The following is a 72,089-nucleotide window of genomic DNA, read 5'->3' on the forward strand; positions in this document are numbered from 1 at the left end:
AATAATTTTTCTACTGATTTTAATGACTGAAATTTTATTTATTTGGTAGGGCTTACAAATAAAAATTCAACTAATTTACTTGTAGAAATATCTGTTGAACATATACTGAGAATGAATATTATGAAATATGTAACATAGGCAATGAGGAGCTAAAAATTTATGGTTCTACCATCAAATTACTTATACATATATATGCTCATATACACATATACTCACATCATATTATAGCAAATTCTTAAGTTCCAAAGCATGTGGTACAGTCAGTAAATACTGCAGTAAAGCTGACTGCTACCTGGAGAAGATAGATCTGCAAAGATGAATGGATTTGGATGGACGGAGAACAAAAAGAAAGGCATTCTTGAGCATGGGGAAGGAAAAGCAAAGACATGGATATAGTATTCTCAAGGTATACTCAGAGAATAGGCAGACCAATGTTCAAGGTGAGAATAGTGGGTGTGGCCTTTCCCTGCTTCATTTATCTAGCTTGACTCACTCATGAGCCATGTTTTTGCTGGTCTTTAGAACTGCCCAGTGTTTTGGATAGCAGATGAGAGTTTACTCCTTTTCCCTGTTTGAACCCTAACCTCTTTCCCTGGTTTCCTTTGCCAAGATTTAACACTTTTAGCTTTGTATCCTGATTTGCTCTCTAACATGGTTTTTTTGTGATTATCTCCCTGGTCCTTTGACTTTGGCTGTTGAGCATGATTTGTGGCTTTGCAAATTTTTATTATTGGCTTTACTATTGGCTTTGATTATTAAGAAAATCTTCAGTGATGATGTTATTATCTGGTTTATCCCTTAGATCTTTATGATAGTTCTCATCTTTTTACTCCTCCCATTGGGAAGGAAGAGTGCTCTTACATTGCAAAGCTAACATGGGCAGATAAAACTGTAGGTATGAATGCTAAGGTAAGGGAATTATTCTGCAATAGAAAGCTCTTAGGTGGAATATGTTAAGAGTATATAACTATAGAATAACTATGACTAAAGGGAAGTTATACATAAAAAGTGTTTTGTAGTTACTTCTTCAAAGGGAACCTAAGTATAATGTGAAATAGGATAGACTTTCCTTCTTAGGAACACAAGCCTCCACAAAAATGTGAAAATCCACAAGAATTTTAATGTTCCAAAGTTCTATACGTAGTAAACATGTGGAAGAATGTAGTGTCATGATAGATTTTTAAAAAATAAATCATTGAACTCCCACTGAATTAAAATGTACTCTATGATAAGTGGTACATGTGACTCTAAATGGTATCACTAGCCATCATTTTGCCAACTATTGTTTTCTCATTGATTGATAGGATAAACCTAGTAGGAAAAGTGGGTCAGGTATAGTTACATTTTAAACTCTATTCATATTTATATTGGCTTTGTTTTTCATTCTATAATAAATCTACCAAAATAAATCAGGAGTTTTCTGTTACTAAATCTTTAAGGGAGCTAAAAGAAAAAAAGTGACATATAAATATTCCTTTTCCATTTTTTTAAACATAGCTCCAAGTGAAATTTGAGACAGCAAATTAACAATGTTTCAGAAAATATTGATGTCTAAATAATTCTCTGTGTACCTTGATTGGTTTCCAAAAACTAAATTTGAAAAAAAACAGAATCTGAATTTAGCACCTTTTCATCATTCTGAAGACTTGACTCTTACTCTAAAGCATGTATTATAAAGGCAAAAGCTTGTTTTGCTTTAAAAAAAAAAACAACTCAGAATTATTAGCTGTATTACTGTGACCCTGAGGACAAAAGAAAAACAACTGTGTTCAGTTTGTCTAATTCACCGCTGGCATTTTGTGTTAACAGTCCTAACATTCAAGTTGCACTTTTAATGTGTTTTCTTGCAAGAGTTTGACAATTGCCATAGGAAATAAGGATGTGAGAAGCTCAAAATGTTCTGAGTTCAGGAATGGTTTATATAAACAACTGAAAGTCAGCAAAAGGGTTTCCAGAAACACTTGTCAGATTTCTGCTCACAACTTATTGGCCAAAATTTTGTCCCATGGCCATGCCTAGCTACAAGGGTGGTTATTTAACTTCTGCAGGAGGGGTCGTCATTAGAGAAGTTAGTTGGGAATGATTATTGGATTGGTCATACAACAGTACATGTACCTATATTATATGACCATTAATAGGTCACCCTTAATTTCTTCTTTCTTCATTATAAAGAGATTCCTTTTCTTAACTAGTTATTGTAATGGTAATAACATAATTTATCAAGCATTTCTGTGTGCTAGGTCATATTTCAAGCCCTTTCCAAACAATTCTGAGGCAGATTTCATTATGCCCATTTTAAAAATGAGAAAACTGAAGCACAGAGAAGTAAAGTTAGTTATTTCAAAGTTCATACATCTAGTAATTGGCAGAAGGGAAACACTCTGAAACCAGAGTCTTTACACTTTATACCACCCCTTAATTGTAGGTTAGTGACTGTGCCATTTGGCTTCTTAAATGTCTTTCTTTTCCCTTTGTTTGTATTACATTATTCATATTTTAAGTAGAATTCATTATTTTTGTTTGTTTTGCCTCAAAAAACCTTAAGCCATTCATTCTTTGCAGCAAGTGTAGATCAGATCATTTTCTAAAACACAATTCAGAAAGACAACTTGGCCACACTGTCTATCATGTGGTACAAGCTGCCCAAGAATGCTTCATTTTTCTTATTTGCAAAATGATAGATTATTCTTCATGCCCTCTAGCAGCCCTTCAAGATCCATCATCATATAATCTCTGAATTAAAAAAAATATCAGAGCTTTGAGGGTCCAGAAGAATATAGTCACCTCAGTTCGTTTTTTGTGAGGGACAAAATTTTCAGGTGGTTTGAGAGAGTCATCACTAGCAAATTTGCAAAGAATCTTCAATTAAAAAAACACAAAGCTAATGCTTTGAGGGGAGGGAAAGTGATAAGGAGCTGGAATGAATCAGCTATAAAGGAGTAGGAGGTCTTCTGACTTCTCATATATATTCCTTTGCATGAGAGGGAAAAAATGCAGAGTTAATAGCTAAAACTATATTTGATTTATAGGTGGATTTGGCTGATGTAAAAATAATTGTAGTAAATTACTCTGAGAATAATCTAAAAACATCAAGAATGAAGCATTTCTCTATTGGTACATGATCCCTCATTAGTAAAGAATGAAATAACGCAGGCTTTGACAATTCTTTCTCCCACATCGGACAAACAGGCATGATGTTAATGACTTGAAGGAATGCCAACTTGAGGCAATGTTTGGAATTTAACTAGCACTCATAAATACAGGTGGATGTCATATGATCCCAGCACTGGCTCTGGTTTGGCTTGACCAGGCCTTAGGTTAAGCATGCTACACAATAATCCAGAATAATAGGTGACAAGATTTGAAAGAGTGTTGTTTAACATTTATGGGAATGCTCTACTAAACATTTAAGCAATGGTAACTGTGGTTGCATAGAAATAGTGTGAGATGGATGTACCAGTCAACCAAATCCAAACAGAAACTATATTCTGCTGTGCAAGGAATTAAAACCCTGTGCAAATCGAATTCTAATTCCTTTTCTCTCCTTCCTTCATACCACTATTATATTTCCATACTTACTCTGAGAAATCCTTCTTCTGCTTTGCAAAACACAGATAGCATGATATTGGACCATAACAATACATGTTAGCTATAAATATAACTATATGCAGACAAATCTTATTTTGGTACATCTCAGGCCAAGAAGAGGTACTTTGAGTTAAGCATAATATTTTTGTGCTATAATCTGCACGCTGTAAGTTTTGGAGTCTGTAATGCTTAAGTTAGAATCTTAGATCTGACCATTACTATTTGAATGAACTTCAGTAATTTATTTAGAGATTTAGCTGGGTTCGAAATAGCATGGATTTGCTACTGTACCCATGGTCATTAGACAACCCTCAGCAGAAGAATATTCTCAATTCCATGAGATGCAGTTTCTGGTATTCAGTATCTGGTAGTAATCATGGAAATAGGTATTCTCATTCTCTTTAGTTTTTATTCTGATTCTGTTCAATAAACCTATCCCCTTGGAACAAGTAACAAATAGATGCTGTGTTAGCAAGGAATCTATTGACAAACTCCAAACCACCAATTTATTAGCATTATCTTAAATACTTCTCTTGGAAAATGGTCCAGGATTAAACACGATTTCATAGTGGAAAGATTTATGCAGAGATAATTGAATTATACTATGTCTCCCTTAGTAATGAGAAAATGGATAAAATAAATCTCCCTAAGATATACTTTCGATATTTCCCAAGGATATATTTTACAGATTTTACATTAATTCAACGATACCACTTTCCACGTTAGACCATGCTTCTTATTCAGCAACCGTCATACTGTATTGTAATTGTCTTCATTCCTCCTTAGATTATAAGCTCTTATATAAGCAAGACAAAAAACTAAAAATATTTTAGAGATTTAAAAAATTTTTTGGCTGTGGTTCAGGTGGTATTTAAAATATGGAGAAACGGAGGCAGCGTTATTGGCTACAAATGCATTTTATTGAAACTAATAATTATAAGTATTGTTATAATATCCGTTTTGACAATACAGAAAATGTATTTGAAGCTCAACCACTTTTCAAACAAATGACCATCAAATGACAAACACTTCAAGATGAAGGGTAACTCTGAATGAGTCATAACAATCACTGAGGAAATAAGCAAATGAAGATTATCTTGTTGAAATTAAAAACCCAGTTTTAGAAGATGGCTGATCTCCTGTTTAACCAGCGTGGTAGGGAGATTACAGAGCACATGCTGACCAGTTCATGTAATATGGTTCAAGTCACCCCCCCAAAATGTCCTAAGTGCTTCTTAGGAAGATCTGACTTTTAGGGCTTCTTCCCAGAGTGGAGATTTCAAGTGGTGTCACTTTAGCTGTTAGGAGTCCAAGCATATTTATAGCACTCATCATATTTATTCATGAAGTCAAAAGGAATGGGAGTTTGGTCCCACATGAATTGTCTTAAAACATGATTTGTGAAAATTCTGGGTAGCTGGCCAAATCCTATTGTCCCCTCTCTTATAATTTAGCCCAGAACTTTCTTGTTGAGGTATCTACTTTCTTCTTGGGTAATAAAAAAAGCACAGAGCTACAGCGGAGAAAGACTTAGGTAGAGGCATTGTATTAGTTAAGTAACATATTCACAGGTTTTGAAGATGAGGAGGTAGACAGCTTTGGCGGGGGTCATTACACTGCATAACAAAGTTTGCTCTCTGGCCCCCTGCAGTGTGTGTCCATCTCGTATGTAAATTACATTCACTCCATCTCAACATTCCCAAATGCCTCAACTCAACACAGCATCTGGTCACCTCAAAAGTCCCACATTTCTTCAGCTAAATCATCTAAATCAGATATGGGTGTGGCTTGGGTATAATCCATTCCCAAGGCACAATTCTTCTCCATGTGCAAACCTATGAAACTCAAGAAACAAATTATTTGCTCCCAAAATACAGTGGTGGGGCAGGTATAGAATAACAGTCAGAGACATTTCAATTCAAAAAAGGGGGAAAAAGAAGGGAAAGAAAAATAGGGGTCACCATTCTCAAGCAATTTTAAAATGCAGCTGAGACATGAACGTTAGGTTTCAAGGCCTGAGAATATCCTCTTTGGTCGTCAGCTCTGTCCTCTGGGCTCATGACTCCTCCCTCTGAGGTTGAGGTTCCACCCTTGGAGCCATCCTCCCTTTTCCACCAAGGGTAGCATGTATTTGCAGCTGAATAGCTTTATCAGCCTGTCTCCTCCCTATGGAATTTTGGGGTTCCTACAGCTCTTTCATTTTGACTTCTCTATCCCTTTCAGTCCAAGATGGCAATGGTTTTGCTGGTATAAAATTATCAAGGACGTTATGAGTCTCCTGTGTATGTCACAGGAATTCAATACCTTAGATAAGAAGCCCCTCCACAGGCCTTTCTTAGAGAATTCCATCTCTGTTTTTGGCTTCTGCTGGCATGGTTGAGGGGATCCATGAGTCACATGCCTGATCTCTTCAAAGAGTCCTCACTGTGACTGAATACTCTGACCTTTGGATTCTTCTGAGGCATTAGAAAAAGGTTGTCCAGACACACTCTTGGTTTTCCCACCAGAACACTCTTGCTCAACAGTGAATCTCCTAATTGTAGTGTCTTTTGCAATCTAGATAGCTAAGAATTTCCTATTTCATCAAGTCCCAGTTCCCTTTTGATTAAGCTCTTCCCCCCTTCCTTATCTCTTTCCTCTTGCATTTTACTATAAGAAGCAAGAAGAAACCAAGCCACATCTTCAACACTTTTCTTGGGAATCTCTTCAGAAAAAATATCCAAGTTCACCACTTACAAGTTCTGCTTTCCATATAACTGTAGGACACAATCTGCTAAACTTTCTGCCACTACATAATGAGAATTCTCTTTCTGCCAGTTTCCTGTAATGTTTCTCATTTCCTTCTGAGCCCTTACTAGCAATGCTTTTACTGTCCTTTCTTGCAAGAGTCAGATTATGATGATTTAATTTTCCACTAAGACAATATAGCTTTTTCTCTACTGTTCTTCTTACTTCTGAGTCTTTACTAGCAGAGTCATTAAAATCTGTATTTCTCCTAGCAGTCTATTCAAAGCAGTCTTGGCTTTTTCTATCATGCTTCTCAAAATTCATCCAGTATCTATCCTTTATTCAATTCCAAGCCACTTCCACATTTTTAGGTATTTGTTACAGCAGTATCCCACTTCCAGTTACCAAAATCTGTATCAGTTTCCTATTGTTGCTTTAACAAATTACTACAAACTTAGTGGCTTAAAACAACACTGATTTATTGTCTTACAATTCTGGAGGTCAGAAGTCCAAAACAGGTCTTACTTGGCTAAGATCAAGGTGTCAATAGGGTTCTAGGGGCTATTTATTCCTTTGCCTTTTTCAGCTTCTAGGAGCTTCTTGCATTTCTTTTCTCACTGCTCTTTCTCCTCTTTCACAGCCAGCAGTGTAACATATCACACCTGTCTCTGACAGTACTGCCTCTCCCTTCTAAGGACCCTCATAAATACATTGTACCCACCCAGATAATCTAGGGACATCTTCCCATCTCAAGATCCTTACCTTAATCACATCTGTAAAGTCGCTTTTGCCATGGAAGGCATTCACAGGTTCCAGGAATTAGGATATGACCTCTTTGGGGGATTAGGATATGACCTCTTTGGGGGATGGAGGGGGTGGGCCATTATTTTTTCCTACCAAAGAACATGCTACACAAATGAGTTCCTGGAGGGCATGGTTGGTACCTTCCTCTGTTTTTCATCACCTGATCCTAGCACAGTTATTGCCTGGTACCTAGAAGGCACTCAGAAAACTAATAATTGCTTTAGTAAAAAAAAAAATGTATTTTGTGTCTACTATAAGACACTTTAGAGGAAAATCAGAGGGTGTGGCTCTGTCATGGAGCACTCAGTAGGAAAGTCCCAAATGACTTTCTTGGGGAGCACTCAGCATCCTGGATTAGGAAGCAGTCTCTAAGGATGCGTCTGCCTGTTCATGCAGCTACTCAGTCACCCATTCCCTCATTCATTCATTCATTTGATAAATACTTGTTGAGTCCTCACTTTATCCAGGTGATTCATAGGACTGGTCATACATACTGCAGCCCCAGAGCTGACTGATGTATGTGTGTATGTGTGTGTGTGTGTGTGTGTGTGTGTGTGTGTGTGTCTTGGGGATTACTAGGAGTCTGGAAGCCTATGGTGGTGGACAAAACACAGTTCTTGTTCTCAAAGATCTTGCATTCTAGTGTGGGGAAGCAGAGAGTACATGCAAAAATTATGTATCAAGTGATGATCTGAGGAGAAATAAACCAGGGTAAGGGCAGCATGTTCCAGGTGTGCTATGTAAGGAGTCCTCCTGCCATTTGGTTGGAGACCAAAAAGAACTGGGGAATCAAAACTTATGAACATTCAGGAGAGGAACATTTCAGAAAGAGGAAATGAGAAGTGCAAAGGTTCTGAGGTAAGGACTTGCACAGACTTTGAGATTTTTTAAAGAATAGTAAGGATGTAAATGAGGCTCACAATGAGAGAGAGTGGAGAATGGTATGAGATGAAGTCAGACAGGTGGAAAGATGACAGACTGCATAGGATTTTGTAGTCTGTGCTACAGAGTTGGGTTATGCTTAGAGATGGAAGTACATTAAAGGGTTGGTACAGAGGCTGGCAAAAAATCTGCCTTGTTTCTTAAAAGATTACTGTTTGCTATGTTGAATATTAACTGTGGGAAGGTAAGGATGGAAGCCAGGAAACAAGACAGGGCTATTGAAATAGTCCCAGGAAGAAGTGACACTGACTTGATTAGAGTGGTAACAGGGGTACTATGAAAATCTATAGCTCATTCTGGATATATTTCTAAGGTAGAACACATATGATTTACATGACAGATTGGATATGGTGGATGTGGTGTGAGAGAGAGCACTTAAGAAATGACTTCAAGGATTTTGGCTGAGCGTTTGATAATTAGAGCCATCCTTTACCAAACTGGGGAAGATTACAGAACAAGAGCAAAATTTCAATTTTGGTTATGTTTAGATTGAGACGCTTATCAGACATCAAGTAGAGATGCCGTGGGGTCAGATAGATGCAGGAGGCTAGAGTGCAGGGGAGAGACTGAGCCTAGAGATATACTTTGAGGAATCTCAGCATGTAGATGACATCTAAAGCTGTGGAACTGGATGAAATCCCCAGGGGAATAATTTCGGAAAAGAAGTGGTGCCAGAATTGAGCCAAGAGACACTCTTGTGTGTGGAGGTCAGGAGTATGAAGAGAAGCCGCAACAGAGTTATGCTAACAAGCAGGCAGTGGGGAATGAGGGAATCCAAGAGAGAGGGATGTCCTGGAAGCCAAATGAAGACAGTCTTTCAAGAAAGCAGTGATCAAATGTGTCAACTGCTGCTGAGATATCAATGAGATGAGGACCTCAAAATAACCATTTATTTGGGCATCATGGTGGTGATTGTATTTTGATGGGATCGGGGATCAAAATGCCTGATTGACATTATTCGTGGAGCTCCAAGTGTCTTTACAATTCACCGGGCAGCAAAGGATCATACTGCATTTCTAAAGGTTGGCAAATACCTAGAACTTGATGCTATGCAATTTGGGGCTGACATAGTATAAATACTGAAGTTTCTTTGAAGTTAAGACTTCTAAGTTGGTTATCTTGAGTTCCTTTATTTTCAAAACTCCGAAAATGTAATAGCTTTAAATTGTCTAAATTCCTTACCTCCAATTATCTTATCTTCTTCCCAGTATAAAACAGACAAGTCCATAAAACGGAGAGGTTACTGTAACTGAGGAAAATTCCATTTTTCTGGGAGAACACAACTCAGTGCAGGCAGAATAGTTTGAAGGCACTTTAACTTTTTACCCCATTTCCTCATGGTACTGACAGAGATCAAATATCAAATGCTCCAGGTCATAGATTTGTTATGGGAATTCTTTAGTTGAAAATGCATTCATTCTCTTGAGACCAATGAATAGGTCAATAATTAGTGTTGTTTAGTTGCATATTCCCCTCCTCTTAGTAAAATCAACTATCAAAACATTGTTGGCTTATATGTTACTCCATGTGTCTAAATTATAGACTCTATATTTGGTATCTTTTACCAAAAAAATAGGAATAACTGTAAAGCACATACAACAGTGAAATTTACAGAGCCAAATAAAAAGTTCTCAAGTGTTCTTCCAATATTCATTATAGGTCCCTTAAAATAAGATGCATAAATGAAAACTATTCTACACATTTCACTCATATTATACTCATGCTTGTTCATTTCCTTTCTATAGGGAGGAAATTTATAGAGGGCGTAGGATGGACAGATAGCAGGGGAAGCTGATTGGTAAAAGGAGGGTGTGAAAGAAATTGGCCAGATTGAATTTACAATCTGAAACAGTGATCTGAGGACAGAAATCATCTTTCCTGTGTCTGGCTTATTCTAGACAAATCTCAGGTTTTGAAGAGGTTAGAATTTAGCCTCGATGCCTCCTATAGTCTTGCTGTCTGCTTACTTCTCTCTTGCTGGAAATGTTCTCCTTGCAATGCTATAGACATAGAGTTACATATGTCATTACCCTCTGTTTGAAATTCTTCAGTCTTGGTTCTAAGGATGTTTTATCTCCTAGATCATAATGCATGCTCTTGGATTTTAATATGGTAAAAAAAAAAAAAAAAATCTGTGCTAAAAATTGCTTGGCTTAATTCCAGATTAAAACCAAACAAATAAAATAGCCAGCCCACCAGCCTTTACTAAGTTTAAAATGAAAGTAAGTAGAAAGGGGGAATATATGAGGAATAGCTGGCATGCGGCCAACTCCCTGATTTACCTATAAGCACATCACTGACTGGACATGTGATTTCAGGAAAGGGCTCAAAAAGCTCATATTCAAAAATGTAGGTCCTACTGATTTGGAAGAAAAACGGTCACTTTATTTTTGTCAGGGGTTAAGTTTGCTTTCTCATCCATACGTTATTATTTAACTACTATAGGTACCAAGTTTTACTGTTAGAATAAGACAGGCTCATGTTTAATTCCCAGCTTTGACACTTACTGGGAGATTTGACCCAGTTACCTACTTTCTGCGTGTTTCATTTTCCTCAAACACAGAAGGGAGACAATCCTGACATCATGAGATTGTTGTTGATGAGGATTTTATCAGCAATTTATGAAAAAAGGACTACTGTAAAAAACCTACAGGGTCTATATTAATTGGAAATTGAATAATATATAACCTGGAAAGAACAAATTTGACAAGTATGCAATACGTATAATAACAAAGGAAATCTGGGGGAAATCATTTCTTGAGTATAGGCATTTTAAAGTTACAAGTAGAAAGACTTTTTGATTCATATTGTCAAGTGTTTAGTGCAGAAACCTATATCATTACAAAGAACAGTTTGAAATCTCAATAAGATTCACTCACTAGGAATCATGAAGGTAAAAGAAATGTAGGGGATTAATAATACATCAAAACTAAATGTTCAGTACGAGTGATATTTTCAGATGTCATTTCAGAAAATTAAGAGATTATTTACCCATCCCAGGATGAAAGGATCTATTAGACTATTAGACTTCTTAAGGGAAGAGTGATTCTACTTCCCACTCTATCCACCCACCCACCCACCCATCCATCCATCCATCCATCCATCCATCCATCCATCCATCCATCCATCCATTGTATGCATCTATGTCTTTATATATCCTAGAATTGTAAAATTCATGCAGTAAGCATCAACAAAATCTCAAAATACTATTAAATTTAGGACACCTTAACCTCTAATCACCTCCATACCTAATCTCAATTATTCTTTGAAATTTGGGAGAATCATACATATAATTACACAACTTAGTCTACAGCTTGAGTTAGAATCACTGATGACAAAATGCTGATCTATGAACAGCAAATTTAACTGAACAGATTGCATAGAGTTGGGGCTTCCAAATGATTGTCATGAGAAGTGTGTGACTAACAGTATTGTTGATTTCACGCTAGGACATTGTGGCCTAGAAATAATGCCTAGCTTTGTCCCAAGCATTTTGTTCAACCTAACATACAAACAGTAATAAACCTCAGCGTCTTCTGAAAAATGAATCTTTGAAATATTTAAGAATACAAGCAACAAAATTAGCTACTATCAGACTTTGGTTTATTGTAAAATTTAGCAAAGTTTATCTTGTAATCCCTGACCCCTTGCTCTGAAAACAGAAGCAAAAACATAATTATTGCTTATTCTTTTCCCCCTACCTTATTTGTGCCACTGTGAAAGAAGGGAGAAAAATCGCTGTAATAAATAAAAATAGAGACATAAGAGAGACAAAGATAAATCAGTCCAGGTGAGAAATACTAGGAGCAACAGAAATACCATCAAGCCGTTCAAAATAAGCTTCTTTTTAAAAGGTTGTCATATTTTAAAAAATCACACCAAAAATATAGCAGCGGAGAAGAAGGATAAATACAAGTTAATTGCACACCAATCCCATGCAAAAAACTGGGTCATTAGCCAAAGCAGTAGTATTCAGAATCCAATTTGGGACGCTTGTGCAGTGCGTGTGCGTCCCCTATGACTGAGTTGTCACTGAACTGGTCCAAGTCTGACGGGGTCTGATGGCCTGGGACGTCATCTGCCAAAGTGTCCAGGTAGCTCCCCACGGAGATGCCATCCAGCCCGTCGCTGCCATCATGGAGGCTGTTGTAGCTGCCATATAAGGAGGTGCTCTGACTCTCCAGTAAGCTGCACAGGCTGCCGCTGAGACTGCTGCCTCGGCTGGTGATGGCGGCTTTCTCTTCAATCATCCACTTGATGGACTCAATGCTCTCATTGATGAGGAGCAACTGGCGCATGAGCCTGCCGTCTGTGGCTCTGAGGTTAACCTACGGAGGACAGGGAGAGAGGAGAGACCTGCCGGTTATACGATGTTCTTGAAAGACCCGAAAGGCATATTAAATTCTGTCTTCTGCAGTCCATGATTTTAAATTCATAGAATAAAATACCAATTCACTTGATGCAGGATCTTTTTGAAAACTGCTGACCAATGGTAGGAGTCTTAATCAAAGAACTCACTTCCTGTCAGCCCCAATCAGGCTCCAAAAGCACGATAAAACTCCAACTGCATCCCTGACCCTAACCAAGCTGCCTGGAAATAACCTATTGAATGTCAGATTCTGTCAAGAAACCTATTCTCTCTCTGGCCAGATTAATAGTTTATCCATGTTAATTGAGACTATGTGTGTGGATATTGAGAGGTGGGGAGAAGAGGAATGTGTATAAATTAAGGAATCATCATCGTCATTGCAGCAGCTCCTATTTTTGAGTGATGTTGTGGCAAGCACCATTACAAAACCTCAACACTCATTATATTATAACAGTCACCCTGTGCCATAGGTATTATTATTTTTATCCCCATTTTATAGATGAAGAAACTGAAATCTACAAAAAAAAAGTTAAGAGTACAGAAAAGGTCTGCACTTTTTATGACTATATTGACAAATATATAATGCTGAATAATGCTTTTATTTTTAAGAAGAACCAAAGTGTTTTAATATTCCCTGAATCCAAAAGTGTGCTGATACACAAGGCCAATCCACTCTACACAATGGATGTACAGATGTTTTCTGTAGATCTGATTATTTGCTTCAAATTTGTCAAGGGCAGTCCCAATCAAAATTGGATATGAGACTCAGGGAAGGTTCTAGAACTCCCCAAAGGGCTTTCTGGGTGTATAGTCTTTTTGATGGTTTTAAGTTACTTCAGAGAAATCTGTCTTCTCAGCCACAAAGCAGAATTTCTTTGTAGGCCCTACAGTTCAATGGGAATATATGTTAACATCAAGGGTGTGGTGGTTCTGGGGAAGGTGGGGAAAGGGAGGCTGCAAGAAGTTTCATGATAGCCCTTGTTCTTGTTGGAACTGAAGAAATAAGGCTCCTACGAAAATGCCAGGGCCTGGATGGGGAGGCAGAGACAAATTTGGCCACCAGAGGGCCTAGTCACACTCATTATGGTTTGAAAGGGATTCCAGTTTCTTCTGTTGGGGTCTTTAACCCAAGAGGCTGGACTTTGCTAATTCTCTCTTTAAGACCCAGGACTAATTCAGATCTGTGGGTTTCTAGAATTCTCAAAGGCACTCAGTCGTGAGTGACTCAAGCCATAGGGGAGAAAGAAGCCTATTGTCTTCAAATGTATGCATTCATATTGTAAAAATATTTCCTGGGTAGGAGTTAATCTATAACCGAAGGGGAACTTTGGATTGAGTGAATATGATAAACAGATATTGGGACAGATGGAATTTCTACAGTGACTTCAAAGATGTAAGATTATAGGTTGAAATGTGTGTGTGCATGTATATGCACACATATACGTATGTATGTATAGATATAAAGAACATGAAGTACAATTTTAAAACCCTTAATTTTGCTAGGATATTAAATAAAGTAACTTGGGTGACTACCTTATCTTCTCTGAGAAATGCACCAAAAATGCATAGGGGGTCAGCAATGAAAATCATTTCTCTCTGAGGTATTCATGAGCAGAACTTAGTAAGTCTTGAGATGCTTTTCTATTTGTGGTGTTGTCTCAATGACCTTGCAGTAATGTTGTGTGGGGGAAGGATGTTTTCTGGCAATCTTCGTATTCAAATACTCCCCATACTCCGTGAGTCATCAAGATACTGTTCAAATTACAAGCGATACAACAAATATTTACAGATCATCCACAATTTGCTTACATCCACTGAGGAGCCTAGAAAATAAATAGGAGCCAAAGTCTTACAAAATTCTTCAGTTAGGCATCTGTAGCTGATAAAACTTGCTGTGCCCAGTGTAGGCATGGTGCAATATAAGTGTGACCATTTCCCGACAGCCCTGCAAATGAACCACAGCTGCATTTGTTCACGTGCCCACGCTGTCCTGTGAAAATGTTCCCGCGTGTGCCCAGCTCTGGGCGTGTTCACTGTTACTCCCCTCACTTGAAATACTCTCTTGTTCTCCAGATCCTCCCCATTCTTGAAGTCCTACTTCTTCCATCAAGCACCACTTGCTGATTCTAGCCTCTTCTGCTGGCCTGCTTAAACTCTACGTCCTTTTAGTTTGTATCTAATAGTATACCTTAATTTTTTACACTTACGTTGCTACCTATTATTGTGTCTTCTCACTGGTTCTTCAGGTAAGCTTTCAGTTCCTTAAAGAAGCCATGTCTTACATTTCGTCCATCTCTTAAGGTCTGTCTTATGCATGGATTGCTTTTTTTTTTGGAAATAGTCATAATTTTAGGATCTGAGAAAGTTCAGCTCTTGAGACAATAATAATACACATTCCCAGCAACTGTGTCAACTGGGGGTTAAAACATACTTAGGATAGTTTTTTCCAGCAGTTTTTGTCTGAGCTACACAGTGGCTGAATCACATAAAAATTGTTCAGTTTTGTTGAGCAATATGAATGAGAGGGGAGTAGACGCTGAAGTGACAAAAGCTTCCTTTGACCATGCATGATTTATTTAAATTAAAAAAAAATTCTTTTCTTCTGAAAGCAAACATTCACAGGCCATTGAACCACTGTTAGGGGAAAAATGACGAAAGCAAGTCACTTAGAACGTGTTGATCTGGCTGATAATGATTACAGACTTAACTGTGTCTAACCCTGTGTCCTCCTGGGGAGAGAGTAAACAGCTTCCCACCGTGGGAGCCCTGGGCCATCTGATTCACACGGCTTCCTGCCCATTACCTGGCGCTCCAGGCCACTTCACACTGCTTTCTCCTGGAACTAAGGTGCGATTATGCTACTGCTGATGAACCTTCAAAGTAGGAACAATTCACCACAAGACTAAATCACAGTGTGGCTTCTGTCTCCAATAGCTGCCCTGCCTTTCCTCACTGTTACTATGTCAGCCCTTAGGAAGTCTGGCCATCCATTAAAAAGACAGTAGACTTGCCCCTTGGGCAGAAATATGTGTGGTTTTCTCACTTGAGGTCATATAAGATCCCAGGGCTTTACTCTGAGGATATTGGGAGTTGGGAGGCCCTCCTCATTGTCTGAGGCTAAGTGACCCCTCCTTGGAGAGCCCCTTCCTGATCAATCATGGTATCCAATCCCCATGCTTAGTTGTACACAACATTTCTATGTTTTTATGTTCCCTCATAATACTTATGACTAGTGGAAATCATCCTGCTTATTATTTTTACTTATTATTTTCTGTATCCCACATGAGCTTGTAAACATCACAGTGAAGGGGACTTGGTCTGTCCTGTTCACCACTCTGTGCCCAAGACCTACAAGAGTGCTTGACACATAGTAGGTATACAATTAGTATTTGTCCAAGGGCTGAATGATGGCTTCAGGTTGAACCATCTGTCAGGAATGCCCCTCCCTTGGGTTTTGCTGTGATATGATACTTGAAGGGAAAGAATAAGGTAACTTCAGGAAAGAGCTTTGCAACATTGAAGCAAATCCAGTATGAAATCCCATTCCCATTCATTCACAGAATTCAAACACTGAATAACTGGGGCAAGGTTATTCCTAGCTTAAATGTACAGATCACAAGATAGTATCTCTGAAAGGAAGTGGACTTCATGGGGTGAATCACACTCCAAACATTACTCTGTTTGTTCCAAGGTAATAACTGATACTAGCACAGCGCAGTTGTTCTGTGAACACTTGGTGAAAAAAGTTAAAGGGAACAAACAAATAGGACATTACCAAAAAAATTTTTTTTGTAAGGTTTTCATTCATTGATCCAAACAGATGTCAATGTCCTTTCCTCTTTTCCTCTTCACTTGTCCACTCTGGCCATTACAGTTATTGCAATGCACTCCATCTTTGTACTTCATAAGTCTCTCATGCTTTAGGATGTAGCCTAACAGGTCTCTCAACTCTAGACTGAATGAAGCCTGAAATTTCATGTCATTTTTGAACAAGCAATGAACTGGATCTAGGGTAGAAATTGAAATGGGGGATCTTGAAAGAGCAAATATTCTTTTTTTTTTTTATTGGAGTCAAATCGCTTTACAATGTTCTGTTAGTTTCTGCTGTACAGTGAAGTGAATCAGCTATATGTATACCTATATCCCCTCCCTCTTGGACCTCCCTCCCATCCACCACCCCATCCCACCCATCTAAGTCATCACAGAGCACAGAGCAGAGCTCCCTGTGCTATATAGCAGGTTCCCACTGCTATCTATTTTACACATGGTAGTGTACTTATGTCAAACCTAATCTCCCAATTCGTCCCACCCTTCCCTTACCCCTCTGTGTCCACATGTCCGTTCTCTACATCTATGTCTCTATTCCTGCCCTACAAATAGGTTCATCTGTACCATTTTTCTAGATTCCACATTTATGCGTTAGTATACGATATTTGTTTTTCTCTTTCTGGCTTACTTTACTCTGTATGACAGACTCGAGGTCCATCCACATCTCTACAAATGACCCAATTTCATTCCTTTTTATGGCTGGTAATATTCCATTGTACATATGTACCACATCTTCTTTATCCATTCATCTATCGTTGGACATTTAGGTTGCTTCCATGTCCTGGCTATTGTAAATAGTGCTGCAATGAACATTGGGGTACATGTGTCCTTTTGAGTTATGGTTTTCTCAGGGTATATGCCCAGTAGTGGGAATGCTGGGTCATATGGTAGTTCTATTTTTAGTTTTTTAAGGAACCTCCATACTGTTCTCCATAGTGGCTGTATCAATTTACATTCCCACCAACAGTGCAAGAGGATTCCCTTTTCTCCACACCCTCTCCAGCATTTATTGTTTGTAGATTTTGTGATGATGGCCATTCTGACCGGTGTAAGGTGATACCTCATTGTAGTTTTGATTTTCATTTCTCTAATAATTAGTGATGTTGAGCATCTTTTCATGTGCCTCTTGGCCATCTGTATGTCTTTGGTGAAATGTCTATTTAGGTCTTTTTAATTGGGTTGTTCGTTTTTTTGATATTCAGGTCCATGAGCTGTTTGTATATTTTGGAGATTAATCCTTTGTCTGCTGCTTTGTTTGCAAATATTTTCTCCCATTCTGAGGGTTGTTTTTTCATCTTGTTTATGGTTTCCTTTGCTGTGCAAAAGCTTTTAAGTTTCATTAGGACCCATTTGTTTATTTTTGTTTTTATTTCCATTACTCTAGGAGGTGGGTCAGAAAAGATCTTGCAAATATTCTTAATAACAAACTTTTCCAGACCTATGTTTTTGTCCAGACTATCATTTTAATACCGCAAGAATACAAAGGCTATGAATTAGCTCAGTGGAATCCAAGAAAGAGAGGAAGTGGTCACATTTTCATTTAATCAGGGAGTTGCCAACTAAGTTGACTTCTTTGGTGATGGTGTGAGGAACACAGGACAGGGCTCTGGCCTGCCACTGCCACCGTCTACCTGTTGACCTTTGGGCAAGGTGGCTTGGCATATACAACTAACGTATACATGAAGAAGAATCCTGGGGGTTTATTCTGAGCTCCAGTGAGCCACAGGATCCAGTGAAGGTAGGAAAGCAGTCTGTGAAAAAGACTAATTTCTGCCCAATAATGAAGATTTAATTCAACTGAGGAATCCACCTATCACTTTTGTCTGCTTTTTATATTGAGGTTTCATTGAAAATGTTATTTGCTAAGAAGATGCTGTAGATCAGATTGTCTCAGGATTACCCTTCATTCTAACATAGTCTCTGATTGTTTGTCATTCCTGTGGCCTTTTGATTACAAAATTGTTTCCACTACTAGAGAACCATGCAAGCTCTACAGGAGACAGACCAATCAATTTGCTGCTCCATCTCCGGCAAATTACTTAGCTAGTAAAAAACTCATGGCTGAAGTTTGAGCTCTCTGTGAATTTTAATCACCTTATCAGAAATTGTGTGGTAATAGTAATTTTAGCTCTTGCCATTTGAGTTTCACTAAAAATCATATTTGTGTCTGCTCCAAGATAAACATACATATCATCTTTAATAGGTCTATATATTAACTGAAATGTGCGCATGAGCTGCTGGATGGATCTGCCAAATAGGGACATTGCTCACTCCACCTTGTCATCATGCAGGCTTGCACAGCGCCGTGTGTTCATCTCTCTCACAAAGCTCTCCTGCACCATTTTTATCCTTTTATTTATGGGAATTGACTAATCAGATAAAAGCAAGCCATCCCCCAGTTATAAATCCCTACTATAAAATCCACAGTATCCATGATCCAAATCCCAAATGTCCAGAAAGCTGTTATATGAATTAGAAGACTACTTTGCAAGCAAGTTCATAATCATGCACATGAAGAAAGGAAAATAAATAAGATTTACCTTTCAATGTGATGCCCTAATCCTAGTGTCTAAGTAGAAGAAACCAATCAGCATTTTTTCAAATTTGTAGTTAGTGGGAGGCCTCTTTTCTAGCCATATTTATTTCTAAATATACAAAAAAAAAAGTCAAAAGCATCTATGTGTACTCATTTAAAGAGCTACTGTAAAGGTGCTTAGAATATTGTTTTTCCAGTAGTTTATCCCAGTTTATCTGGATGTTCCCTTTATATAACCTCCTCGTGTCTAAATCTGCTCCCTCTTCAAATTTGCCAAATCCTCATCCTCAGTTTGATGAATACAGAAGATTTTCTGCCTACTCATCCTTGAAATTTCCAGCAGTTTTGTTAATAGCTTTAATTCTAAAGCACTCCTCTAACTGTTCTCTCAGAGGACCCATAAGGATATCGCTGTCTCTTTACAGTCTGAGAAGACACTCTACAATATTTGCACCCATCGCTTTTGGTTTAGAATGCTTTAGGAGAAGAGCCTGTAGCATTTACAGGTCAGTGTTATTCTGCCAAAGCTTTCCTCTGCTTTCTTAGCCAGTTCAAAGTTTACAACAGAATTTGTTTTGAATTGGGCAACAAAGGATTCCATTTTTACATCAGTCGGCTTTGTCTTCCTCCATTTGAGTTGTTTTTATGTGGAAGTGAACATTAACTAAAACAGTTCACTTTTTTCTTAAAACCTCACAGAAGAGTAATTTCCCCAAAGACTAAATTACTACATAAAAACACTATCATCAGCACAGCTGACCGATTGATGTTGTTCTGATAAATTAGAATGCTGCATCTGGTTTATTTGAAAGGGGCACATGTGACTCCCCTGAATCTTGAACATAAATTCCTGCCACCAGGCCTGCTCATGAGATCTGTATAGTGTCTGCTGGTGAGTCCTCTGATTACCAAAGTAAGACAGAGAGCTTTTCAGCCTTATTCGGTCAGGTTTTAGGTCCAGTTGATACTTAGACGCCTATGACGTCAATTCCTTTTCCATATCCTAGTACAGTGAAAATTGTTTTCCTGAGAGCTTTTAATATGTATATGCAAAGTGTAATTTTGGCTAATGTAAGAGACTGTAAATCACCTGAGCTGAAATTCATTTGGAATGATGTCACTAAAACATGGACTCCCCACATTTGTAGCAGAACACAGACCAGCCAAGAAGTGTTTCCACTAACTTATAATAAATGTTCTCTCTGCATATGCATTTTTTAAATTTAGAACTTAAAATGATATTTTTACATGGAAGACTAGGATATGGTAATGTACCCCTCTGTGATTTGTAGTGGCCATGTTTCCCTTGGGAGGGAAGGAGGCAGGGTGGTGTGCTGGTAGATGTTGAATAATTGGCTCCCTGGCAAAACTATGCACACACACACAAACATGCATACATGCATGTAGTAGAAACTGTTCTGTTACAAAAGGGGTGTAGCACACTCTTCACAAATAACACTAAAATATACAGTACCTTTTATTATAAATTCCATATACTGTAACTAATTGATTCTCAGAGACTGCTTTTGTTCATTTTTGTTGAATTCTTGTATGTACAGCAACTTGGGGTTTCAGTTTCAACCATAATTTAACACACAGAATTGATCCCAATCCACTAACTCTTTTCTAAATAATTTTTCATCCTTAAATCTGATACGTGATCTGTTGTTAAAGTATTTTTCACCCTAGTACAAATTATATTCATTAAACTGAAGCCTGTTTCAGCCTTAGCGCGAGTTACGTCTGAACTTTACTGGTTTGTCAGTGATGGGAGCAATTTTGCTGAACTGGATAATAGTTTTTGACTGCATGAAGAGTATTTACCAATTTTTTTGTGCTATTGATAATGTAATAGCTAAGGACATGACACTCTTTTAAGCTGAATCTGTAGTATTAACATTTCCCTGTCTTGAGGACAATCAACAAAATTAAGTCAAGTTCTGATTTATAGCATTTTCCAATTTCTGTGCTGTAAATACTCCTATCATGGCCAGTTTCAAGCTACCAATGTGATGTCACTAAACAGGGTTGGTAAGAGATCCTTAGTAGCACAGCATTATGTAGTGTGAAAACCCTGTAGATACAACAAATGTTTTAAATAACCTTAAAAAAAAATTAATCGTAAAATGTAGAAAATAATTACAAAGTGATGATTTTGAGTATTTGTTACCTTTGTTTTTTCATATAAATTATTAATTTGTAGGTTTATATACATACTTTAAGTTTTAATTGTGACTGTGGTTAAAAACTAGTATATAAAACTCCTAAAAATTTAACAAACATCTCCCACACCCCAGTAGGACCCCAGTAGGAGTTGGCTCCAGTCTACCACTTGAAGGTATAGAATAGAAGCTTTCCCTAGTCTACTGCGTTTGTGATAAGTAGATTAGAGATTTTCATTTTTCCCCTTAGGCCATTTTTTAATAGAGGATTAAAAGCTCAATGGAATTTTATCTTTTCCCCTAAGAAGAATTTGAGGGAGATATAAAATGTTTATACCAAAGTTACTAGTGTTTTTTTATGGAAAGCTTTCAAATACTGAATGTAGATTGTTCTTTAAGCATCATTGAGATATAAAATGTATTTGGAAAGGGAATAATCAAGATGTCTAAAACTCACTTAAGTATTTGCATTTCTATATTATAATTTCTAAAATATGCTGTGAACTTCTCTATCTTGGTAAACAGAAGGAAGTAGACCCAAGCAGAATTAAGTAGTAAGAAGTCACCACCATAAACAGAGTATTTCTAATTCAGAATTACTCAGCAATGCACTTAGGGGCTGTTGAGGGAATAGGACATTAGTCCTTTTTTCCCATGGTCCTGAACGTCCCTCCTTGTACAAATGCTCAATCTTCTCTTTCAGTAATTACTGGATATTGATATTAGATCTGTTTGGCACAGTCCTTTTGCTCCCTTTCTCTTCCTCAGTCCCTCAACTCTTTCTAATCTGCTCTCTGCAGCCCAGTAGTCCTACAGGAACCCTACATTGTTTCCTATTTGTTGAGTATGAGAGAACTGAGTTGCAAGGAAAATTAATCTTTGCAATTGTTAGAAAGTAACATTAACCAGTGAGTAAAATTAAGTGAGGAAGCAGCCTCTGCAACAGAATAAAGCACATGGCCCTTGCTCCTTAGAGCAGTGCTTCTTGACATATGGATCACCTTGGAATCTTGTTAAAATTCAGATTCTCTTCACTAGTTCTGTGATCCTGCATGTCTAACAAGTTCCCAGTGGATGCCAATACAGGTGGGCAGCCTCTAAGATATCTCCCAATAAACCCCCTCTCTCCTGGGATCTACATCCTTGTGTAGTTCCCTGCCCTTGCGTGCAGACTGGACCTATTGACTAGTTTCTCAGGAATAGAATATGGCAAAGATGATGGGATGTCACTTCTGAGAAAAGGTTACAAAAAGACTGTGCTTTCTGTCTTGGGTATACTCTCCCACTTGCTCTGAGGAGAGCCATCTGCCAGGCTGTGAACTGTCCTGTTGTGAGATCTCCATGATAAGGAACTGATATCTCAGGACAGCAGCTAGCAAGGCGCTAGGCCTGCCAAGTGCTACTGGCTATGTGACTGAGCTTGGAAGCAGATGATCCCTGAATAGAGCCTTGAAGTGACAGCAGCCCCAACTGACATGCTGATTGCAGACTTGGAAGAGACCCTAATCCAGAGTCACTCAGCTTATCCGTGCCCAGACTTCTGACTCATAGAAGCTGTGAGATAACACGTTTGTTGTTTACCTTGTTAAGTTTTGGAGTATTTGTTATGCAGTGGGGATAGCTAATACACCAATGCTGTTGGTATATGGGCTACACTATGAGTAGCAAGGATCTAGATGTCTTTCTACTTGTGGATAATTTTGGATGATAGGTGCTGGACCACCATGTCTCTGGAATGCTACACTATTGATACATTGTTTTATAGTTTGAAAAGGTAAAAAATTGAGTAAGTAGTTAAATGTTTATTGATAGAGACAAGAAACGTTCAAGGGACTCAAGGTCTTCATTGAGGCACCATCTGCATCTCCCATAGGACCACCTTTCTTCTCCCTAAGAAAAGATGGTTTATTACCCTCAAGGAGAAATGACAAATGATATCTCTGGTATTTAGTGACACAGATGATGCTTTCAATAGATATCACTTATAAATAATACTCCCTATAATTTGATGGTCATAAAATGGAGGGTATAAGATAATAAATGTAAATAATAACATTCAGATATAGTTTAAGAAATTAGAATACACTAAGATTAACTATACTAATATCTTTGAATTTCCAACATTGACAAATTCACTAAATTACACTCTTGCTTTTCAAAATTCTTCATTTAATTCGAAGAATTCACTTTAATTTGGCCTCACTAGGGGAAAGGAAGGAGGAGATTAGGTTAAGGATAAAACCTGTATTTATTGAGTGCCTCCTATGAGCCAGACTTTGTATTTCATATATTAACCCAGTTTCTTTAGAAAGGGCCTTCTGTAGAATGGTCCTTTTGCATAGGAAATGTAACTGAGGCACTGGCATTTTTTAAGAACCATTCCTGTTTTTACTTAATGTTGATAATTTGGTAATATTTGGAATATTTCACTTTATGATGAAGATTAGTTTTCTTTTCTTTTTCATATGATGCCTAAGCACTGACTAAATATTTTCATTTGGGAAAATTTGGGCAGGGCTCTCCAGATGACACAAGTTGGAGCAGTGATCTCACACCCTGAAGAGCGGCCAGTGAGAAACACCTGCCGTATTCCAACATTCACTGATCATACACTGACTTTTTTTATCTAGTGATTTTGTCTCATTTAAAAAAAAAAAAACAACAAACAGCTTTAGGAATATTAATAAACATATCTGCCATTTATCAACTGCTACTTATATGCCATGCCTTAAATATTAACTTATCTAATACATTTAATGTCATTATCACAACAAATCTGTGAAGCTGATTATTATTCTCATTGTGGTTCCAATCTGACATATAAAGAGCTTGGAAGTTATCACTCCTATCTTCCCAACAAGAAAGAAACTTAAACTGAAAATCAACAACTTTTCTTAGATCCCTCAGAGACTTGAGGTCACAGGGTAAATTGCTGCCCCCAGGAGACAAAGAGGTGGATACAGAGGATCGTAGCTTCCTGAAAACAGATGCCCAGAATCAGAAGGCCCATCTGGAGCCAATTATCAGTAGGAAGACTTAAAGTTGTTAATTGATGAGTGCTGGAGATTCAGTGTGGACTAGCTTGAGAGTTAAAAACTTCACAGGGAGCCCCACACTTTCATGAGTTTTACCTCCTGCAGCCCCACCAGGTTCTCACTATCCTCGATGCTGCTGGAACAGACAGGGGGAACGTGAGCACTCCCAAATATGCCCAGAGCTCTGTGTTCTCCTTCACAAGGCCTGCTGTCGAGGGAAACTGTTTTACCAGAGCCTCACTGACTGGGGTTTTACCAAAGCCTAACTAACCTGGGGGAAGGGAAATGCCCAACTCAGGCTCACGAAAAGACTGAGACCTAATCATGGACTACAGAATGCCTCTCCTTCCCTACACCTAACATCTCATCGATGGGGCTCCTGCATAAGAAACGGGATTACAGTTAAAAGTACTACAGGCCTCAGGCTCTATTTGAGGAGTCTCTAGGAAAACCCAAAGACAACAGAATAGACATAAAAAAGATCCTAGAGGAAATATTATTCTCTGATATCTACAGCTACAGCATACAGTAAACACAATCTAACTCCTAGTCAGATAAATATAAAACCTCACATCAAAGCCCTATTTATCCCAGTTCCTTTTATATCATACACAGCTTTCAGCCAGGAATTATAAGACATGCTAAAAAGCAAAAAAGTCTGTAGAGACAGAGCAAGCATCAGAACCAGACTCAGATATGGCACACATTTTGGAATTCTTAGACTGGGAATTTAAAATAACTATGATTAATATGCTAAGGGATCTAATGAAGAAAGTAGGCAACATGCAAGGACAGGTGGGTAATGTGAGCAGAGAGATAATTTGCAGAAAGGATCAAAAGGAAATGCTATAAATCAAAAACACTAAAATATAAATGAAGAATGCTTTTGGTGAATGTATCAGTAGACTGGACACAGCCAAGGAAAGATCAGTGAGCTCAAGTTTAAATGTCTCTTCAGTGATGTGCTGGAGCATAACCTAAGAGGCCTACCAAAGCATAATTTAACTATCTAAGGGGAGATACCTTTGTGTGACCCATAATTTACTACTAATTTGGCCCAGATTTATGAAGTTGTAAGTTGACTTGTAGATTTGTGTTTGGAAGACATGAAAATGATTTCTGTCCAGTGGAAAAAAAAAAAAATCTCAAACTTATGGTTTTATTGTCCTGCTCGACATTAAACAGTTTTGTCTCTAACCAGATTATTTCATATGTCTTTCCTGAGAAAATATATAAACTATTCCTCTCTTTTGGGCCAGCTATATCATCTTGATGCTTCTCTCATTAAATGAGCTAAATAAATCTTCAACACGTGCTCCCTCTGTTTGTACGAGAGCCATGTTTCCAACTACTTAATAATTACACTTTGATAGGGTTGGAGGTTGCCGTCAAGATGCCTAGTGTGCTCACCTACTGGAACTAGTTAAACAGAGTTGCCCAGGAAGTGGCCTCTGGAGTGAAATCACAAATAGCAATTGAACTTTATCTTCTCTGACTCTCAGTTTTCTTCTGACTTGGTGCTTTTTATTCTGGTTTGTTTGCTGTGTTGTTATTGTTTTGGATTTTTGGCTAATAGTTTTGCTTAACTTACTGTTTAGGTAATATCCACTTCCACAACTGGGTACTGAACTCTCCTGTATAAAAAACATGTGTGAAATAGCCAATTCCAGGGACTTGTGTACTGAACCCCTAGGCCACTCAAGGTCATATAATCTATAAATTATTCCCCATTTGGGGTAGCTCTAATTGGCAATCTGGTTTCATGATGTGTTCACTTGGGGATCTCTATTAGGATGATGGGAATCTATTCTCTGTTGGGTGAGAGATGACAAGGAATATGGTTAGTCGTCCTATACTGTTTGTTTGTCTTTTGGTGTGCTCAAATCCATGTACAAAATATTATTTCCATTGATTAGTAGAGTAACTCTTTGAGAATGTGTGCTTTCATTTTCTAGTGCCCTGTGCCTGGGGTGGTAGAACTAAAGTTTCAAGTCCTGTTGGTGGCTATTTAATTGAGAAAAACCTTTTACTGCTCATTGATAAGAAAATGAAATATTTCCCTACTTCTAGAGTATACTAATAAATTATAAAGTCTCTTAGGAAAAAAGAGAATTTTCTAATTAGAGGCACAATAAATACTTGCAAAATTTTAATATTCCCAGAATTTCAAGAAAATAAAAAAATCGAACTCTAGCATATTGAATGTACTGACATTTTAAGGAAAAAAAAATTCCTCACGATGTTATCGCAGAAGCATCAAAGTGAATCTTTAGACATGAATTGGTTTGGTAATTTTAGGTTATAAATCACAGAATACCTTTTCCTTGCTTTTTTCAGTATGGAGACTAAACATACAATTATTTTATTTTTTAAGATTTGGATTTATTTTCTAATGAAGAGACCAGTTAATACTAAATTTCTAAATTTCTTATACTGGTTTACTGTGAGATAAGCTAATGTTTCTTCCATATACTGAGATTAAGAAAACATGCAGTTACGTATTCAACCATTTTGCGTTTTAACTCTTAATCTTTTTGATCTACTGTAATTATGTTCTGACTGTGTCAGTTTAAACATAATTTGCAAGATATTTATTAATTTTAGAACTTTAATATAAATCAAGTTAATAACTAAAAATCTATGGATATCTGTAATTTCTAAGGAAAACAGAATATTGAAACATGGGACACCAATTGTTATGTATATCTTTGCTTTTAATTTTAACAGTAATAAAGTGACTATATCTTTGGGTCATTTTAATGAACATATTTTTCCATCTACAAAAGTGTTAAAGGTATGCCTTTGGCTGTGGAGATCTTACAGTGTAGTTGTGTAAGCTTTGCTGGTCTCCTGAAATGCTTATGTATGACAGACAGTGATTACTTTCCAGTTTTTCTCCGAACGAATAGTAAGTTTGATTAAAAATTATGGCTTATATGGGTTGTTGAGATTAAACTAGAAATAAACATGGCAAAGAACTATAACTAAATGTTTTTGCTTATCAAAGAGGAGAGTATTTTTGTTCTCAGTTAAAACGGTTTGTTTCAGAATGTTAAAGGAGATAGTAAAGAACAGAGCTTGAATTGAAATAGAAACTGAGTAAATATGCCAACAAACCCAAACTATATTTGCCTTGAATTATCATATCTACAAAGAATGATTCTGGAAAAAAAGCAATAAAATGTGTAAAAATGTTGGTAAAATTTGCTCAGTTTTGATGGACTAATTAGGAGATAAAATTTTTTAAATCTAAATCTTTATTAGAAGAAAAAAATAGGTTTAAAACAATGAATAACAACAAATTTCATTAAATAATAAACAGTTTAGTTATCAAAGATATTTAGACAATATGTTAGGAGATAATTCTATAAAGGAGTTTGTGGATAAATTACTACTATTATTAATGCAAAGCTAGAACTTGTTTAGTTTTTTTTCCCCCTCTGTTGGAATGAAAAATTGGTGTAGGAGAATTTAGTTTGCTCTTAACAAGAGGTAGTAAAAGGTTATTCTTCTGTGTAATCTGCCCAGATAGCAGAGATTCCTTATCTAACCTGAAAAGTTTCCATTCTTTGTGTTGACTTTGGCATGTCCCTGATTAAAAAAAAAAAAAAAAGTTACTTAAAGAGTTACTTAAAAATTGTGTTGTATTCTTAACTCCAAACTGTGACCATTCATTATTTCCAGGCACATATGCTTGTGTTTTAATCAAACAACTAAATCTATTCTAATAACACTTTAACCCTTTTAATTTTACCTCCCAAGATAAGACCCCAAATTCAGGGGTAAATTTTTTATATATCTTTTACACCCAAGCTAGTCTTTAGGGTCTCTGCAAAGGCACCCATTTGCTAGAAATCAGCCACAGCAAATGACTGGACACGCCTGTGTTCTTTATTTCCAATGGCTTTCTCTCTCTGATTATCTGTGATTCAGCATATATCTAGTACTGTGATGATCCAGTTTTCATAATCTTATTGAGCCCTTTCCATTTTCTGCAGATAGCTTAATGATGCCTCTGGCACCGAAGATTATCAATAACTAAACTTATATGCTTCTACCTTTAGTCTTTTAGAAATTAAAGTGTTTAAACTGCCCCTTTGCATGATACCATTTTGAAAAATTACTGTGTTTGATTTATTTTAAATGAAATTATTTAGCCCTTTAAATGACATTGCATCAAAAACTATATTCACTTTTCCAATTTAGTATTCTCCTAGAATTTTACTCTAATTAGATGATTTCACCTGGATGTGTAAGAGTTTGCTCTTCTTTGAATGTGATGTAGTTTGTCATGTTTATATCTACACTGATCTATTTCTGGAAGAAATAACATACAATGCTTTTAAAACAGAGGTGATGGCTGACTTGTTATTTATTTATAGCAATGATGTCCTGTGACTCAATTACCCATTGATGGGGTAGTTTGTTGAGAATAACAAGGAAACCTAAAACTTTGATTCTAGTTTTGGTTCCATTAGTAACTTAACCTATGACTTGTAATAAGTCACCTAATCTTCCCATGCCTACATTTTCCTGTTGTTAGGTAAGAATATTGGAGATTATCTTTAAGATTCCTTCCAGCCCTAAAATGTCTTGATTCTCCAAAATATCACATTAATAGTATATGATCAGTATACAGTTTGCAAAGAAAAGTGAAATTTCCCCCATGTGTCCAATAGAACACTGTTGGAATGACCCCAGAGTTTGATTCTGGGAGATGACTGCATTGGTAGAAAGAGTTTACACATGATTAAGGGATCTTTCAAGGCAGAGAATTTTTCAAGACATGGCAGAAACAGATATAGTGATAACAGTCAAATGCAAAGACAAATGACAAAGAAGTGGTAAGCAGGGACTCCTCCAGTGCAATGGGTCTATCCTATCCATTAATCCTAGTTTCTGACTGATTATTAGTATTAGTATTCAATACATGGCAAATCAACAAAGGTTATGCTGAATGAAGAAACGGGTGAGGGAGAAAAAAACCTGGTCCATATGTATATGGTAATGTAGCAGAGAATAAGTATGGATTAATTTTCTTTGGGAAAAGAAGACCTATGTCAGTTGCATAATGACGAACAAGGTGGATTTGGATAGAGAGAGATGAATATGGGTGGCTTATGTCAAGAAGGACATTATAATTTGAGCCTGTAATGAAGAAAATAGGCAAAGACTAGAGATGTAAAAGTTCACTTCCTGATCAGGGAAGTGGCAAGCCAACCAGAGGTGCCGAGGATCAAGAATGTTTTTGGAGGTGAAGATGAGAATGTAATTTGGAGGCATGTTATGGAGAGTCTGGAGTGCTGAGCAAGGGTAAGAAATGCTGTGAGAGTCCATGCCATAGAAAAGCTCACCCTATTGTCCTAAATAGAAGCTGTTGATCAGAATATCACCACACTGCTATGCTCTGGGTCACTGACTCTAAGCTGCCCTCAGAAGAGCTTCACGGGGCTTCATTAGTATCTCAGGCCTATTTTCAGTGTGGACAAAATTTTGCTAATTGCAACAACAAAAGATATTGAAGAAAACACTTTGGCTGTGTAGGGAAGTTAGCTAAGGACTAGAGCTTAGACTGACACCAGGCCACCTTTATCTTGTGCATCTTTTTCTAGAGTTTTGCCAAACTGTAAATAACCTACTACTTCACGCTCCTGAATCCAAAGTGATAGATCCTCTCTTAGGAGGAATCGGGCTGAGAATTCAAAAAAAGTCTATTTGTACATGTGAAGCAAGGCTGTTTTCCATTTTTTAATCAGGAGCAAAGATGTGGGTGAAATGCTTTTCAAGCATATGACACAGAAAGGCCCAGAGGTCTTGACTCCAAATTCTTATTCTGATCTCCCATTTCCTCCCCATAAACGCAGTCTTACTGTTCTTAAAATTCTCATGACAAATATGTTCTTCCTCTTGAGTTTTGACTTCCTATTTAGGGACATACTTAAATTTCTCTGAAGTCTATGTTTATGCTGCCTTTTTTTTTAATGAACACAAAAGAAGTTTGTTACATGCCTTTCAACTTAATTGCTAAACACACTTTATGTTTTAAATGAGTGCATTTAAAAAAGTTCTTAAGGCAAGATTTCCTTTTTAAATTGTATCCTTATAGCAATTTAAGAAGTTAATGTAGTAATAATTTCTTTAAATGAATGATGATTTGAGAATCTCGTTTTCCTTAAGAAGAAAAACAAATAGCCTGGTGCTCCATTCTGTGGAACAAGGATATAGATTCCTAAGATACATGATGATTCCTGATTCATTTCATTCTGAGCACCTTTCTTGACAGCTTTAGCCATCTTTAATGTACTTAACCACTTTCAAAATAATATCTCATGCTACTTCAGAGAGATGCAGCTAGACTCAATTCGTTATAGCTTGTGGAGCGGTTAGATGTTCTTGGATAAAAGGTACTATGTGGAATTGCAATATGATTATCATAATTAGGAGATCTCATTCTCAGCTTATGCAACTCATGGGAAAATATTTTTGTACCAAGGCTAAGAATTTGATCCGTATCATTATGTAAAAGCCCTAAATATTTTCAGTTGTTTTTACACCTTAACTTTATGCTTAGTCAAAATTAAGAGGTATCAGTTTCTGTTCAAGCTTGTCAAGAAAAGACTACCATCCAGACACTATTTCTTTTTCACTGTGAAAATTACAAAGTTATTTGACATTCAGATAATCTTAACAGATTCTTGCTCATACATTGATAATATCACTTTACAGAAACACTTTACCTAACCGTTTTCTCTAAATAAACTAAGGAACAATAGATTTTTTTGTTTTATTTTGTTTTTTCCTTTTTGACTCAGTATATTTGGGCATTTCTTTGCTACATCTTTATGAAGTTCCAAACTTAAACAGTGTAGGAAAATGGTGTCCCCAGGCAGACTGGTATCCTAGAAAGAACTTGGGTTTGGATCTTGACAGATCAGGGATAAAATACAATTATTCCACTAATTAGCTCTTAGATTTTGGTCAATGAGACATGTTACTTAGTATTTTCTCTATACCAATGTTTTCATCCAGAAGATGGCATATGTTACCTACTGGATTACTATATTAGTATGGTTGGAAGAATTGCATGGAATAATGTATACACATAGCATAGAGCCTGGCCCAATGGTGTTCAATAAAACTTAGTTAATTCCTGGACTTTATAACAGTAAATGCCTACATTGGGAAAAGAAAAAAAAAATCACAAATCAACAATATGACTTTACACTTAAAGGAACTATAAAAAGGAGAACAAACTAAACTCAAAATTAGCAGAGAGAAGGAAATTTAAAATAAATTAGAACATAAATAAACAGAATAGAAAATAGAATAGTGATAAAAAATAAATCAATAAAACTGAGTTGCTTTTTTAAAAGATTAACAAAATTGACAAACCCTTAGCTAAACTAACTAAGGAAAAAAGAGAGCAGGCTTAAATAACAAAAATCAGAAATAATAGGAAGCATTAAAACTGATGCCACAGAAGAAATAAAAAGTGTTATAAGAGACTACTGTGAACAATTATACACCAACAAATTGGATAACCTAGTTGAAATGGATACATTTCTGGAAACATAAAACCTACCAAGACTGAATCATATATAAATAAAGCCTAAACAGGCCTATGATGACATTCATAACAGGCTACCTCCAAAAAAGGAACCTTGGTATACTGAATATATTAAGCTGAAGGAGCTTGAGAAGACAGAAGAAGCAGGAAGGTCACTCTGACCACCTTTCCCCACTCTTCTCCTGAAACAGGTCCTGAAACTCTCAGGTGAGAGGTGCCTTCCCTATCTTCAGAGGAAAGAAGCATCCTTATCTTCAAAGGCAAGGGTACGCTGAAAAGAATCTGAACCAACAGGCCTTGCTAAGTTTCTTCCAGTTTATTATACTGAGCTCATACTCTTCAACCTATGATATTTCTCCATGATTGTCCACTTTTCAGCAAACCTAACATAAAAATACTCAGTTTTAATCATTTCTTCATGTCTTCATTTCCTTATGCAGGCTCCCATGTCACATAAACTTTATATTAAATAAACAAATTTGTATGCTTTTCTCCTGTTACTATGTCTTTGTCAGTTTAATTTTCAGACCCAGCTGGGGGCCTTAGAGGGTCAAGGAAAACTTTTTTCTCCCCTATACCTATAATTAGTAGGAAGGTTGAATCATCAGTCAAAAACCTCCCTACAAGGAAAAGACCAGAAACAGACAGCTTCACTGGAGAATTCTGCCAAACATTTAAAGAAGAATTAAGAACAATCCTTCTCAAACTCTTGCAAAGACTTGAAGAGGAGGGAGTACTTCCTAAGTCATTTTATGAGGCAGCATTACCCTGATACCAAAGTCAAAGATACCATACAATAAGAAAACTGTAGATGGATAGCCCTGGTTAACACTGATGCAAAAATCCTCAACAAAGTACTAGCAGATAGAATTACAAAATAAATTAAAAGGATTATATGCTATGACCAAGTAGGATTTATTCCTGGAATGCAAAGATGATTCAACATAGGAAAATCAATCAAATATACCACACTAACAGACGGAAGGACAAAAAACACATGATCATCTCAATTGATGCAGAAAAAGCATTTGACAAAATTTGGCATCCTTTCCTGATAAGAACACTCAACAGACTAGGAATAGAAGGAAATTACCTCAATGAAATAAAAGATACGTATTAAAAGCCCACATCTAACATCATACCCAATGGTGAAAAGCTGAAAGCTTTACCTTTCAGGTCAAGGACAAGGCAAGAATGCCTTCTCTCACCACTTCTATTCAACAGTACTGGAAGTACTAGACAGAACAGTTAGGTAAGAGAAATAAATAAAAGGCATTCAAGTCAGAAATGAAGAAGTAAAATATCTCTGGTCATAGATGAATTAATCTTATATCTGGAAAACCCTAAATCATACACACACACACACACACACACAGACAAAACTGTTAGAACAAACAAATTCAGCAAAGTTGCAGGATATAAAATCAGCATACAAAAATCAGTTGCATTTCTATACAGTAGCAGTGAACAATCTGAAAAGGAAATTAAGAAAATAATTCCATTATGAAAGCATCAAAAAGAAGAAAATACATTGGAATAAACTTAACCAAGAGAGTGAAAGACTTGTATGCTGAAAACTACAAAATGTTGCTGAAATAAATTAAAGAGGAAACAAATAAATGGGAAGACATTCTGTATTTACGAATTGGAAGATGTAATAGTGTTAAAATGTTCATACTACCCTAAGTGATCTGCAGATTCAGTGCAATCCCTATAAAAATCCCAGTGTCATTGTTTGCAGAAATAGAAAAAAATCCTAAGATTCATATGGAATCTCAAAGGGCCCTAAACAGCCAAAACAATCTTCAGAAAGAAAAAAAAAAGCTGGAAACCTCACTTTTCCTGAAGTCAAAACATGTTACAAAGCTACAGTAATCAAAATAATATGGTACTGGCATAAAGACAGGCATAGAGGCAAACAGAACAGAATAGAGAGCCAGAAATAATACCTTCTGTATGTGGTCACATTATCTTTAACAAGGGTGCCAAGGCTACACAATGCAGGAAAGATAGGCTCTTCAACAAATGGTGTTGGAAAAACTGGATATATGCATACAAAAGAATGAAGTTGAATTCTTACCTTAAACTATTTACAAAAATTAACTCAAAACTGATTAAACCCTTAAACATGAGACCTGAAAGTATAAAACTCCTAGAAGAAAACCTAAGGGAAAGGCTTCATGGCATTGGATTGGCAATGTTTTGTTTTGTTTTGTTTTTTGGATATGACACCAAAAGATCAGACAATAAAAGCAAAAAATAGACAAATGGGACTACATCGAACTTTAAAACTTCTGTGGAGCAAAGGAAACAATCAACAGAATGAAAAGGAAACCTATGGAATGGGAGTATATCTGTAAACCACATATGTGAAAAGGGGTTAATATCCAGAGCACACAAAGAACTCCTGCAGCATAAAAACAGAAAGCAAATAATGGCATTTAAAATAGGTAAAGGACTTGAACAGACATTTCTCCAAAGAAGATATACAAATGACAAATAATCATATGAAAAGATGCCCAATATCACTAATCCTCAGGGAAATGTTAATCAAAACCACAATGAAGTATCATTTCAGACTTGTTAGGATGGCCACTATCCAAAAAAATCACTCAATAAGAAGTGTGGGTGAGGATGTGGAGAACTGGAACCCTTGGCACTATTGGTAGGAATGTAAAATGGTGGTTATTATGGAAAACAGTATGGCACGTCCTCAAAAAAAAATTAAAAACAGGATTACCATGTGATCCAGCAATCCCACTTCTGGGTATATATCCAACAGAATTGAAAATAGAATCTCAAAGAATGACTTATGTTCATTGCAGCATTACAGCTTTCCTCAGCTATCCAAAAGTAGAACATTCCTATGAAACCTTTCCTAAGCTGAAATGTCATAAATGGTAGAAGCAATTACCTTTTTTTGTAAAAGGAAAAACCCTTTCCATATGTCTTTGGTTAGCAAAAACAGGTACAGTACTAGTGTAGGTCTTTTGTAAAAGCAAAAGCAAACTTTTGAAAAATGTGGGATACCTGTATTCACAATAGCCAAGAGGTGGAATCAACCTAAATGTCCAACAAGAGATGAAAGGATTAAAAAAATGTGATATGTGAAATGTGTGTATGTGATACACATACGGTGTAATATTCAGCCATTAAAAAAAAGGAAATTCTGTCATTGGCTACAGCATGGATAAATCTTGAGGGCATTATGCTAAGTGAAACAAGCAAGGCAGAAAAACACAAATACAGTTGTCCCTCTATACCCACTGGGGATTGGTTCCACGACTCACTAAGGATACCAAAATCAGAGGGTGCTCAAGTCCCATAGTTGACCCTCTTTATCCATGGTTCCGTATCTGCAGATTCAACCAAATGCAGATGGCATAGTACTCTGGTTATTTATTGAAAAAAACCCATGTATAAGTGGACCTATGCAGTTCAAACCCCTGTTGATCAAGGGTCAACCGTACTGCATAATTTTAACTTACATGAGGTATTTAAAGTAGTCAAACTCTTAGAAGCAAAAAGTAAAATGGTAGTTGCTAGGGGCTGGGGGAAGGGGGAAGAGGGGAGTTGTTCAATGAGTGTAGAGTTTCTGTTTTCCAAGATGAAAATGTTCTAGAGATCTGTAGTACAGCAAGGTACATGAACTTAACACCTCTATACTTTACACTTAAGACGGCAAATTTTATGTTACGTGTTTTTTACCACAATAAAAAATTTCAGTTACCTCCTTTACTTTTAAAATGACCTGAATTTTTAAAATAATGTCTGCTGCATTTGAGGATGCTGAAATTCAAGGTAATTGAGCAGGTCAATGAAGCTGACTGAATATGTTTCCAATAAAAACCTGGTTGTTCCCTTGCTCAAAAAGATTATTTATACATTGGCTTCAGGATAGAAAATCTGCATAATACACATCAGTTAAGACATTTTTATTTTCATTTTTAAAGTCAGTGCTATTTCAATCTAAATATCTAATATCATTGATATCTATTGTACTTCAGAATTACATGTATACATTGAAAAATTAGATGAATTGAATGCATACATGATTAATTCCATGCAACCAAAAAGTATATACCTTAAAGACAGGCATAAGGATCTCAGATTGCTAGTGGTAAAAGAAACCACAGTTAATAATCAAGTCAGGTTACCATATGCTATGAGACTTATACGTGGACTCAAGATTGATGACTCGCCCCAAATTGTATCACCACTGAGTGGCAGAAACAGTACTGACACCTCTATCTTCTGGTTCCAATTCACTGATACTTCCACAGTACTAAAAAGTTGAGAAATATTACATTATGTTCTGATCAGAGTGGTATTAGCCTTTAATAGTCCATCAACACTTTCTGATGATAGTTTAGGATTAGATAAAAATGAATCATCTTTTCAAAAAAGAAACAATTCTACTACTTGGATTAAACAGGCACTGACCTGAATAAGCATTCATGAACAGTTCGACCCTATTACATTTAATATCATATTTACTTTGATCTAAATTCAACAGATATTTTACAAGCAAGAATCACTTCTCACATTTGGCTCTTGAAGAATGAAGCCATGCAGGTATTACAATTACCTAAAAGTTGTACACCTATTCGAAAAGGTAGCTGAGAATAAAAATACATTGCTGATTTCTATTCTTATCCTCTTATATTCTCTTACACCTGAAAATCACTGCTGCCAGCTTAAATGGTTTGCAAATAGCTGTTCTCTTGCAGTAAAAATTAGCATAAATTCAGTGTTAATTCATCACTTTTAGCTTTGAAGGACCACAAATGAGGGTGATAAAAACAGATGCCTGGCATATGGCAACAGATGGGTCACCACATTTAAAAAGAGCTACTGGGAATAGGATGGTTCACTTTTCTTAATTCTTATCACATAAGGTGAGAAGGATGGAAAAAAAAAAAAACAATCAAGGCAATGCAGTCTTAATTGGGTCCTAATTTTCCTATAGTTTTAAAATGTCCTCTTAACATATAGGACTTAGAGTTTTCCAGTATGTTTTATGTCATAGTATTGTCCATAACCATGTAGAAAAATCCATAATAGAAAGAGCCAAACAAATATAGGTAGAAACCTACAATAGCTACTGGCAAAACAAATGGTTGCTGGTGGCAAGAAATATTGGAACAGATGGCACATGATGAATTCATCAGGACATGTCCAGACACCCGGCTTCGTAATAATACCAAATTGTACTATTTTTACTCAGATGATGCCTTATCCTAACATTACACTGAAAATTTCATCTATGAAGCATTTATAGTTTTATAATTATATGTGCCATTTTTTATAAATTTGAAATGAGAATGATGCTTATGAAAAAACTTTGACTTAGTACCTATAAAACAATACAGAGATACCCCAAGATGGGATGCTTGCATCTAAACTACTGTTCCTTTTTAAGAGATAGTCCATCATCTATGGAGTTGGCTCCACAAATACCATTCATCAGCTCAGATGATAAAAAAACCCAAAGTATTTATATTCATACATGTTATGGTAAATAATAGCTGGATTTTATACAAGTGTTTGCCATATAATTGGCAAAGGTGATGCCAAATCTTATATTTTTCCTTGGGTGTGAATTTTCTAAATAAGGCTCTATTTGGGTTGATTTGCTCACTCTCTATTAAAGAAAATATATAATTCCAACTGAAATAAAATCCTTGAAGAATTTTCTGAATTTAAAACTTGAAAGTTTATCTCATAATACAGAATAGAAGACAAAACTACCATAATAACAGCTCAAACTTTCACTCAAATATCACTAGAATTTGAGATTATAGTCTGCTAATTAAAATCCTGGTGGATGCAATTTAAAACATAATCGGTGATGTGCCTAGGTTCCTCTAAAAGTAGAAAAAAGCCTATTTTCTTTTCCCACTGTCTATCTCCTGATTCAGAAATGTAATTCTTGCAATCAACTAAAACTTGACATTGCTCCCTCCTAACAGTCTGTATGTGCAGCTTTTATAAACTAATCAGAGTGATTCTCACTGCCACTCTTCAATAATAATAATAGCATCTTTCTAGGCTGGTTTTGCAACGATCAGAATTTACTGCTCAGATAAAGAGCAGCTGGAGGTTGTATATTGAATTCTGGGAAATAAGCATAGGTACCGTAAGTGAAGCCCTGTGATTGATGTCAGAAATAGGAGGAATCCTGGTAGCAATGCATTTTAAAGGTAGTGGAGGTTTTTGTTTTGATAAAGTATTCGCTGTTTTGATTTTTGTCTTATTGTTTTTGTAATCCCACACAGAAATTTTTAATTAACTCAAGGTAACTTCCATAGTGACCACAAAGAATTCCAACAATAATAATAGCATACAAATATGGCTAGTATTTAATAAAGCACTAGTTCCAAGCACTATGATGAGTATATATATATATATATATATTTCACCTAATCGTCACAAAACTTTAAATGATAGATACTATTATCTTCAAACTGTACCTCAAAAAGGATCTGTAACTTGTCAGCTTCACACAATTAATAAGTGATGGAGTTGGGATTCAGACTGAGATCGGTCAGGCTCTGAAGCCCTTGTGCTTAGCTGCTTCTTTTCTCCTTTGCAAGGGATAAGAAAACAGGATTCATGCACCCTTTAAAAAAACAAACTACTCAATATTCAGTCTGACAAAAGAAAAAGGAATCAAGAGTTGGAAAATCATGTTGCAAAAGGAATGACATTTATTCTCCCTGCCTAGGAATTATTAGGGAAATAATCTGAAATGTTACATCATCAACAAAAATACAAGAAGCAAGTTAACTATCCAATATTAGAGAAATGCACACAAAATTGAATATTTTTCAGGCAATACAAATTAAGTTTAGAAAAATCATATAGGAAAAGGTTTATGATACGATTTTGAGCAAAAAACCAGGGTCTACAAAAAAGTAAGATATAAGGTATATATTATAACTTCAACAACGCAAAGGAAAAATTACAGAAGAAAAATACTTTAATAAGATAAAAATGTTACAACAGTGGCTTCAGGGTAATGTAATCATGTTTTTTTGGTCCCTCCCTCCTTTCCTTATATTTTATGTACTCTCTAAAATATGTATCAGGAAAGTATATTACATTTTAATCAGAAAAACCCTTAATTTCAAAATAAATCAAACAATCCTAAACATAGAGAATTGTATAAATAGCTGTTCATAGGTAAATGTCATTTGGATGATTAAAACATACTTATTTTTTTGTTGTTGTTTAGAAAACGTCAACATGCTAATAAAGGCAACTTAAATTTATTGAGGACATATATTATAATCATAAAATCTGTGTACTTATGAAATTATATCTAGTAGGAAGAAAACAAACAATTTTGACATATTTGTGTCTTGAATGAATATAATCTTTTCTCCTTCCTTGTTCCAAAAATATTTTTGTCATTTTTTATTCTGTTGCATACTTTCATTCCTCGGTAATAAACAGCATGCTTTATTGTTAATGAGTATTTCAAAAGGACAACATACTTTAAGGATCCCATAATATAAAACACATGGAAACCATTTAGTCCTCAAGAAGACAACTATAAGAAAAAAATAGAGTAAGTATTAAAAAAATATAACACAGCTTTCATTATATAAATTCTCTAAAATAACAGCTACTGCTGGTCCTTATTACCTATCAAATTGTATTCAAACTTCTTAGAATAGTATTTTCTGTTCATTGGGAATATTTTACCAGTCCAATCTTCTTTTCATTAGCTCCAACATAACCTTCCCATCTCCCTCAATCACTCTCACAATCATTACTGTTGCCTAGGCAGTCAGTGCTTATAACCCCAAACTTGCTAAAGCTGTTACTTCTACCTACTGTTACCCTCCTCTGTAATAACTTTTAAGAGAGCTTTATTCATTTATTCCTCCAATACTGAGCTCTTACAGTCTGCTAAATTCTAGAAATGAAATAATTGAACAAGGTTCTAGCTACGAGAGAACTTATAGTCTCATGAGGGACATAAAAAACAAACAAAATACAATATTATCAATGGTATGACTTGAAGGATAAAAAGTCAGAGCTAACTCGATGAGGTGTGAGGGATAAGGGTGGAAGAGGAAGAAAGAGCCAGGCAAAAGGAATGGCACGTACAAACGTCCAGAGACAAGAGTATATACATAGCACATTTCAGGAGCTGAGGTGGGGTGATACATTATGATGTAAAAGACAAGCGCCTAGGCACAGTATTAAATGGTTACGATATAATTTGTTTCAAATAAAAATTGCATTTTATTATGGATCATGAACCTTTGGTATGAGATCAGAATTTTCAATACTATGGAAGTTAAATATTGCTATTGTTTTAGTAGTAACCTCATGCCTTACTTACCTGATTGATTTGCAAGTTCCGTGAAATTCATGTCTTCAAATTCATTTGTATTTCTTCTGGGGTTTATACAAGAGTGGGATATAGTTGATGCTTTAAAATGTGTTGTATTTACTTGATTTCTATTATAGAAACATTTCTATAAGCAGAGATGGGGAACAGTGTCCAGGGTGGACATTTACATAGTTAAATGGTGTGCAACTGAGAGTTTCCATCTGTCTTTAAGGCCCAACAAGGAGTGAGGATTTGGAAATATGTATATTTACTATAGATATGCATCGTCAGTGTTTAATTGGAACAACTAAGATTTTTGGCTGGGGCAAAATTAATTTCATGTGTAAGGTCAAGAGATGGAAAATAGATTCTTGTTAGACTCATTTCCAAGTGCGTGAATCAGTTTGACATTCTTAGTATGTACTTAACTTATTTTATTTGTTCTCAGAAGCGTTAGTGCCTTTGAGTAGCACCAAATTTTGCTTACCAAAAGGCACTGGGTTTCATGTAGATAAAATTTTCAAGTTATTTGATCCTATTGACACAAAATCAAATCAAAGATGTAAAAAAATAAAAAGCAACAGTGCATTTCTCCTTAAAGAATATTGGGTGAAATCCAAATAGAATCAGTTTGTCTTAAGACTGAAAGCAAACAAAAATAACACAACACTTAATGTTAGGAAATTACTGAGCAGTCCCAGTAATGATGTCTGGACTTTTGGAATTAAAGTGTAAATAGAAATGCATCTCCTCTATTTGTATTGGCTATTCCATGGCATCCTGAACAATCAGTTTGGAAAGTGGGAAATCTGGGCTTGTCTTAATCTACTGTAAATCACTCTGTCTCCGTATCTCCACGTCCAACTCAGCAATGTGATCATTTGATAGTGCTCCTAGGAGACTTAATTAATGGTTAGTGGTTTTAAATAAAAGTATTACAGACTCTAACAATAATCATTTTAACCCACTTGCTTATTAATGCCAATAAGATAATATGGTTGTGCTGTGATTATTTAAAAGTCTCCAACACAAAAAGTAGTATGCATTTGTGACTTTAGCCTTGTTTTTTTATTTATTGACTGCTAATGACAGTATTCTGAACACATTTCGTTTATTAATTAAATCAAAATGTTTGGGGAATTCCATTTTGTGCTGGCACCACCCTTCAAATCATGTTGATTTTCCACATCTAGTGCCAAGTAAAGTTATGGTTCACTAAAAAGATTGCTTTGTTTGTGCCTGGGAGGAATACTGTTTAAAGAAATGTTTTCACTGTGTCTTCTTAACTTCCCTTTAAAGTTATAGTACACGTTAATATAATACATGACAACCATTAAGATCTCAAAATTCCTGATCTTATCATGTGTGAATCCATATGAGACTTCAACTGCAACAGTGTAGAAGTAGTCAGTTGCTTCACTGAACAAGTTTCCCATCTTCTATGAAATTGGTCTCTCTTAATCCCACTTATAAATGTAAATCGTAACATGGTTGGAAAGGAAGGCAATTAAAAATGACTGCCAGTGAGTAACTGAACAAGTCCAAAAAATGCTTAGCAGGACACACAGGATGTTTATCAAACTCCACTCCAAAGTACAGATCAAGGTCATGGACAATACTATGCTGATAAAAATCAACTCAAATGATAACCCAAAGAAATCATACCAATATGGACATCTAAGAAAATAGTTTCATTTTACATTAATCATACTGATAAGGAGAATCCAGGTTGCATTTCCCTATGGTACCAGATTATCTTGAAGTAGGATGCATGTTGGTAGACATGGCAGATATTTGTATAATTTCCCAGGCTACTGAAGGATGGTGGTTGGAGGGAGGGGAACTGGACTGAGTGGGGGAAATTTCAAGATCCATTTCTAAGTCCTTATGTAAGTTTGGTGCCCATAAAAAACATGTGGGCTCATCATCATGAGTCCAATGTCTACCAAAATAATCCTTGTCATATTCTAGTTCATTTTTCCCCACTGACAGAAACACACATAGAGAGAAGACCCTAAAACTCATCTCTTCGTTATCCTGACTTTCTTCTCGCATATTTATTCTGGCGTTCCCAAACTAACTTTTAAAAACTTTCAAATGAGGAATAATTGGAACAAGTATTACTTTATAAAGCAAACACAAAACAAATTTAGAAATTGAACTAATAAACTCAAAATTAAGAAGCACAATATAAAAGTTAAAATTCTGTTTCATTTCATCAGGCTTGTCAGGGCCATAGTTCCTGGCAAACTCTGAACATAGCCAGATTAAAGGAAAAACAAGTGGATAATTTTCAAGAGTTAATTCAACAAATGGATTTTACTATTCAGTATAATCCCCAAAAGGAGTTTGTCTGAATTTTAAGTACTAAATTTAATGTAGCACATAGTGACAGTCATAGCATAGCTTGATTTATTACTTCCTTGGCCAAGCAAGTATAATATCAGGCGGAAGCCTATTATTATTGGTCACATTTACTGGGCAAATACTATATTCTAGCAAATACATGCTGTAAACATGGTATAACAGCATATGCTGCAAATGTTATATTCATTGTCTAATTGTTGTAACCTCATAACCCCAGGACTGAGGAAAGAAGGTAGCATATGAGAAAATGCTTTGTAAACTATTGTGTACAGTGCAAAATAATGACTCCTAGGAGAAATCTTTTCTTAGACAAAAATGCTAAAAGATATTTCCTTTTCCTGTGTCCTCTTCTCTCTTCTCCCTCACTTAACAAAACTGGCTCCCAGCATCCTTGCCCCCATACAGCTTAAATGGTAGAAGGTGATAGTGCTGTTAGTGTAGCCAACGGTCAAAGTGCATTTACTGAATACCACCCACGGTCCAAAATCTTCCAGTTACTCTTTCATTTTTTTCATATGGATCACAAGCTCTGGCTCAAGAGGTGATTTTGTGAGAACAGGATTTCTGACATTAAGTCAATAGGAAGGTGGGAAATTGAGGGCATGTTCTTCTAATTGCCCCTACTATGCTTCAGGGGCACATATGCTTGTATTATTTAACTGAATGCTGGCCCGAGGTAGGCTTCTGACTGATGCGAGGTGGCCACCTGTTGTGCTCTGTTGAAAAATATTCTTAGGACAGGTCTAAACTCAGCAGGAAAAAATGATGTGAGTCATTAATTATGACTGTACTGTATATAGGAGAGAGGAAGGACAACATCTATAATTGTTCTTGTTTTTGAGAAATGCTCACTGAAGTATTATATCTAGAGGTAAAGTAATATCATGTCTGCAACTTTTAAGTTGAAGAATGTTTAAGGAAAAGTGTGTGTGTTTGGGGGGAAGGAAGAGAGAGAGAGAGGAGGGGGAGGGGAGAGAATGAGAAGGTAAAGGTAACATGTGGGAGAGTCTGGGTGGGGTATATAGTGATGTTTGGTACTGTTTTTGTAGCTTTTATGTAGAGTCCAAAATTATTTAAAAATAATTTTTAAAAATATTTAAAAAGGGCTTCCCTGGTGGCGCAGTGGTTGAGAATCTGCCTGCTAATGCAGGGGACACGGGTTCGAGCCCTGGTCTGGGAAGATCCCACATGCCACGGAGCAGCTGGGCCCGTGAGCCACAACTACTGAGCCTGCGCGTCTGGAGCCTGTGCCCCGCAACGGGAGGGGCCGCGATAGTGAAAGGCCCGCGCACCGCGATGAAGAGCGGTCCCCGCACCGCGATGAAGAGTGGCCCCCACTTGCCTCAACTAGAGAAAGCCCTCGCATGAACCGAAGACCCAACACAACCAAAAATAAAATAAAAATAAATAATAAATAAAGTAGCTATTAAAAAAAAAAAAAAAAAAAAATTTAAAAAATATTTTTTAAAGTATTTAAATATTTAAATATTTAATATTTAAATATTTTTAAAAGTTTTTAAAAAATATTTCTCCACATATTTGTAAATTTTCCCTGCAGATAATATCAATAAGAAATATGAAGATTAAAAGCAGCAAAAGTCCATGTAGTATAGCTTCTTGCAAGGTGGTAAAACCAATGCCTTTGGGAAAGTGAATAGTATGTAAAAGTTCATGTAAGGACAAAAATACACAGAAGGAAACCCATGCAGTTGCTGCTTTAGTAGCAGTACTAGAATATTTGATAGCCATTTTTCATCTTTCAAATCTAGTTACTAATTAAAAACAGAAAAATAGGTTGATTCCTTGAAACTGTCTCCAGTTCTAGAATCTTATCATGAATACTCAAGAAACCTAGCTTTTCTCATTCTGTCAATCTAACTTATCCATCTGGTCATCGCTGATGAGGTTCACTGCAAGCTTGCTAACTGTCTCAAACACGTCAGATACAATGTGCCCAAGTGACATTGTAGTCCTAAGTTCCCAAGTCTATACTGAGGATGTGCTAAGGATAGTCGGAGAAGTAATGCCCAAACAATCAATGCTATCTGGGTACTAACGTAGGCTGCCAAAATAGACTATTATTTATTTTCAACCCAAACCACATAGACTGTACCATATATCAATACGTACACAATTATAAATGATGTCTCTTTTTCTTGTAAGTTCTTTCTTTTCACTCTGGAACTTCAAAACCTCATTCCTGAGTAGGAAAAGAGGATGGCAAAAACTATCAATAAAATGTGTATTTTCTTTGTGCACCTAACAGAGAAGCAAAACGACTCTTCCATTTCTATGTGTTGCCAGTACCCCTGACAGCAATGGTTTCTGAAACTGACCATATCTGAGGATAGAGTAGGTCCTGCAACCAAGAAGAAATTCTGCTGTATCACTTCACAGCGGAAGAAAGGTTCCTTTCTCTTCTCTTCTCTTTTCCTTCCTCCCTTCCTCCCCCACCCCCCGCCCCCCGCTTCTTCTTCTTCTTCTTCTCTCCCTCTCTCTTTCTAAGTCAAATGTCACAATAACAGGTAATAGGAAGAAAATTGTTTTAGTCTTTCTTAACCAAGAACCCAAATTCCAGGTGACTGGAAGTGGTCGGTGGGAAGCAGAGGAGGGATTGGGGGGGGTTCTATGTTCCTGTCCAAAAAAGCAATATTGCTAATGCATTCCAAACCCAAAAATTAGAACCAGGACTAAGGTGTACTTTAATTTACACATTCAACAAATGCTGAGTCCCTAAATGATTGGGTGTTAGAGAAACACAGCACTGATTAATCATAGCTTCTGCCCTCAGGGTGATTATAGGGAGGGAGAAAAAGACAGCAGTTTTATTAACCAAGTTGAAATATACAGCTGAAAATTTGGCCCAATAATAAAGTGACAAATGAAGTCATGTACATAGGATTTTGTCAGACTTTCACCTTGCGGAAATCTGTAGCCCCAGAGACTTATAAATATATCTTAAATAATCATGTGCTTTTACTGCAGAAAGATTGTGTCAATGAACGATATTTAAAATACCATTAAATCATTAAGTTTTATAGTGTGACTATAAAATCACTGATCTAAGTGATTAAATTGGTGGCTCTGTGTATTATTTTTTGCACTACTGTGTTATCATCGCCTTGTAAGATGGTAGAAGGCTGGAGTATGGTTTCAGATTCTTACCCATGAAATCCAAAAAAGGGCTTTGTCTGTAATCAGTTATTTCCTATCCTTTTCTGTATTCTGAGCAGTGACTACTTTTCTCTCTTAAAACCTATGTGAACATCTATCAGAGTCTTAATATTTTCTACCCATCTGTTTCTGGCAGGAGGCATAAGGCTCATAGGAGGAGACAGTGGAATGCTTGGTAAATGTTTCGGAGAGCAGACGTCCGCTCCATTACCTTCTTGTGGTGGTCTTGCCCATGATTAGCATCAGCCACTCTAAGATCCTGAGGGGTCAGTTGGTTTTTAATTCACCTTATTCAACAGAAAGGACTCGCCAGAGTTGGAGTGGTCATTTCTTACTTGGGCACTAATCATTCCTGGTGTTGCTTCTGTGCTGGGATGCTCAATGCCAAATTTAACAACCCAGATGTGGTTTGTCCAGGACAAGAAGCTGTTTTACATGTAGCCGTGCCCCTCCCCCTTCTTCTATGAAATACAATAAAAGGACAGAAGAGAAAGATAATAGGACAACTTCTAATCTCATCTTTTCCTATAAGTATGAAATAGTTAAGCCATTAATCAAATGAGAAAGACAAAAAAACTAATGCTTAATGAGTGCTTACTGTTTAGTAGGCAGACTCCCAGCTACTTTATGTACATTAAACTCATTATGTGCTTAAAGACACATAGCTGGTAAAAGGCAGGGCTGTGATTCCTTGAATTCACCTTTACCTATTCTAAAGCCCATACTATTTTATTTTCTAAAATTCTGCCTATTTATACTTTTCCTTATCAAAATACAATGTATACTTAGTGCAGATAAAGTAAATAGAACAACAGAGCACAACAGAAAAAATTTAAAATGTCATTCATAACCCCACCATCCAATGATTCCCTATAATGTTAACAGTAGTATTTGATTCCAGCCTGTTGTTCTAAGCATGTATGTAAATATCTATAACCATTTTCTCTCTTCCATAAATAATCTTACAATATAATTTTAATAGCTACACAAATTTCTATCATATACAGATAAATAGCCTACCTACCATTATTGGTCATTTAGATTATTCCATTTTTTTTTCAATTATACATAATACCAAAGGTACACACAAACTATATTTTTGTACAAATTCATTATTATTTTCTTAGGGTAAATTTTTATATTTATCTTAAGTATCACTGATACCAGAATTGCTGTGTTGAGTATCTTTTTTCCCCCTTTTTTATTTTTATTTATTTATTTTTGGCCGAGCTGTGGCATGCAGGATCCTAGTTCCCTGACCAGGGATCGAACCCCATCCCCCTACAGGGGAAGCACGGAGTCTTAACCACTGGACCGCCAGGGAAGTCCCCCCCTCTTTTAAATACAGTGTCAGGTTTACCACTAAAAACGGTGCTTTGAATATACACTTCCGGCAGCAGTGCAGGAGAGTGCCCACTTCTCCCCATCCTTGCCAATACATGGCATTGCCGTTCTTTTTTTCATTTTGCAAGAAAGGCAAGAAAGGCTTTTATTTTAGTCATGTACATATCAAACTAGGAGAAACTCACTGAGCTTTCATTGTATTTTACACCTGATAGAGCATCCATCTTAAGTTATAAACTCACGGCTTGTAGGCAACAGGCTGGAGCATTTTTTTTTACCTCTTGTTGAGTCGTTATAGTTTTGTCTTTTTGATGAACAACTGGAATTGCCAGTTAACAAGTATAATGAATAGCAGTGTCTGAAAATGGCATGGTCTGCCTTGGGAGCCAGTGAAGTCCCCATCACTGAAGAAGTTCATCAAATGATGGATGATCAATGGGTGAAGATGCCAGTGGGGAATTGGTCTAAAAGCACCAAGGAACCTCTAAAGTTCTTTCCCACCCTAGGGTTCTACAATGGTCCTTTCTGTTTCTAGAGATTACTGACTCTGTCTTTTTGCCTCACCAACTGCAGTATGTTTTTATACAAATAGACTCTAACTGCTGTCCTTTGCCAGTAATCCATCCAAAGTGGGAGCACTGTAAGTTGTGTTTTGAAGCTATAGATATATATTCAATACCAGAGTATTTACTGAATCTAGAAAACTAGCTGCAACATGAGCTCCTGAGAGTCTCAATTTTAAAATTATACACACACATATGCCTCCACAAATATATGTCTATAATTATAGCTAAAGGTATATAAGAAACTATAGGATACTTACATATATTCAGAAAATTTCTAGGAGGATACATAGAATATTATTCATAGTAGTTGTCTCTAGGGATTGGAAATTGGGAAAGGGGATGTGGGGAACCTTCATTTTCCATTTTAGATCCTTTTGTACTATTTGCATGTTTTAATAACAGCATGTATCACTTCAATTATAATAATTTAAACATTTTATGAAATTAAGGGAAAACCTGGAAACAAAATTAACATCACACCAATAAAGAGCTAGTAGTAGCTCTTTATGATTAAATTCTCAGCAAAAGAACTACAGGTAGTTCTGTGAATTGAGCAGCCGTGAAAGTTGGACTTTATCACCATGAGGAAGGACTTTCCTTCTCAATTTTGGTCTCAAGCTTTGTTTGGTCGGCACCAAAACAACAAAATCAACGTAAATTTAGTTAAATGTCTTTTGCAATAAATAAATAAATAAATAAATAAAAAATCAGAGAAACTATTATAATCATATCCTGGGCTATCAATCCCTGAGTTGTGACATATATCTCACTGTTTGGGGTGCTGGTGTTAAAACCTTTCTATGTGTTTCCTGAGGTGGGTACCAATATAGCAACAATTTTGTTCTGCTCCCAAATATATGGAAAGTCGAAGACTTACATCTGGCTCACTTCAGGCATCCTGATTTAAAATACAGAGAAAAAAAGAACATTCCGTAATTTTAATTACAAATGGATAATCTGATCATTTTTTACATAAAAATAAGCCATATTATCCAGAATGTTTTTTAAAAATTAAAAATTATTCTACAACAGCAATGTGATGCTGATAGTAGAGGGGGCATACATGGGAATGTGATGTGCCCCCTAGCACTTAGAAATGAGGGGAATTGATTATCCTCTGAAAATCTGAAATCAATAATAAGACATCAGAGATCAAGATTGAAAACTCACCCTAAAGACGTCCAATATGACCAACTCCTGATTGATGGGATTAACATTTTGAAGAATAAGATGTGTCATTTAGAATACAGGCTGAACAGCAGTGGACATGCTGGCAGACCCAACCAAGACAGTTAAGGGAAATGGCTGTCCTGGAGATGCCAAATGCAGCGCTGGGTCCAGAAGTGCCAGGACAGCACCAAATTCCTATCTCACTATTGTGCTGATCCTTTGCTTTACCAATCTTCCAACTGTCCATAAAATGGACCTTCAGGGAGAGGGCAAATTAGTAATATATTATAGTTCCAGTTTTTTGGTTTTTTAAAATAAATTTATTTATTTTGGCCATGTTGGGTCTTCATAGCTGCATGCGGGCTTTCTCTAGTTGCAGCGAGCAGGGGCTACTCTTTGCTGCAGTGCGCAGGCTTCTCTTTGCAGTGGCTTCTCTTGTTGCGGAGCACGGGCTCTAGGCACGCGGGCTTCAGTAGTTGCGGCACTTGGGCTCAGTAGTTCTGGCTCGAGGGCTCTAGAGCGCAGGCTCAGTAGTTGTGGCTCACGGGCTTAGTTGCTCCGTGGCATGTGGGATCTTCCCGGACCAGGGATCAAACCCGTGTCCCCTGCACTGGCAGGCAGATTCTTAACCACTGTGCCACCAGGGAAGTCCCTAGTTCCAGTTTTATACATCACTTTGTTATGAGTCGATTTGAAGGATATTAATTATATCTTCAACTAAAGAATCCAGTGTTCTGATTATGCCAGATCTCTAGGAGCAGAATCTCTTTTGTCATCAGGAGCCTTCCAAAGTCTGAACAAACCTAAGATGGTTTTGAGCCATAGTTTCTTGGTGGCTATTCTGCCTTCTCCGTGTGGTATGGAACATCTTGTGCCATGTTAGCATTCTGATCCAACTTTTAGAGGTTTTACTGATATTATTATTATCAAAAAAGAAAAAAAAAACTCAACAAGAAGGTTATGTTAGAATGGTATGTGATGGAGGAGAAGTACATTCCAATTTGAAGACTTATTTGAAGGTTATTTCTTCAGTAGAGGAATGAAGTGTTCTGATTGAGTCAGATTTCTATGGATGGAATTTGATTCTAAAAGAACTATTGAATATTTGGATAATCATTTATTATAAAAAGCAAAGTAATGACCTTTTCATTTTAATTAGTAACTAGCTGAGGTTCATATAAGACAATTGACAGAATAAATAAATATTAACTAAACATTTCTTAAACTCTATCAGGAATCTGTTTATATTACCTAACAACCCACAGTGCTTACCTCACAAGTGGGTGAGGAGTGAACATGAAATGACATAATACATGAAAACTGTTTACAGTGCCAACTGACATATTGTAATCATCCAATAAATGTCAGGTGACATAATAAAATATTGTTATGTAAAATAAGAAAAATGAAATCCAGACATTTAAAAATTATATAAATGTATATGTGCCTATATATGCAGGCAAAGACGTAGAAAAAGACCTGAGAGGATTCACACCAAACTGTCAGCAGTGGTTTCTTTTGGGGTAAAGAGTAATATGGGGAAGATGTATTGGGAGTAGGTAAAAAGGGACTTTTGTTTCTCTTTATATGATATTTCTGGAAGTTTTATAATGAGAGCATATATTTAATTTTAAAAAGGAAACAATAACATTTTTAAAAGAATACCAAAAGATCCACTGGTAGTTGTGGGATGAAATCACTGTAGAAATATTCATTCACAATAAATAGGCACACTTCATGGTGCTGAGATATAGTACGGTTTGGGAGTAATTTGGATCCAGCAGATTGCCAGTGGTTCTTGTTTGAATGAATGGCTGGGAAACCACTTACGGTGACCTAGTCAAATTATTTAACCCCTGTAAGCCATAGTTTCCTTATCTGTACAATGAACATAATAGCTGTATATAAACATCCAGCACAATGTTTAGTCCCTTCTTAAAAAGGGGAGTTATTCGGGTTTTATTTTAAAGTCTAAGACTGAGACTTTTGAAATATGTTTGAAAATATAATCTTTTCCTTATGAATTCTATGGATAGTTTACACCGAGCACAATTTGGATCAAGGTGTTTCAAGCACGCAGCTGGGAAGTCCTGGCAGGGGTCAGGATTCCCAGTTTCTACTACTTTCTAGTGAGTTATCTAAGACCCAAGCTTTATTCTGAAGAGAATGTCTCAGGGAACTAAAATGCTACCAATAGCAAGCTTTTTAAGCTCCAAGTCCTGAACACCGCTGAGCTCCACTACTGAGCTGGGAGCCTTGAACTGGTCAGGGCAGGGAATTCTTCACCAGCAGCTCTTGTGGAGTGGGAAGAAGTATTTTTGAAGATGTGGGTGATGGAGGCAAAAAGAAAGGGTACAACTGCTGGAAACCAGGTGACTTTTGAATATATTCATCCAAATGTTGCGTGTTCCTAAGACAGATATCTTTAGTTCTTGTTCCTCCTTGAAGGGCTTCTGGTAAATAACCACATAGTTTACCATATTTAATGTTTTTAAGTTCTGGAAGAAGATCAGATATATACATTTTTCTCTGGGGTGTCAACATGAGCAGCATTGTTCTCTAAACTTTAGAGTCTAAAGGATGAAATGTAGCAGCAGTCATGGTTTAAAGGTCAGATTGTGACCTCAACCTAGCTCATTCCTTTACTCTCTCAGTAGTCTTGAGCATTAACAGTAAACCTCAGTGCTTTATCTATAAAAATTGTTGTGAAATATATGTTTAGTTAAGATTATTATAAGGTTTCAATGGGACACTACATATGAGTCCTTAAACTAACACAGTGCCTTGTACATAGAAAAGTCTCACTATAAGTAACCAAATACCAGTCTCAATTCCTCAGACTTCCTTAACTACCAGAGATTAGGTTCTACAATTCCTTAATCTGTGCTACTATACTCTGCTTGTACTGAAGCTGGGGAAAGGCTGCACATGTTTCTTTTTTGCATTTGCACGGAAAGGTAGTCTCTGCAGAAGATCTGATGACACGGGAGGTGCTATGAGAGTCAGTCTGGTAGAGGAGATACCTGCACGTTCATTAGTCTCATCTAGGACTGCTTGTGTAAGATCAACAGAACAGCCATGTAATTGACATAATACCTATTACTGTCATCATCCTTACTGCTTTTGACTGCATTGATAATAGTTGATGTTCTTGTATTATTTCATTGGATTCTTGTGATGCCTTACTAGAGATGCTTTTATCACTATGTTAACAGAAAGCCAAGTCCTAGAGTGTTATATATCTTGCTCAATGCCATGTGCCAGTGAGTGAAAGAGCCAAGACTAGTAGGAAGGTCGCTGAGAGCTGGACAGGCCCTCCCACCAGGGAGGATGGACTAAAAGGGTTCGGAGCCTTGGCAACCTGGTGGGCCCTGTGGTTTCTTTGTACCCTGACTTGCTCTAGGTTTGACTGGAATCCCAGTTTGTCTGATTCCAAAGCCTACTTCCCCCAAACCAGATGTCTACCACTTGAGTAGTGAACGAACAAGCTTTAAAGACAACCAAAAAGGAATGCTCTTCAAAGAAAAACCAAAAAAAAAAAGAAAAAGAAAAAAGTAACAAATTCTCAGGGACCCCAGAGACTCCAGCCATGAATCCCAGTTTCAGAAGTAGTATCTTCAAAAACAAAAGTCTTAATATGTGAGAAAGTGTTTTAATTATGGCTCATCGCTATAAAATGGAAAGTAAACTGTATGTTTTTATGCTACCAAGGAAGTAAACATAATCTTTTATGAAAAGTTAAAAAATTCTCATAAAATTTGTGGTCTCTCAAGATCAGAGCAGTATGGTTGTATAACTTGAATGGAATGGAAGGTAATTCTTTCCATTCAACGTACATTCCTAGGGACAGGGCAAGACTCATCAGTTTTTGGATATGTCACTGTTTTCAAGTTGTGTATAAATCTTCTGAATTCTATCTATGTGTTTCAAGCAAAGTAAAATTACTACCTTTGTCTGCATTGCTGTCAATTTTTAGCCAGTATGTAAGGAAACATGTATCAACAAGATTTATTAGATTAAGTATAATAACATTCCATGTGCAAAATGACAGAAGAAACCACTGTTTAAGAATCACATTTTCTCATCTCCTTGATGTCTTTATCACTAATGTTAGGCCCTTAATTTGCATAGCTATCAGCACTTTTAATTCCTTGTACAAGGCACATTTGCCATGGCAAATCTCCTCAGCTTTATCTTTTAATCTCAACACTTATGTCTGATTTCCACTATGGCATCGTGTACGTGCTGACGTGCTGGTTTGCAATCTTTCTCTGGCAAAATTATATCCCCATTTTATCTTTTCAGCTATCTTGTGAACTCATCAAGGAAGACGCCTTCCACTTTACGGCTTCTCAATTATATACCTAAGGGTTTTCCTTAGAGTTTTGTTCAATTAAAAAAAAAAAACTAAATGATAAAATAGTAAAAATACTATTGAAAGTATTATGGAACAAATGATAGAAAGCTCCTAGCCTACTCTGAATCATTTCCAAAGCAGTTGTGAAGTTGATGTAATGAAATTATGATCTCTTTTTGAGGAAATATAAAATAATTTTTTTTATTACAAAATAGGCAAGCCATTTAATACAGGGGTGGGGGTACATGGAAAAGATCAATAAGAGAAAATATTGATGAAAACCAAGTACAACTGTATCCTCAAAAATTTTGACATTTTGATTCATGTTCTTCTGGTATCATTTATGTGTGTTTGTGTCTAGCCCTATGTATTGCCTAGAAAACTTTACTAAAGCAAGAGTTGAGGAATCAGGTGGGGTATTTGAATGCTTTAATAGTAAGACAAGTAACTGGCTTGAAATTGTTTATCTCTCACTATTACACAGCTGCTGTGCAAATATGTAGTTGCTAAAAATATGGGATCAGGACACAATATCTTCAAATTAGTTATTCATAAAGGCACTGCATTAACCATTCCAGCGTGACACAGAATTGACTGAAATCTGGAATACGGCATCAATAGGTAGTATATACTTCATTTCAAACTATACTTTGATGACTGAACAGTAATTATCTAGGAAGGCAAACTTGGGAGGGTCCATTAGATCCCTTCTAATTCTGGGCTCTGATTCGTTAGTGATTGCCTTTATAATCTTATGCATTTCAAATTTTTTCCAGAGTAAATCAATGAAAATAATTTTCACTCTTAAACTAGAGGTATGATATGGACATTATTGAGATAGCACTAAAATCCTTTGAACATCTTGTAAAAGAAAAGTGCAGTATAAAATGTATTACTAAGTGGTAAACATTGACTCTGACAGAGATTATTTACATTTACTGGAAAAATATTTCAGATGTTATGAGGCATTCTAAAACTCAGAGCAGTATTTGATAAGTAATGCTTAAAGTCTTATTCTTAAGAAAATTTTGCAAAAAGAGTCTGCATAGACAGTGGAATGAAAAGTCCAAACATAGGACAGGACCTCTTCCGAAGACTGACTTTTTAAAGTAGCCATTTTGTACTATATTCCCAAGGTCTCCAGGCTGGCCTGGTACATTGCTGGCACTCAATAAATATTTGCTGATTATTGAATGACCCCATATCTGAAACAACCCTTGACATGCATCCTGATGGCTTCTTTTTGTTGGTCCCTTAGTACTCTAGGGATTGCTGACTTACCACAGATTTATAAAAACTATTCTGTATTTTGAAGAGAAATTATTGGGATGCAGACGAGAATGGGGGAAAAGCACAGTACATGGAGTCAGATGATATGAGTTCAAATTGTGAATCTGTTGACTAATTAGCTATGTGACCTTGGCCTGATTTCTCAACCATCTCTAAGCCACAATGATCTCACTCGCAAAATGTGGATGAAAATACTTCTTTCCCAGTATGACCTTATGCTCAAATAATATGACAGATAGTAAAACACTGTCAATTGAAAAGTAGTGAACAAATATAATTGGGCAGACTTTGTACCAGAAGTCTGACATCTATTTCTGATTTCATTGTAAACTTCCTATGTGTATCCCTGCATTTGCTTATTGTCAAATTTCCTTATCTTTAAGTTAAAAATAAAAAATATTTTACACATTGGGAAAATGTGCTCCCTCTCCGGAACATCCTGAATGGTTACTGTGAATTGGCCTACTGTATCAAATATATGCCTGCAAATTTTCTTTTCCAATATTTTCCTTCCCACACCCTTTATTATGTATCGTGCTATTTATGTTATTAATAAGGGTTTCAAGGTGAAGAAGTCTGGCCACAGAAACAGTCCCCCGCCCACCCCCAACTTCAATCTCTTTCATCTTGCTTCCCTTCCACCTGCATCTTACAGACTTCAAGAGCATTGATTGTAATATTTACAGATAAGAGTTAAGGAAATGATTCATAAAACCATAAAAGGAGATGAGAGAGACAATGAGAAGATCAGGTGCATGTAAAGAAGTTTAAGTGTTGAGACTCCGTCCCTGCAAGTCTATGGTGCCTTGTGTCAGTGGTAAGTACATCCATCCTAATAGGCAAAGAAGGAAGGCTTAATTCCTGGAAGTCTCTAGAAAATCCTGTACATGGCTAAGGTGTTTCTTAGGAAGGAGTTCTGAGGGCAGGACCGAACGAAGCCTGATAACTCCAGACCATCCAGAAGAAAAATCTGTGAACAACTCAAAGTAATGAGCATGAAATGTGTGGTCAAGCATAAGATCAAGGAGGCTGACTCAATGCTCGTAGAAGAGAGCAGAAAAGAACATAAAACTCACAGGGGCATCGCCCAACTTCTCGACATGGGGATGCCAGGAGACAGGAAGAACTGCACAACTGCATCTGTTCCATGTTTATAACTAAACTGCCAAGTCTGCATAAAAACAAATCTGTTGCTTTGCAATTATGCTGAAGCTGGGGTTTTTAGTACCCGTAAGAGTTACGTAAAATGGGGGAAAACTGTCTCATTGGCAGGGGAATATACCTGTTTTCGATCCCTTCCCTCTAAACTCCCATAGCCAATGTTATCGTTTGCTCAATAAAGGAGACCTTTATTAGAGTACGGAGTTGAACACAAAACATCTGTTCTGGCATAAATTCTCCTAGGTTCATAGATAACTATGCTTTACGTAGAAAATATAATGAATAGTCAGTTTAATAATCTGCCCCTCCTGTTGTTGTTGTTTCTGCTTGCTTTTTTAAAATGTATTTATTTATATACCATGATCATTATACATAACAAGATCTGGCTTGGGGAAACAGATTTTTATTAACTCTGTGACATTTTCATTAAGAAAAATAGACAAGGCTAGAAAATGTCTTTTGTTGAAAATAACCAGATTTTTTTTACCCTACAAAATTCTTCAGCACACTTGGCTTGATATACTACAAATAATAAATGGCAAATGAGTGCAAGAGAGTTGAGAGCCCTAAATAGGCTCCTTGAACTTTTTCTTTTGTATTTTGAGCACCCAGTTAATTACCAGGTATAGTCAACGCTTAGTCAATACTTGTTGAATAACTAACATGTATAACCTGTGGTGTGTGTGTATATTTAGTGAAACATGAATAGAGTAATAAAATCATTTGCATTACACATGGTGTATGAATACACACACATATACATACACACACATACATAGACCTATATATGTCTGTCTCTATATATTTGCATTCAAACTGGGAAGAAAATGGGTTCTTGAGACATAAAAACTAAAGTTCTTAAGCAGACCAGCTTAAAAGATCTTGAGAGAGGTTTTTAGAGCCCTTGTGTTGATAGTGTGGTAAAAATTCTGAGCATAGGACATGATCTCTGAAGAATGGCTTTTTGCACTAGTATATTTGCCAAGATTACTTTATGCTTGGAATTTATTCCCTCCCAGTGTTCCAACTGCAAAAAGAGTGGAGCTAAAGTAACACCACCGGTTACTTCTTTTTCATGCAAAGCCCCAGTAGATAGGGTCATTTATGTAGAAGTGGCTAAGGCCCCAGATGTAACTTTCCTCCTTTCCAAGCTGGTGGAAAATGCTATTGTTTTGTGGTCATCTTCTTAAAAGGATTAAGGAAGGAATCATTTCCTCCAAGCAGTTCATTGTACGAATAAACCAAGGTCCACAGAGGTTAAGTGACTTGCCTGAGTTCATGGTAAGTAAATAAGTGTCTCCCTCTAAGTACATCCGGAATAACAAGTATTCTCGGACCCTTCCTAGTCCCATTGTCCTCTTCTTAGGCTAACATTTGCAAACAGCACAGAAAACAATTGCAGATTGAGGACTGACGGGGGAGGGTAGGAAGTGGTCATTAGCAAATCCCTGGGCCTGGGGATCACCTGCTCTTTTGGATCAACCATGAGACAAGCTATTCATAAGGACATCAAGGACGAGTGGGCCATTGTTTTCAGAACCAGCTGTGGAGAATCAGCTCAACAGTGGCCTAGGAACTGCTCGGCCGCTGCACCAAGGGGCGGGGCGGTAGTGGTGGAAGAGGAGTGAGCCAGGAAGAAGGGCTGCAGGGACCCCGCCGCGCCCCCTTTCGGCAAACCAGGAAGTATTTTTGCAGTAAGTGCAGCGGACCGAGCCACCTTTTGAACTGAACGTGTGAACGGCGCACAGCAGGCCCCAGATGCGTGCAGTAACTGCAGACCCCCTCGGCGGGCTTGTGCCTGGGAGGCTGCGGACTGGCATCTCAATGGTCAGAGCCGGGAGCAGGGAGTGGGCGGGCGTCAGAAAGTACACAGAGCAGGGCAGGCTCTGCCGTCTTAGCAAACCGTGACCGAGCAAAGTCTCGGGTAAACAAGCTTCCCGGCTGCTGCCTCCAGATGCGCACCCGCCGCGCGCTCCCCTCCCCGTGTTTCCCACGCACCCATGGCTCGGCTCGACCGCCCCGGCCGCCCTCTCTGCCCCCGCCCGCATCTTCCGATCTCCCCCCAGTGCGTCTGCGCGGGCTCCCACTCCCACAGCTGGAGAACCACACTCACCATCTCTTGCCTGAGGAGGTGAAGCTTGGTTTCCAGCCTCTCCAGGGCGCTACTGGAATGGCTAGGTGGTGGGGAGCCAGAGGTCGGGGAGGACGAAGAGGAGGATGACAGGGAGAGAGGGAAACTGCAGCTGCTGCTGCTGCTACTGCAGCCTCCGCCACCGCCGCCGCCGCCGCTGCTCCCCCCGGCGGGGTCTCTGTCCCTTTCCTGGGGCACCGGCTCCTCCCCACGGAGCGAGCGCACTAGGCTCTCGGGCACTTTGCGCCCTAGCTTCAGCTCGATGTCTCGGAGGTCGGGCAGCGGGCCGTCGTCCATGACTTTTGAAGAACGATGAAAATGGTTATAAAACGCTACGGATGAGAGGCAGCAAGGGCCTCCAAGTCCGCCTGAAGATCTGCACGCCCCTACCGAGCCCAGGTCTCTATCCTCGGCGGATCAAGCTCACGGTCCGCTCCATAACCGCCCGCGCGGTATCAGCCCTGAAATCCGCGCAGGATGGGCGGGTCGCCGCCGCGGTTCCCGGGGCGCAGTGACTCCCTCGACACTTATTAAGATTATAGAGCCCTCTTCATCCTCTTCCTTTTTGGCTACCCCACTGCAAAGTTGAGTTAATTGATATTGCAGAGAGGGGGAAATTCCAAGTACTAGAGACCGAAAGACAAGAGGGAAATGAAGTCTGTCTTAGCTCTACGGGGGAAAAAATTCACATTGTTAAAACTGTCCGTTCACATCCCAGCGCCGTTCACCAACTGCCCATCTGGTACCATGCGACACAAAATAATGATGTGGCCACACTCCAGGGTAGTTTCATTTTCCAGCCATATGTCTCCAAGCTTTCGGAATATCCTGGATTGTCAGAAATTATTTCTAGTCAGTGATAGAGGAGGTCGGTCGTGTGCATAGACGCATAGAAAAGAGAGTTCGCTTAGCAGGAGTTGAACGGCTTCCTCGATGCAGCACAAATTCCCTTCTTCCGATTTAGGCTGTTAGATCCAAGTCATTGTGTTCCCCCAAGCCTCGGAAACTTTAAGCTCGGCTGGCAGGTGGACCAAACCAGGGCCAACCCCTGTACCGTAAAACACAGGCAAGAAGAGCAACGGAAAATTTCCTACCCCTGCTGCCAGTAGTAGTTTCAACATCCTGTTTTAGTTGGGAGTACCTAATACGGGGATTAGATTTTCAGTTTTCCCAGCGAAATTGCCGGGTAGCTACAACTTTTAGGACTGGTAACCATAGAGGCAGAAGAATGACTTTAAATGTAGTGTCATTCCCTACCCCCCATCTTCCTAAATGACAAAAATTTAGCTTTAGAAGCCTTTCCTAATAATTTTGTACTAACATACAGTGTAATAATTTCACCAAAAGTTCAGTGAGAATGTGCAACCAAAGCTAATTGTCTTACCAAATGTTACATTGTCACCTCAAGCAGATGTGAAAAATTAAATAGCCAGAATAATCTATATGACTACTGAGGATGGTGGTGGATTTTAAAAGGAGAAAGTTGCTGAGATACTTATACTCAATATTCTGTCTCCATAATTAAGGTAAAACTAGTGAAAAGTTGTCTTTGATAATTTATCTATATTTTTCAACTATTTGAAAGAAACCCAAAGCCTGCCATCTATTGATCTGAGATATTTCTACCAAGTAAGTTATTATGAGCTATACGGATTATAGGTTTGATTCAACATTGAATTCGTGTTAAGAATCTTCAAGTAGAGGGTACTATTTTCAATCTAGTAAGCTCTAATATTTGGGGTTGCATTAAGATATTTCAAAATAGGGACCCCTCTCTTTCTGGGACAAATAAGTATTTGTGTTCTTGGTCCTTCGCAGAGACATCACTCAGGTTTTACACTTATAAGCACATGGGCAAATACATCTCAGAGTACTTTTTTAGCTGAGCCTCATCCAGGAAGCCTAAGGATGGATAGGAAACAGGCCTTCTGAGTGAAATATTCCATGTCAGGGAGAAAGTTGCTGAAGTTCTCTTGTCAACATGTCAGAAATTGTATGTTATTTCTTCTCTTAAAAAGAAATGAAGAAAACAGTTGTAAATTAAGTGGCCCATTTTAGAGTTGGAACAACCATTTATGGAATCAAAGGAAAACAAAACTAAATCTCAACTCACTGATAAAACTACATGCTCTGTTCTAAATTTGGAAAACCACAAGCTCATTGGATAAGAATTGCACTCTAACATGTAATTATGGAAAGCCTGAATTTCAGTAAAGAGGTTTCTGCTTTGTTTTTGTTTGTTTGTTTTGTTTTTTCTCATAAAGCCCTTACAAAGTTCAGCATAGGGCTGGCTGAGAAGAGTAGCGTGCAAACACATTATCTAACTTGAACTTGGTCCATAAAAATAGTTTATTGTCAAATTATCATCAGTGTAACTGTACAAAAAAGGAACACCTCCTTTGCTGTGAGTCACAGACAGTAAAATTGTATTTGATACCGAAGATAATTCAAAAATAGAAAACTATTTTTTTCATTTTAGATTTCTGCAGAGAAAACATCTCCAAAAGTAAAAACATGATCTGTATGTAAATTCATATTTTGTGTTGGTGCAGTATAAAACAAATGTGAGCTTTTTAAGAAAAGCTTAGTTATGATAAGCCTTTTAAAATTTCTCAACTTAATGCTTTATGACATTTTAGTTTAAAATAGAGATGTTTTGAATGCCAAAATGATAATTTTCAAAACATATTAGCATCACAGTAATCTTATTAGGCCTCTAATAGACTGTATTAACCCTGTCATTACTGCTTTACGTTGTCTGATGTGAGAAAATTCCTTGCCCAAAATGTTCAAAAATAAGGATCTTTTTTACTTTTGGGTCTTGAGAATATTTTGTTTGTCTTCAAGATTTTTCTGTGATGAAAAAAAATGTGTGAGAGGCTTAACTAATTGCTGTTAGCCCTATATTATACGTTGATTTGAGGGTTTAGTTGACAAGAACTGCAGTAACAGGCCTGGGGAGGAAGTGAGGTCATCAGCAAAAAAGAGGGCCCATGGGGAGAACAGAGAAAGAAATAGGAGGGGAAAACTCTGCAGAGCAATTCTTTATATTTATCTGGTCCCTGTCTCTCAGCAGTGCTCCCTTCCTGCTTCTGCTTTTCTTGTCCCTCTCCAGCCACCTCTTGTTTCTTTAATTGATAGCATCTTCCAGCAACAACCTAAACTCAGCTTGTTTCCCCAAGCCTAACATACTGAAAAGTAAAACCATAAAAGTTGTTACTCTATTATTTGTGTTTGTGATATAATTTTCTAGACCCAGACTACCTTATTATATGCGTCCTTTTCTGACTGCCTTATGTATGAGCTGGATTTGCCTTTTTTCCATTTAGAATGCCTAAGGAATCTAAGAATGGGTATTAAACTATGGAGAACTTTAAGAGACTGGGTTTCCTCCCCAGTTGGATTGTGTTCACAAAGAAGGAAAGAGAGACTCTTATTTATCATTAAAAAAAAAAAAAAAATCTGGTAGCTAATGAAGTGGGAGCATTGTTGGACTCAGATGACAGGTTTTAAATGAATGCCTCAGTCACAAAAACAGAGTGATGTGATGCAAGCTTCACACATTCCACCCTTAGAACACTTCCTGGTATGAGACAGTGTTTAGAGCAAAAGTAGACTCAGCAAGACTTTGTATGGTATGAGTAATACCGCTCCATAATCTGCTGCTGGCCTTGAGGTGAAAAGAAAAAAAAAAAGGCCTCCTACCTTCTCTCTGGCACTGATTGAAAGTTTGCAGCATTCCCAACTCTCGCTGGCACAGAGTTCAAGGACCAGGGCAGAGTCTCTAACCTGAGATTCCACTCCCCGCAGTGCAGAGTAATATCAAACAGTTAACAGCCTCAAGTTACCTTTAAGAATTTTAGGAAGTAACTCTGTAATGGGTATCAGGTTCTTTAAATCTTTGTTTTAAATGTGTAGAGGTGCTGTTCCTATTAAATATTTTTGTTCAGCTGATGATGTGTTTAACAAGGAAGGTGTCATAGCAGAACTAAAGACTGTTGATCCTATCCATACGTAGTGGAATTATATATCTGCTAAAGCTATGAAGATTTTACCCTGCCTGTCTATAGAGTCACTTAATTCAACTGTAATTTTGTAGCTTGGTTGGGTCTGTTTTACTAAGAAAAATCATCTGGTTTATTACCAACTTGAACAACTTATACATGTGTATGCCATATATATCCCTATATCTATCTATCTATCTATCTATCTATCTATCTATCTATCTATCTGAAATATCTTTCCCTAAGGAGCACAGATCCTTTAAATAGTTCTCTGATTGGAGTCTAATTAATATTTATAATCAGAGCTAAACACTTTCCTGAGAGGTTTTCTAGACAATACTAAAAATAGGTCACCAGCATCTAAGTCTGTCTTATCCCCTCTTCATAATCCCTGTCAAATCTCTCTGCCTTCATTGTTTGTAATAACGTCCTTTATTTCCTTTTACTTGCTGTCCTGAGCTCTGAATTTCTACTGAGAGGCGCATAGCAGGGCCCAGAAAAGAGATATCTTTAATAAAGCTAACCACGAGCTTTTCCTCTGTAGTCATCCTAGTTTGGCTTATTGACTGGACTTAAAGGTTATTTTGGTGGAGTGCTGGTAAATGTTTACAATTAACTCTTGGAAAATATAAAAATAACTGGCTTGTGGCTTTTGACAGTTTTCATGGTGTAAGTATTCCCACCATGGCTGATTTCAAGCTACCAATGTAAGTTGGGAAAAAATGAGCAATAGCATGTTTTTCCCCAACTGTTTCCACCAAACAGATAAATTTGACATAAATAGCCTCAAGAGCACAGATTATAGTAAAAAGTAGTCAAGCAATTAGGAAGTGATGAGTTTTGATATTTATTACATTTGTCTTAGAATAATTTACCTAATTTAAAACTTATACAATGTAATTTTTAAAATAATGGCTGTGTTTAGCAGTTGGCTTACAAAATTCCTAAAAATTTAACAATTGGCTGCTGTAAACTGGTATGGGCTGGCTCCAGTGTACCTCTGTTTCATAAAATCTTGGGGGATGATCATTCATTCTAGTTAAGAAAAGAGATAAAAACTCAAAGCCAGAGAAAGCAGTTCAGCTTTAAGCCTAAGGGTTGGGTAAAGTGATAATTGGGGAAGTGAGTCCCAAAGTCAAAGTAGGAAGATGAGGGGTCTCATAAAGCTGCTTGTGTTAGTTTCCTGGGGCTGCCATAACAAAGTAACACAAATGGAGTGGCTTATAACAAAATAAATTTATTGTCTTACAGTTCTGGAGATGAGAAGTCCAAAATCAAGACGCTGACAGGGCCATACTCCCTCTGGAGACTTTAGGGAATGATCCTTCCTCACCTCTTCCAGCTTCTGGTAGCCCCAGGCCTTCCTTGGTTTGTGGTAGCATAACTCCAGTCTGTGCCTCCATCATCACATGGCTGTCTTCCTTCTGTGTCTGTGTCTAAATTTCTTTCTTCTTAAAAGGATGTCAGTCATTTTGGGTTAGGGACCCATCCTATTCTGGTATATCTTAACTTAGCAAATTAAAACTACAACAACTGCATCCCCAAATAAAGTCACATTCTGAGGTACGATAGGGTTAGGATTTCAACATATCTTTTGGGGGGACACAATTCAACCCATAACACTGTGGAATGAAGTAAGTCTTGCAGGTCCATTTCAGACATGAGGCTGTGAATAATACGAAAGAACTGGAATCTTCTTTTTATTTGGTACTTTTTTATATTTGGCAGTGATGTATGGAGGTCACCTTGAAGGCTTAAAGCCACAGAAAAGAAATAGTTAACAGTCTCTTTTCTAATCAGTAAAAATGTATTTATTCCTATATTAATAATCACCTCTGAGTTAGTTAATAACAGCTATTAGCTTTATTTTTTAAAGTATGCTTTCATAGACTAGAAAACTTTGATCACAGAAACATCCTTATCTTGAAATCCAGTTACATAATCTTGGACATAATTCATAAATCCACTTTTGATATCTTTCACCAAATACCTTGACAATTTCTAAAATTGAATTTGAGGTGGGCTCTAACAGTATATAGTATAAACATTAAAAATAAAAATAAAAGACCTAAAGAAATATCCTATTTCTATGTCCTAGCTTAGAGGCAAACGTATGAATTGATTTGAAAATTTTTTGACAGATTTTATTTGAAGTATTGATTTTATGGAACACAGAAGCTAAGCATATTGAACTAGAACCCCAATCAGGGTAGAAAAAAGCAATGGTGAATGCTCACAGAGAGGATGGTGTCCAAGAAGTTTACAGAGAACTATGATTTTCCACAAGAGCTTTGACCTGTAGATTTGGCACACGCCATAGAATTCCCACCTGAATGTCATGGCTTCAGGATCAATGCCCACTTCTGGTAATGTCCTATGAATATCTCAATTCCTGTCCGTATTTTAGGCTTCTAGTTTCTCCTTATTCTTAGCCTCATAGGTACAGAAGGAAAGGCAGAAGTGCCTTTCAAAAGTCTTGGGAGGAAGAGAAAAGTTTTATGCATTTTTTAATTTTGAAAAGATCATAAGGATTATATGTAAAGACACACATAAATTAGTTAGTATTATTTGGGAGTGAAAACTCAAGAACTCCCCATAGCAGAATTGCGGATCTTAGTCTTAGGACTTAAGAGCATTACTCAACAGTTGAAAGTTAGCCTTCTTAAGCTATTAAGTAAGCTTGCTGCATGGAGAGTCAGATAATGTGCTTTTCTTTCAGAAGTATGTATGATTCAATGAGAATACTTTTGTGACCATAATGAGACATACTGAGTATATGCACCTATATAAAAGATAAATACTGTAATTATGTCCTCAGAATATTCAGGCAGATAGTTACTGGTTGTAATGCCCATCTGATGAATCAGCAAGAACATTTTTTGAAGTAGAAAAGCACTTTTAAATCAGAGCAGCACAAATCACAGTGATAAAATAAAGTGGAGGAAACTCTGAAAAAGCACTGGCTAAAGGGGTAGGTGTTATATATTAAACATTATTTTATGACAGATTCTTTACATATTTTGTATCATTTAATCCTCATAACAACCCAGAGAAGCAAATTTTATTAACCCTGCTCTCATAGGATTAATTTGAAGCTCTAAGAGGTGAAACTACTCACCTAATATTTCATTAGCATAAGTGGAAGAGCTGGGATTTACCCTAAGTTATAGTTTATTCCCAAACTCCTATTGTTTCCATTTCTTTAAAAGATGGACATTAGCCCTCTTTCACAACTGTGAAGGGGTTCCACTGCTACACATATATGTTTAAGAAGTCAACACTGAGTTGCTTCCTATGTTATTGGGGAAACTCATATTCCAAATGAGGTAGAGTTAAAAAGTGAAATAGATTAGAAAAAAGTAAGTGCATTCATGGGAGATTCATTTACAGTGCATCATTAAGGGACATTAGGAGGTTCCTATTCTCCACCTTTGGTTTCGTGTGAATTATCACTCCCTCCTCCAGCAAGGGGCCAGTGTTTGAGACCGAATCTGGCACTCGGTGGAGCCCAGATCTGAATAGATGTGGGAATTAATCCTTTCATTCAAAGGGAGATAGCTCTACAAGAAATAATGGAAATGGATGAGCAGAGCAAACATGAAAGGGTGCTGTAGGAAAGCTTGTGCAATAATCAGCACTGGGCAGAAGGTTTTATGACCTTTTGACGAGAGTGACTGCTCTTTTCCAGTCTGATGTGGCAAATGCCAAGGGCAAGGCAAATTCACAGGGGAAAGAAAAAGCCCAAGGCACACTGCCATTCCAGAAGATAAAAGGCAGCTGAGACGGCCATTGCTCCATCTCTTCTTTTTGTGCTCTTCCTATACCCAACCCACGCGTTGTAGCTGGTTTTGCAGTAGCTGGCCCTCCGTTCCATAACCTTTGACGTATTACCTTAGGCTATACTTTGGTAGTTCAAACACGTCAAGGTTTGATTTAAGAACATTGCTCAATTCTGTCGATAGGTACATTTCAGTATGCTGTACCAGAAACACTTCATATTTGAATTGAGTTTGCGTCAATGCTGATCCTTAGGGGTCAGTGGAAAAATGTGATCATAAATATCTGAGGTGCCACAGGACAAGATATGGTCTCAGAAAGAAAGAGAGGGAGGGAGAGGAGGAGGAAAAAAGGATGGGTGTCGGGGGTGGGGGGAGAGATGGGGGAGCCAGAGAGCGCTTCTGACAAGCGCAAACCTAACAGTTCCCTGCAGACAGTGAAGGTCACTCTGCTGCAACAGCAGCCGGTTTCATCAGACAGCCGTGTACAAATTGGGAGCAGAAACACCTCTCATTCTCATTCTCATCTTCTCAGATTTGGTTTTATGCTAGAGATGATTTAGGGGGATAACAGGATTCTGAGAAGGCAAGTTTTGATTTCTCGTAAGCAAGTTGTTACAACTGCTTTACAAGAAAAACAGAAGGCAAAGTATTTGTTTGTTTGTTTACTTACCATCTCAGATTTCAAAACACTTGAGTTGTGACTATATCAGGGATGAATTAAATATACTGTTGATGTACATGTAAATTGATAACATTTTGAGTGCACCGGTGTTCAAGGTTTTAAATCAGGCAAACCATTGGACTCAGCAGTTCATTTTCTAGGAATTTATTTCTAAAAAGGTAATGAGCAATACGTGGAGAGATTTATTTATAAATATGTTCAATACAAAATCCCAAAGAAAAACAACCAAGCAAGCAAAAGCTGCCACGCATTTATGTATATACACATACATACATTCACATATTAGATGTATATAAAAGTCATATAAAATGTGTATGCAAATTTATCAAATTTATCAAAAGTATCACTGTGTATGTGGTAAGATGATGGGAGTTTTAATTTAATCTCTGTGCTTTTCTATTTTTATTAACTATAATTAATTATAAAAAAACCCTCAGAACATTGTTTTTAAAATTTCTTTTTAGTGCCTTCTATTTTATTCTTTTTTTTTTTTTTAAACATCTTTATTGAAGTATAATTGCCTTACAATAGTGTGTTATTTTATTCTTAAATATGTATGCATACATTTAAAAACAAGTGGGGGTTTTTTAACCCTAAAGAAAGAAATTAAGTGGAATATTTTTGAAGGGGAATCCGGGGGGATTTGCTAAATAGCCTTTGTTAATACTGAATATTAAAACCCTAACTCTGTACAATGCCAATAATATTATCACTCTCTCGCTACCTCATGGCAAACTTGTGTTACACCTTTCCCTAGTGAAGGAGGCTGCGTACTCTGGAATAGCATATGATTTTGGAATAACACTTTGAAGTAGGGAGCAAAGAATAACTCTAGAAATTCAGTAGGATTATTACCTGATACAACATGGAATATCATAGTCAAAAGCAGACTATATGTGACATAAAATAATGGGTGCTCTATATTTTTAATAAATGATCTAGCAAAATTATCATCCCACAGCACTCCCACTGAACTTTTTTTTCTTAACATTATCATTCAAATATGTTAACTAGAAAGGAGTTCAATCTATGAATGTTCAGTAACCCTTTCCTGGTTTGTTTGTGCCATGTAGGGTAGCAAATAAGTAGGTAAGGGGGTTTGAGAGATGGGATAACATTATGGGAAGGGGCCAAAGCCATAACTAGAGTGTAGGGACTTGGTTGGGTGTCCTGTGTCCGGAGAGACAGATGAGTCTCTGGGTACATGTATCTGGATGTGTGGAGGGAAGGAGGGTTGAGAGGTGATGGGTCATCAAATAGAAGCTAGGTGCTACACAGTTTTCCCATGGCCACCCCTGAATGTACATGTCTTACACATTCAAAGTCTCTTCGTCACTAAATCTGTAAATCTCATTCTATATGAAGGATTTCTCAACTCATAAGAAAATTGCATAACGTCCTAACTCAAAGAAATTACATCACTTATTAATCTTCATTTCCTAAACATAATGTGAGCGTCGTAAATTGAATTATTTTTGGTTCTTGTGTGAGAACTGGAGTAATCCATAATAGATAGTCATACCACAGGGTTTATTCATTTCTTCAACAGGCCATAAACTCCAGACAGACTCCTTAGGCATTTGGGTCAGAGATTCATTGAAAGAATGGTTTAGTTGATATATAACCTGGCATTACATCATTCTGAGTTGTGTATGAATAGGGATTATAAAAAAGATTTGCTAGTTTGCTGGAATGTACACTCTGTTTTATAGAACTTAAGTTTCCTCGTCTAATATAATATCTTTGCTTTGTATTATGGTACCCTTCCTAATTATATAAGTGCACTTTGTTTAAAATAGTGTATAAAGGCCAAACCATATTTGACTCAGAAGGCTTGCAATGGATGTTATTTAAACAAGCATTTTTATGTAGCTATAGAAATATGCAAAAAAGGAGAACAGAAAATAATTAGATGAAATTATTTTTCTCTCTGTCTTTTAATCAATTCCCACATCTATTTCAATGACCAACGAACAAGATGTGGAAATTTCAAACAGTAAGTGTTAACTTTAAGAGTCCTTCCCCTGTCCCCTTTCGCCATTGCTCTTTTCAGCTCTTCCCTGTCAATTTCTCTCCCCATTTTCCCTCATTTTTATCCCATTTCTCCTTTACCTATCCTGGCTGCTATCGCCTCTCTCTCTCTTTTGCTCTCCTTTCTTCCATTTTCTCTCTGTCTCTTTTTATCCTTATATTTAAAGACTAGAAATAATTAGTAGTGTCCTCATGCTGATTCAGGTTGATGTAACACTGTTTCCTTTTAATAATGTTAGCATTTATGGAGTACTTACTTGTATTTCATCTAGTCTTCACAACTCTGGGAGGTGGGTGCTCTTACTGTGCCCATGTTAAAATGTGTGGCTTAGCTAACTTCAGCAATTTTCCTGTGGCCACACAGCTAGGAGCTGTGTTTTATCTCAAGATAAACACTCTTCTGTCTGATTCCAGAGTCCATGCCCTTAGCTTAATCATTATTGAATGCTTTCTCCCCTTTTCATCAAAATCCCCTGTGATCAGATCCCTTCCTTCTATTTGGTTCTAGCTTTCCTTAAATCTGCTGTAACTCAGAGAGCCGTATTTCCCTGTCACCCAACACCACTTTCTCCCTCTTCCACCCATCCAATGTCCCTGTGCTTGTGTTTGCTGAAGCTTGTGGAACAAATCAGTTAAATGGGTTGGGGATGTCTTGTTCTTACTTTATAGTTAGGAAAATAGAGGTACTTGGTTGACAGGAGAAAGCTTGGCCAATCCTAGGATTTGTTTTCTTAGAAAATAAATCCTGTGTTCTCTGCAGTTTTATCTTCCATCCCTTTGAAAGTAGATATGGGAGAGTAACATTCCTCTGTAAGATCCTAGAAAGAGCAAATAAACCACCTCTATATGGATCAGGCAACAACTTGTACCTCTGCCTCGGATCTCTGATTTATAACTTACATAAGATTTGACAATAACCAAGAAATCTAACCATCACCGTCTTCTTTTATCCTCACAGTGTGGTAGTTATAGCAGGAATGTATGTGCCCTTTTAATATTTTAGGAAACGTAAATACCCAGAGATGTTAAGTGACTTAATGAAAATATTAATTCAACATCATAAGTAACTTCTTTACGCTCTTCACAGAGCCAGAGGCTTTGCAAATTTATCTCTAATATAATGTTCTTTCTACTACCTCATGCTACATAGAATCATCATGTCTAAAATTAAATTTGTCATTTTCCTTAAACCAGCTATTTCTGTACTTCCTATTTTAATTTATGGCACCACAATTTATGAGCTCAACCTCTTTCATCGTTTAGCAGTTTGGCAATATTTACTATGTCTTTATCTCTTTTACTCTTATATTCAGTTAATCATCAAATCCTACTGATATTTTTCAATGAAAAGATTTTCTATTTTGGTGACTCTGCTATAGTTCAGGTTCATCACCCCATGATTACATTACCACAATTGGATCTAAGCGGATTTTCTTCCTTTAATGTTTCCTCTCTTGTCTACTTCGTATGCTGCTGTTTCTAAGTAGTTTTCCTAAAAATGCTTTTCATCATCTTAAGAACCTGTAATGGCTCCTTTGCCTCTGGCCCCGGTTCTAAATTATTCATTCTGACTTTCACAGTATGACCTCCACGCATGAAAAACATCTTACCTATTCAACACAATGTCCTATGGCCTCACGAAGAAAATTGCTTGTTCCAGCTGGAATGTCTTCCACATAGTTTCACACATGTGTACACGCTCACACACTGCCAATTTCAACCACTCTGCCTTTGCCAATAATGTCCTTCTTGTCTAGGATTTCCTACTTTTTTTCATATTTAAGTCCATTCTTCAGTAAACAGACTCTTTCTTCTCTCCTTCCAACTCTTCTTCCCTTCCTACTTTCCTTCTTTTGTCAGACACTTCCATTTCTGTTGATATTATGTCAGGCATCACGCTAGGACAAAAACAAAGGATACATGTGAAAAAGATAATCCTCGTGCTTAAGGAACTCAAGGTCAAGTGAATCCAGTGTGTCTGAAATGTAACCACATTCATATAAGTGTTGTTCCTGTGGTGGCTCCATTCTGTGAATTCATACTTCACTAGTAATTGTCATCGTTTTCATGATAATCAGAAAAAAAATCAGCAATACGTCCATTGTGCAAAACAAAGCATCTGGCTTTGAAGATAGAATAAAGAAGCATATGTGGCTTTTGATCAAGAGATTTATGATCTAGTAGAGAAAGCAGGTTGTATATTAACAAATTTTAAAATTCAAAGATACGTATAATAATTGACAAAAGATGACTAAAATGTGGCTCAAATAAAAAGTGATCAAGGAAGGAAGCTATGAGCCAGAAAATTCGGGGAAGACTTTACAGAGTAAATGGGGCTTTAGTTGGTTTGGGCGGAAAAAAATGTTACTAACAATAATTGCTAGATGGGGACAAGGTACTTTATACCATTTGATTCTACATTGTCTTCTAGCATATTCTAATTCTTTTATGTCTGTGAATTCTGTCTCACCAACTTCCTGGTGAGCTCCTCCAGGAGGACATGTGTTTTCGTATGTTTATTTTTGTCTCCCAGAGCATCTAGACCTGATCTGGGCAATAAAGGATTGTCAGTTGATTGTAAATAAGCATTAAACTATACAGGCAATAATATTGTGAATTTAAGTTTATCACCATCAAGTTACTTATTCTTGCTACAACTCACCCAAGTTGTATAATTTTGATTTTATAGTTGATAAAACCCATACGTAAGGGGATTAAATAATCTATCCAATATCTTTCAGTAAAGTTAGAAAGATCCTCAGTGTGATCTGGGATTAAAACACTCACATCTTCCCATTTTCCGTTAAGATTCTTTGGAGGTATCTGTGAGAGAAGATAATTATTTGCTTTTCAGATGCGTCTATCAACTTTCAAAAGTGTTCACTGAATTTCTTTTCTTTTCTTCTTCTTCTTCTTCTTTTTTTTTTTTAAACCTTCTCATATATACACACAGACCTAGTGGAGACTAACAACAATAGCACTATTCTTAGCTGTACTGTTTGCCCTCATTAAATATTTCTTAGACAAAGATGTTCCCAAAACATTAATCCCTGAACCATGCTCATGAATGCAGTAAAAGACGTAGGACGGTCCAAATTGGGAAGAATTGAATAGGATTTCAGAGTAACTGCATTAATCCAGGATTTCCTGTTTTCAAAATGTGGGTTTGGTACACATTGCTTTACTTCTCTGAATTCAACTTTCATCATTCATAAAATAAAGCCGATAATACTTACATCACAGGATTGTTCGGAGGGTTAAATTAATTTTACCTAACAATCTTGTTTAAGAAAGGTGACTTCTCATTTCATATCAGAAATTTTTCTCCATGGCAGAAAAGATGATAGCACTTAAAACTCACATGGACTGAAATTAAGAATTCTGAGGTAATTTAAAAAAGTTTGACCAGCGCAGTCTCACTACTGCAGTTTCTCCATAGCCTACAGGACAATGAGAAGACCTTCTGGGTTCTCTTTGAGTGAGTCTTGTGAAGTGGCTCAGCCTTGAGCATGACTCACTTGTTGTGGCCTTATTTCTGTATGCTTAGAAGCACACAGAATGAGTGAAACTTTTAAAAAAATGGCCAAGGCACACATTTTAAGGCCCATGGAGCTGCTAACATGATATAAGGTACCAGAGCAAACAGTTAAAATTGCAAACAGCTGTCAAGTGTTTCCAGAAACCATGGCATATACTCTGTTGTCATAGTAATCCAGCCATTGTTTGTGTTTTGTTTAATTTTCCTCACATAAAACACCATCTACTGTGCTATGGGTTTCCATCTGTGTGTGTGTGTGTGTGTGTGTGTGTGTGTGTATGACATAGAGAAATGACAGTGCATTGTGTATTGTATTTCTGCCACTGTGACATTACATCTGAGAGATTTTTGTCCCATTTCACTGCCATGAAGGGAAGTTGAACAAAAGAAGATTCAACATGAAGGTTTTCTACTATTATGTTTTATTCACACATTGTTTTGTTTCAGGTCATATAGAGAGTATTTGAGAGGTCAAATAGAAGATATAATAAGAAAAAAAAATAGCTTGTATTTAGGAAAATGGGTATATGGGTGTGATTTTATTTTTCTTTCCATGTCAGTCATTGCTATAAATACCTGCTCTTCATAAT

At 37.0% G+C, this 72,089-nt stretch overlaps 1 protein-coding gene across 1 annotated transcript; it reads right to left on the minus strand.

The window, feature by feature from the left end:
- Nucleotides 1-11,650: 11,650 nt before the first annotated feature.
- Nucleotides 11,651-58,629, minus strand: LURAP1L (leucine rich adaptor protein 1 like). The gene is made up of 2 exons (XM_036855290.1): nucleotides 57,448-58,629; nucleotides 11,651-12,389 (listed from the first exon to the last, which is right to left on the minus strand). The coding sequence occupies exons 1-2, from the start codon at nucleotides 57,760-57,762 to the stop codon at nucleotides 12,015-12,017; spliced, it is 690 nt and encodes a 229-aa protein (XP_036711185.1). The 5' UTR covers nucleotides 57,763-58,629; the 3' UTR covers nucleotides 11,651-12,014.
- Between the last annotated feature and the right edge of the window lie 13,460 nt (nucleotides 58,630-72,089).

The sequence above is a fragment of the Balaenoptera musculus genome, chromosome 6, assembly GCF_009873245.2.
Source record: "Balaenoptera musculus isolate JJ_BM4_2016_0621 chromosome 6, mBalMus1.pri.v3, whole genome shotgun sequence".
NCBI classification, from domain to species: Eukaryota; Metazoa; Chordata; class Mammalia; order Artiodactyla; family Balaenopteridae; genus Balaenoptera; species Balaenoptera musculus.

What these genes read in the sequence shown, in the direction of transcription:
- LURAP1L (XM_036855290.1), bottom strand. Translation starts at nt 57,762, where the DNA reads ATGGACGACGGCCCGCTGCCCGACCTCCGAGACATCGAGCTGAAGCTA. An exon ending in ACCTCCTCAGGCAAGAGATG is followed by an intron (nt 12,390 to 57,447) that starts GTGAGTGTGGTT and finishes TGTCCTCCGTAG; the next exon opens with GTTAACCTCAGAGCCACAGA.